Source organism: Hyalella azteca, unplaced genomic scaffold (assembly GCF_000764305.2).
Source record: "Hyalella azteca isolate HAZT.00-mixed unplaced genomic scaffold, Hazt_2.0.2 contig15744, whole genome shotgun sequence".
Classification (NCBI taxonomy): Eukaryota; Metazoa; Arthropoda; class Malacostraca; order Amphipoda; family Hyalellidae; genus Hyalella; species Hyalella azteca.
The window spans coordinates 13,849-85,937 of record NW_025945584.1 but is presented as its reverse complement, the minus strand read 5'-3'; the positions used below and the strand labels follow the sequence as shown (position 1 = coordinate 85,937).

The 72,089-nt window shown below is 34.6% G+C and overlaps 5 protein-coding genes and 1 long non-coding RNA gene across 6 annotated transcripts in view; 2 read left to right on the top strand and 4 right to left on the bottom strand.

The window, feature by feature from the left end:
- Nucleotides 1-11,430: 11,430 nt before the first annotated feature.
- On the bottom strand, nucleotides 11,431-14,327 carry LOC108665227 (cuticle protein 79). The gene is made up of 2 exons (XM_018151960.2): nucleotides 14,253-14,327; nucleotides 11,431-12,211 (listed from the first exon to the last, which is right to left on the bottom strand). Exons 1-2 carry the CDS (start codon nucleotides 14,259-14,261, stop codon nucleotides 11,612-11,614), a joined length of 609 nt encoding a protein of 202 aa, XP_018007449.1. The 5' UTR covers nucleotides 14,262-14,327; the 3' UTR covers nucleotides 11,431-11,611.
- Nucleotides 14,328-22,877: 8,550 nt separating this feature from the next.
- LOC108665222 (ctenidin-3) lies at nucleotides 22,878-24,297 on the bottom strand. The gene is made up of 2 exons (XM_018151956.2): nucleotides 24,218-24,297; nucleotides 22,878-23,536 (listed from the first exon to the last, which is right to left on the bottom strand). Exons 1-2 carry the CDS (start codon nucleotides 24,224-24,226, stop codon nucleotides 23,000-23,002), a joined length of 546 nt encoding a protein of 181 aa, XP_018007445.1. The 5' UTR covers nucleotides 24,227-24,297; the 3' UTR covers nucleotides 22,878-22,999.
- A 3,637-nt stretch (nucleotides 24,298-27,934) lies between these two features.
- On the top strand, nucleotides 27,935-28,468 carry LOC108665221 (salivary glue protein Sgs-3-like). Its single transcript, XM_018151955.1, has one exon. It carries the CDS (start codon nucleotides 27,935-27,937, stop codon nucleotides 28,466-28,468), a length of 534 nt encoding a protein of 177 aa, XP_018007444.1.
- Nucleotides 28,469-44,387: 15,919 nt separating this feature from the next.
- On the bottom strand, nucleotides 44,388-46,797 carry LOC108665223 (cuticle protein 65-like). The gene is made up of 2 exons (XM_018151957.2): nucleotides 46,741-46,797; nucleotides 44,388-45,611 (listed from the first exon to the last, which is right to left on the bottom strand). The coding sequence occupies exons 1-2, from the start codon at nucleotides 46,750-46,752 to the stop codon at nucleotides 45,231-45,233; spliced, it is 393 nt and encodes a 130-aa protein (XP_018007446.1). The 5' UTR covers nucleotides 46,753-46,797; the 3' UTR covers nucleotides 44,388-45,230.
- A 9,166-nt stretch (nucleotides 46,798-55,963) lies between these two features.
- On the top strand, nucleotides 55,964-59,842 carry LOC108665226 (ctenidin-3). The gene is made up of 2 exons (XM_018151959.2): nucleotides 55,964-56,041; nucleotides 59,081-59,842. Exons 1-2 carry the CDS (start codon nucleotides 56,033-56,035, stop codon nucleotides 59,774-59,776), a joined length of 705 nt encoding a protein of 234 aa, XP_018007448.1. The 5' UTR covers nucleotides 55,964-56,032; the 3' UTR covers nucleotides 59,777-59,842.
- An 11,126-nt stretch (nucleotides 59,843-70,968) lies between these two features.
- Nucleotides 70,969-72,089, bottom strand: part of LOC125179211 — a 1,179-nt gene continuing 58 nt past the window's right edge. Inside the window, exons 1-2 of the long non-coding RNA XR_007157182.1 lie at nucleotides 72,062-72,089; nucleotides 70,969-71,144 (exon numbers count right to left, since the gene is read on the bottom strand). The exon at nucleotides 72,062-72,089 is cut by the window's right edge and continues 58 nt beyond it. This is a non-coding gene — a long non-coding RNA (uncharacterized LOC125179211). The remainder of the gene's footprint in view (nucleotides 71,145-72,061) is intronic.

Genomic DNA, 72,089 nt, shown 5'->3' with positions numbered 1-72,089 from the left:
CAGAACGAATATTAAATGATTTTAATTGATAATTAAGAGTTTGAAAAAGAATTGATAGTGAAATGTCGATTTATATTTTATTGAATAACATTTTTTTCATTTATGCTTCAGTCCTCTTAAAGAAATAAATAATAATAATAATTCCCCTAACGTCAGACAAGAGCCTATGATATCGGAAATATGGAAAACACCAGACATTTCTTAACACATTGATAATGATTTTTTAGTAAGGAAAGGCACTCTATAATCGAACATTTTGTAGATTAACCACAACGGTTTCAGAGAAATTTTATTTCTGACTTTTCTGTGTCCGTTTGCAATTGGATAATAAATTTTCAGAATTAATTCCACCCTGGATTTGGGAATAAAGGTTGAAGAATAGAATAGAAGTGTCGGCGCTGAAGAAATAGGCCCATGGCCTGTTGAACACTAAATTCAGGCCACTCATGAACACTAAAAGTTTTTAATTCATTTATAATTTGTCTACAAAGTACATTGTGATTTTGATTGCGCATTTGGTATAAGCTGGAAAAATATCTAAAGTCGAAGTTCCCAATAATTCTTGAAGCTTGTCCGCTATAACTTGGTTATATTGCAAAATGTGTTAAATGTGTTTAAATTAAAAAAATGTGCTAAATTTGTTAATGTGTTTATTGCATAGCATTATGGGGTAAATAGTCATTCACGATGAAAACAAAATTCTATGGTCTCACCTTAACCGACATTGAATATTTAAAAATTGACATTTAAAGAAAGCCTAGAGTAGATTTGAATAAAGTGCCTGAGGTATAAACGCACTCTAACTTGTGATATTGACCCAGTGAGAGTTAGGTCAACTGTGTGAACGGTTGTGCATGTGCACCCCTGATTTAAAACGCAAATACAAAGTGTCAAGGACCTTGGGTTTTACCGTTCCTGCTGTAAGCTGTGCCCGACGAGCGACTCCCTATTGTACAAAAAGCAGATGAAACTTATTGACTAATCAATCCATTTATACGATTAATCATTCATGTCATGCGATATCAATTCAAATACATACACGAATACCGATTAAACAATTTATCAGCGTGATCTTTTTCCGAAACCCAATAAACTTTGTAGGTATCGTCGAAGATTCCAAGAATGGGTACTTTAATTCGCATTGTCTCTGGAATTCGTCAGTCAAGTTAATCGTTGACCTCATGTACAAAAACTTATTAGGGTCAGTGGCGTAGACCAGATAAGTTGACCTTGCCGAGACAGCAACCTTAGGCCTCCAGAGGTCTAGGCTAAGGTAAAAGACCTGATCGCCACTTAAAATCCCCACAAATTTATTAAAAATGTGTTAATATGAGTGTTTTCTAATATATAGAAGAAATCATTGTGACGGCCTAATTAGTCATTTTTAATTGGTGCAAATATTGAGAAAATTTGTATAATTAAATGCTTTGCAAATTATAACTTACTCTTTCGTTCGAGAGCAACATTTATTTGTTGTTTTTTTTTTGTTTTTTTTTTTTGCTTCCTTTTTTAAAAGAGACGGTTTGGTCAAATAACTATTATAATGTTGAAATAATTTCTCTGCCTTACGTAGAATAATGGTCAACATTATATTCATTGTGCCTTTTTTGCGTTTCGTTTCAAATTATATACGTGGGTTGATAGAGTACCAAAAATTATTTAATAATCGTTTATTAATTAAAGAGAACAATTAATTGACTCTGAATTCTTCGTTCACCCCACACATGCGCTCGCCTGATGCAGCGCCGCCCAAAGTCGGCTGCTCTGCCGCTGAATATCATTAGACTCGGGCAATTATTGGCTATACATGTTACCAGCAGAACCCAGCGTTAACATGTTAACTTATTGGCTCTGACTCCAAATATTGCTTATGAATTATTGGTCAATTTGAATTGAAATTGAGAATGAATTGTAAAAATTCCGGGAAAATTCACGTTCGAATTCGTGAAATTCGAAGGCAGCAACACGATAACAATTATAGAATGTAAAGGACTGCCTCCTACATGTAGGATTACATTCAAGCGAGATAAAAGAAATGAGATCTGTTTTATGTAATAAAGAGTAATTCACCTGAAGATCTTCGGAAACATCTCAAAATTAGGAAATTCAGTTAATACATACAAAAACACTTTCAACGCTGCTTAAACTCTTACCAATGTGGCTTGATTACGAAAATGTGTATCATCGCATCATTTTTTCATTCATTTCTTCTTCATTCATTTTTTAATTCATTTCCTGCTCATTTGTCATCGGTTTTAGATGAGTCGCGCCTACAAAGAGACGCCCATGGTCTAAAAAACGTGTTTTTCCTTCTATTGTGCGCAAAAATTGCCGAATCAGGAATATGAGCCGCTTTCATATCGGAAAATAATTTTCTTTATTTTTGTAGACAGAAATGGTTAATTTAGGAATTTTTGATATAATATGGTAATAATGTAAATTAGTTACATTCTAAAATCGCTCTAACTGACTGAGAAAAAACTTTTAATAATTAATTTTCCAATATTTTGAATGATGAATGATTTTTAGGATTGAAGCAAACCAAATGATGAACTGCGTGATGAGCGGACTAATAAATATAGATAACGAAGATATAGATAATAAAGATACAGATAACAAATATATTGTGAACGCAAAATTTGCTTATGATTGGTGGCTTGGTTTCGTGAAGCCTTACCATATCTCGGTTTCATTCATTGTCTGTCGAGTCAACTTCTCAGTTGGGAGTAGGAACAAATTTTGATAAGCTCAACTTTCGTGTTCGAAGATATATCTGTATCTTTAAATATCTTTGTACATATATGGAATGTTTATACATATGAATATCACTGAATAACTCAATACTTGCATTGTGTAGATACATATTCTATATTTTTTGGGTTTCCTTACAGATAGCGTATTATTATTGTCTGGGAATACAGAAAATAAACTCTGGATGACACGCGTATTCAATTATTCCTCAACTACATGAGAGTTGCGCTGTAAAGCTTTAAATAATCCGCAACAAAATATAAGGAAAATAGCCGTAATCTATTTCCCATTAAAAGAACCCCATGCATGGGGGAGTCGATGACAATACAATGCTTCATTAATTTTTATCATCTTATTACCTTGACCGAGGTGCAATATTATTTGAGTTGCGAGATTCAATTCAAGGCTGGAGCAGCACCGGCATTTTTGAGTGAAATATTACAGAAAAATAGGTAAAGAAATGATTAAAAAATAATAAATACTCAAGTATAATCAATGGTGCGCTTGATACGCATGGAAATCGAGCAAAAAATCACAAATCGCTCACTAGGGCATTCAAGCCTATTCAAATTTCGTTATAAATTTAGATTTAGAAAGAAGCTTTACTTGTGATTTAATCTCAACTATTGCTATTCACCAGTTTTCCCTTTTAACGATAGTTAAATGTACATTTGTGAAAACATAATAATTAATTCTTTTCAAAAAAGAAAAAAGTTTTACTACCTTAAAAAAATTATGTAACATTCATTTTGAATTTAATTAAAAAAAATTAAACACCGCGTAGGGCTAAAAGCCCTGCAACCGTAACTTGAACAAAACTGAGTCAAATTTGTAATCAGATGATAAATATTTTTCAAATTCGTAATCCTGTGATAAATATATTTTTATGATTACTTCCACTGAGTTGCTCCATTAAGCATCAGTCGTGGTTTACGTATCATGTAGAAATGAATGCTTTTACTTATTGTTGCTTGTGTGGTAGCTGCAGTGTCATTAGTGAACTGCTATATATTTCATGTAGCTTGGGCCATCAACTTAAACTTGAAGAAGACTCTGCAGAGATTTTTATTTATGCTGCTGCAAAGACCTGTTTGGTCATACTAACTGTATACAATCACAAACTATATACTGTGACAGATATGTTATTAGTCGTAATTTGGTGCCCAGACTTCAGTGCACTATTAACTGAAGGACAATACGCGTCAAGTTTTTTTTATATTCTATGTTGATGATGATCAGTAACGAGCGATGGCTTTAATTTGATGTTGAAAATGAATCATGCATATTCTCAATGAACCTATTGAGATTTAAATTAACATGAAGAACTGAAACGCAATTACTTGAATTGAAGATGATAAGGTAAAATTTAAATTCTATAAATATTTGATTGTTTGCTATTATGATTATTTCTTTCAATTAATTTATTTTCAATAATTCTTTCGAGAACACAATTGTAACAATCTCATCAATTGTATTAACTGTGCTTATTAATGCAAATATCAAAAGAGATGAATACTATGATGAATAATTTAAATTAATATATCAATTCCAGAATTAAATATATAAATATTCAAATATATTTACATATATATCTATATATTTATATTCATGTGTATAAATTAAATTAATTATAATATTTTTCAGGAAATACCTCTAAATTTTGTACATATTTTCCAGAGATCCTTTTACCTTAGTTATTTCAATTGATGCGTGATTGTAGCCACCACGTTCATTTCACCATCAGTTGTCTACGGTTGTTGAGGCTTCTCGTACACATCTGATTCCATCCCTTAATGCTGTAATAGGAGGTGTCGTCAGGAGCCAATGTCATTCACTAGACAGAACGATCATAGACTTACGACACTACGCAACCTTTGAATTCGCTTTTGTTTCGTTTAGATCGTCATTGTAATTATTTAATTTATTTATATATTACCTATTTGAAATTTACCCCAGTTCCTCAGATGATTCGGTGAGCTAATTTAGTTTGATCTATTTCTTTTGTATGTTATTATTCTTGAACCATATTGTTTAATACCACGTTATTCGTTTATCTCGCATTACAAAATTGTCGTTCTTTTATGTGCAGAAACTTACCATCAATAAACGTGATAAAAGTGTCAAATCATCTCATTTTCACGAAACTTTGGGGAAACCTTTATAACGATCATTATCAACGTTAGCATAAAATTATTACACAGAAATCCGAGTAACATTATCAATGGCCCGTTAATATTGCCCGAACGTAATGGCCCGAACGTTAATAAAATATTTCAGAGCTGTTGTCGTCACAATTTCGAGCTTAAATACTCACTCAGAGAAATGGGGGACTCCGTTCAAATAAATATGCACTCGGTGCCTTTGTTTTGGGTCATTTGACTTAGTTTGGCCCGGCAATTGGCAATATCAGTCTGCTCTCTGCTGCTGCTGTGGGTAAGAAAGTGTGCCAGATTTGGACAATATTACTCATGATTTTCTCTGAGTGTATTTGTAAGGGTGACTAAATAATAATACACATAAAAATTATAAATAATAATAATAAACTATCTCTGCTTGAATATGTCAGGAAAGTCTTCAGTGACCGAGACAGGAATCTCTGGCATGTCTCGTGAGATTGTCAGGTGCCTTCATCACATGTTTAAAAGGGTCACTGGTGAGTGGCTATGTGAAACATGCTTCGTATATGGAGCTTATATACGAGACGATAGTATTTACTATGTGATTATAAATCCATGTAAATTAACAGAATAGGTTCACTGTTAACAACCATTGAGATATTGAGTGGAATGTACATGATTGAAATCCATTCGAAAACATATTATTTTAGACTAGCTTCGAATATTTATATTTGAAAATACAGAACATGTGCACATAATTTTTGAACACAATGTTTAATCAAATAAGCCTAAGGCAACAATAGTTATTACTAAAGAGCCTCGCATGAATAAAATAACTATGGGCAGGCACCTGTTACTCGAGATAAAATTCACACGAATTTTTGACAGGTATAATACATAAAAATTTATTTTAAACCTAACAACTCCATCCCCAATTTTGGCAAATGTTAAACATCAAATGATGATATATGGTTTAGAAATTGGGTGGGATTAATTAATAAATTCATGCACGCCATTATACGTCCGTTTACGGCAACTTTTTTGCCCATCGATCAGTTCAATATGCTTGTGTTTACATCGACCCCAAATAAATTAAACAATTATTTATAAAATACGATAGATTAAATAGTATATCATTAAGACTACATATATTATATATAACGATTGCCATAAAATATTGAGCAATTGTTTAGCTACAAGAGTTTACCCTCTGCGTTCTCCATTTTCTATTTCTAAATTGTAAAAAAGTAGCCTGAATATGCTGGGCCAGATGTTTGGGGATAATATTTAAGTAAGATTTTACTGTCGTCTGTCGCGCATAATGAGTATAAGTAATTTACTCACTTGCACATGTAAAATATTGAAGATAACATTTTCAACGATCATAGTCTACTGTTCATGAACGAATTACAGTGACCAAGGAGGAAATTTGTTTTTTAAGGAGTGACTTTTAGAGGTTTTAAAGCAGCGAATTATAATTATTTATAAAAAAATTGCTAAGGCTGAACGATATCATCTCATGTGATTTGTCTTTTTTGTGTAGTCACAGGAATGCCTCTAATTCAAGCTACTGCCAAATGATTGTAAATGGAAAGCATTGTTTCATTTTTGGGCAGTTGCCTAAGCGTCCAGTACAGCGCTGGGCAAACTTATCTGAAATTTAGATAAATGAACTTTAAACTTATATAACTATTAAATCTTGATTTTTCTCTATATGTTAGGATCCGGCTGCCTGATGCTTTCTATCAGATTAGAGCCTAACTTTCACTAATCCTGATGATGACTTTCGAACTAATGGTAGGAAAATTGAAAAAAATGATCGTCCAATGTTTGCAAAATCTAAAATTTTCCCCTTTCTTCAATTTTAAGGAGAACCTAATTTTCCTTTTCATAATTTAACTCAACTCAACAATAAATTATTAATTTTATTTTAATACAAAAAATTTGTAATCCGCCCATTTTTGAAATGTCTCATGATTCCACTCTCGAAAATGAAATTTCACATCCATTAAAAATCCGGGCACGACGGACATTGTGGATACGTGCTCGAATATTCCTTCTATGTTTACGGTGGCTGGCTTGAATAACATAAACAAGAGAATGAATTTTCAAAAATATGTGCCTTAAAATTTCCTGCTATTTTGTAACGATAAAAAACAATTTCGTTGCCAGTGCGTAGGAAAAATGCATCCTAGCACATTCCTTAATAAAATAATTATTCAAATTAATCGACATATGTATTAACCGAGCCGCGACAGATAAACCAACGATAGTGCACGCTGACTTTATAAACAAAATAACCTTTCATCAATAGTTACATCGGATACTTACGGTCCCTAATTAATGATTATCCCATTGAAAATATAGAGCAGTAAAAATGCTCATGGACGTAATTGCTTCTAAATTTGCAATGACTTTTTCAACAGTGCCTAGTTAAATAGCTAAAGATTCTCGGCGAGAGTATATAGGCTTGTCTCTGCCAACCTACGGTCATGAGGATCAAAGCGAGCTGGAATTGTTTTTGATAAATGAAACTACATCGTAGTTTCATCATTTATTATACCGGCAAGTTCTGCTGAACTTACCGGTCGGAGCCATTCAGTGTAGGGATGACCAAACATTTATGTTGTAAAAATTAAAACCATTTAAATACCATAGATGCAACTCATCATTGCAACAATAGATTTTTCTCAACTGTTCGTCGGTGTTAAACATTCAGTGCAGCGATGACTAAGAATCTACGATATAAAAATTTGAACCAACTCTGCCGTATACAAATACTCTAACAGAAATTGTGAACAATCATTTACATAAGATTAAGCATAGGAATAATAAATATTATACAAACGGAACACCATTTTGCAACATCAGTTTAGCAGAACTGGTCGGTTTTCAGGGTTCAGTGTGGTAATGACCGAGTATTTCTCGCTCACATGTCGCACTCGCCTATGCATGAGACATCACGTGCAGGTGCATGACAGGTTCATTGGAACGCTACCAAAAAATGTGACTATAAGGATCGTAGGCTGACAAATCAGGCCTATCATTGGCGCCAGGGCTGAGGTCATATGAGGAACGTTTTGCGCCATGTAGCTGGCCGCATGTAGCACTTTAGCGAACCCCTTGTATCCCGTTGTGGACCGATGTGGCCCCGATGTGGGCCGATGTGGACCAATGAGCCCCGATGTGGACCGATGTGGCCCGATGTGACTCGATGTGGACCGATGTGGCCCCGATGTGGGCCGATGTGGACCGATGTGGACCGATGTGGATCGATGTGGACCGATGTGGACCGATGTGGCCCGATGTGGACCGATGTGGCCCGATGTGACTCGACATGTCACGATTTGGCCAACTGTGGCCCGTGATGTAGACTAAGGGAGGGGGTGGATTGAGACGGAAAAAATAGCAGCAAAAGTGTAGCGCGACGGTTAAATTGCAGATCACATGACAGGCATGCACTCTTACTAGTCTCAACATAGCTATATGTTTCATACGAACGAAATGATGACAGTAAGTTAATCGATAGTTATAAAGTTGAGTTAATTTAATTGAGGAATAAAATTTTCCTCTAAATAATGGCACTTAACACGTTTTGTAGAACAACTTTACGACATTCACCGATGAAAACTCATAATTATGTTGCAACATGCACTTCAGAAAATAAATGAATAAAAAACCAAGAGAAGAATTATTTAAAATGTCTCACCGTGATATCTTTAGAATTAGATAGGAAAAACACTAAACTTTCTACTGAATTTTACTAATCGATAACTATTGTCGAATCTATGATATTAGTTGAAGCTAAGCGATATTCAGAATGAACTGATACACGTGTATTTTCAGTGAATTGAACGTAATTTTTTGAAAGCTTTTGCACTTAATCTAAAGAAATTTACATATGAACTCCAATAATATATTCGTTTGATGGACCATTTTCAGCATATTGCAACAGAAATCAAGAACTCTTATATTCAAATTTTCATATTTAAGTATTTTTCAATGCGATATTCCAATATATACAGTTTAGGTATAAAGCATCGATATAGGTGTACATCAGAACTGGAATGATAAAGATATTCCACTCTAATTTTTTGTTAAACTTTACTTAACTCATTAGAGAAACTTAAACGAGTCCAATGTGCGTTTTTTGTTAGGATTTCTTCAATAAGTTTTGGAAATGAGGCCAAATAAAATTTTAGTTTTCCTTCTAGTTAAAATCGCCTTTTGATGTTCCGTGTAACTTTGTGCCGTGCTCCAGAAATCTCACTTTGATGAAGAAACAGCAGCTGCATCATAACGAGACTACGAAGACTTTATCACAAAAAAGGCTGAGGATAAATTCACTCCGGTTAGTGAAGCAAAATCCAGCTTGATTTTTTTTAGTGGTCAAGCGCGGGGATATTCCCTTTAATCAAACATTATTTGGTTGGACTTACCATCCAGTTTTTTTTTCATCATTATATACGAGTTCAAACGATATCAGGGGTAGTCTTTAAATACTGTTGATATGTTTAAAATTAGCTGGAAGTTTAATTTTAAGTTCACTACTGCTGCCAGGCAGCGCGATTATGCAATATGATCTTTCGCCATTGGCAAAATGTACTTTTTTTATTTCTTGTTCTTTCATTCGTAATGCCTTATTCATTCGTAATTGCATATAAAATGACACTGGGAGCGAGTTTAGATATGCAGGGGCAAATGACTTATTAACTGTGCGATGAAATTTCAACAAGAGAGCAACAAGTTATTCCTTTATCGCAGAAAATTCCGGGGCCTGTGATACCTTTATCGCATTAATAAAAGCGCCACCTTAATTGGGATTTGAAGACTCGTGTCAAATATTATGTTTACTACCTCGCCGCATTTGACGGCTATTCCTTCCAAACGAAATTGCATAATTTTTACAGCTTTTTAGGAACCCTAACACACAGCTCGCTGATCAAGAGCTTAATTAACGTGACTAACGTGACTGACCGCTCGATCAATACGCTGGGACACACTGTAGGCGTGTTCGGATGTCCGATAAACCTTCTTGCGTTATTGTTCAACAGCCAATGATTAAACACCTGCTCTACAGTGTGTTGCAAAAACTCACAATACTTCATAAAAATCGTCATTACTGGTAGATGTCTTCGCTTCTGGAACATGGGCAATAAATGTGATGGCTGTTACCCATAACTCCGCTTCGCAAGTATCTAAGTAGCATATACGATGACTGGTACACTGACCTCTACGGTTTGCAGGTACAAGATGCCGTCAATGTGATCCGCTCCATATGATGACCCATGCATCCGAGCAGCAAATATGCGTAGGGAAAAAGGTCGTCGACAGTAAATTATCAGGTCTAAATTTGTGGCAGCGAAGGTTTTGGGATGATAAAAAATGCTTCATGCTACCCAGAGCTCCAACGATCAGGTTTTAGGCGAGAAAGCTTTCTCTTGGAGGTTCATATGCCCAACGATGATGTGACTACATTCTCACAAGCAGAAAAAAAGCCCCAAAAGTTGCATAATCAGTAAAAAAACTTGCCCGACAAGTGAACGCATGGAGTTGGTCAAGCGAAACTCGAAAAACGAAGGCATTTCTGAGGGAGCGTTTATTATTGTAACAATTTGCACTGCGCTGTTCCGGAACCGAGCGTCGTCGAGAACTGCTACGTCAGTTCCATAATGAGGTGAAGGCATGAATTACGTAACAGCTTCGGGGCGTCACTTCGATGGTGATTGTTGACTACCGAGCTTTCACTGTCAGAAAATGGGACATAATATATTATATCAACGTTAATTTCATTAATCATTATTTTCATTGTATCAACGTTAATTTCATTAATCATTAATTTCATTGTATCAACGTTAAATTCGTTGTAGCATTTCGACTGCTGATATAACAAAGCTGCCTACTCATTTTTTGATGCTATGAGACAGCACCAATGGAAGCAATTTTTTATAGTTGGGTTTAAGACTTGTAGCGATAAATGCGCCCACCAGCCTGATCTTTGTCAAAATGACACAGCAATGCAAATTCAAAAATTCACTGTAACTCTTAATAAGGCTACATGGGCGAAAACGAGTGTGAATAACTAAACTCTAGGTAAAGTGAGAAAAAATAAATCCCTCCTTGGGCTTAAACTTCAACATAATTGGTCGACTGATAAGTTACACAATAAACGATTTTTTAATATCGAAGTTTATGACAATGAAAATGTACATGCCAAGTTTAAGAGTATGTATTTTGTTCGTTGATGATTAAAAATATGTGATGCAGTTCGATAAAAGTAATAAAATTTGTTGAATGATTTATGTATTTCCGGACGACCGTCTTTTAATTTGGTATAGGAATTATTCCCTTGGCTGGATTAAAAAGTATTGTTGAAATGTGAAGTAGCTTAATTAACTGTAAAATTAGTATTACAATTATAACTTGTTGAATCTGATCGTACATTTGCTGTCAGTTCTCGGAATTGAAAACATAAATTAATAGATTTCTACTTCTAAACGCTAACCTAAAATAATAAGTTCTTCAAACATTCATATATACATGAGGGATATTAAAATTTCCGTTTGGGAGGAAAACATTTTTATTTACAAAAATGTTTCTGACTTGTGTTTGGAAGTTAGCGGTTGTATACAGCAACGGCCTAACATTAAAGAGATAAACTTCATTACAAACGTAACATAACAGAAAAAATCGTCGACATAAAAAAACTAATTTCGTACGATACTTTTGACCTGGGTTCGGTCTCAGTGAATGGAGCCGTAAGAACTCGTAAGTCCACCCTTGTGTCCACCGCCGTGACTGAAAGAGATGCTGGAGCCGTGCAGGTCTCCACCCTTCAAACCTCCTCCGAATCCATGGCCAATGTCCCCTCCAAATGAAACCGAGGTTTCCACTTCTTCGACCACGCCTCCAAAACCACCGCCGAAACCGTGACCTTTTCCGAAACCGCCTCCGAATCCGCCACCTCCAAAGCCACCGCTGCTGAAACCACCGAAGCCCTTAGACGAAACTGGGACTGGGACTTTAACAGGGACATGTTTGATGACCTCGACGGGCACCTCAACGTGCTTGATGACTTCCACGGGCACTTGCACGTGCTGGACCACGGGGTACGGGTGGGGCACGGGGTAGGGTTGGTGCACGGGCACGTGGACTGGGTATGGCTGGGGCACGGCTTGCGGTACAACAATGGGAACGATGTCGGCGTATCCGTATCCACCACCGTATCCACCACCGTATCCGCCTCCTTTTCCCTTTCCGCCTCCATAGCCACCACCCCAGCCGCCGCCGCCGCCACCCGCTTGGGCGACCGCCACAACTCCCGCCAACACTAGCGCTACGGCCTGAAAATTGAATTATTTTAATTACTTATCATGAGCCCGACAAATAATGATAAAATTATACAAAGAAAAGCTAGCTTACATCAACCGCTGTGTGATCAGAAAAGCAAGAGTTAAACAATTTAATTGGAGTAAATTTTAAGTCGATTTTTAGGAGGCAATAAGAGAATATTGAAATTAGAACATACTAGCAATTGACACATTTACCAATTTTAGATTCATTGAAAGTAATGAAATTTAACAAATTTAGATCTTCATTTGTCAGACCTGATCACCTGCGTGACTTCAGTACTTAAATCAAAACGACGATTTCCTGTTTTCAATCTAACACAATTTTAGCAATTTGTGCAAGTAAATGTAAAACCTTGTACACCTTGAATAATCAATCATTACTGAAAGACCGTAAAAACTTAGAAGACCTTAAATACGGAAATAAAAAGTATTTGTGGCCTCTAAAATTCTGAGTATATATCTCTGAGGTGATTACATCAACGGAGTCCTTGTGAAAGATATGATGGTTTTCCATACTTTTATTTAAAGCGTTGTTGTGAAAAAACGATAGTGGTCAAAGAAAAACGATAGTGGTTGCGAGAGCTGTGAACGTTCAATGATTATTAAAAATTATGTTAAACGATTCTGCTGATTATTTTACCCCAATCAATACTAGCGAAAATGCCACTTATCGAATGAATATACTTGCCCGACCCTGAAATTTATTGGTGCTGCCTTGAAACGGGGAGCACGTAAATCAGCCGCTCTATATGTCTCCTTCGATTTTGAGTTTGAAGGGTAGCCTCTAGCCGGCTTGAGAGCTCGGTATGACTCGGCTCTGCCAACTCTTGTCATACTCTCAGACGACTGTAATGTCGGAAACTAGAATTCTGACCAGAAACTGATTTCGATGGAGCGGCCAAGCAGACCAGCATTACTTTAAGCCCAGTAAAGTGACTCATAGGTAGAAGCCTAGGTAGAAGCCTAGGTAGAACCTAGGTAGACCCTTAATTTTTTAGAGGAACTGCGATAAAAAGCAATTTCATCTCCCAGTGAAACTTTTATCTCTATGAAAAATTTATGATAGAAGTAGTCTTGGAAATATTTCGGGGTGATCTCATTTGGCGTTTATATTTATCTTCACCTTTAGAATTATTGTTCATTTTTATTTCAGAATGAAAATAACAAAGGTCTAAATTTAAATTAGCCGAAAATGAATCCTAGTCATTGATAAATTTTGGCGTTAATATGAATAAACGTTCGAGGGTCAGAATGATTTCAAACCGTTACTTTTTTGAGATCATATCTTACATTACGAACAAATTGTCGAATTTTCGGTGGATATTGTACATTTTAATAGCCACTGTAATTTAACAATTGTTTACATTTTGGAAAATCGAAATTATTTACATGGTTCCACCAACTCATCATATAGAATTATTTAGAAGATTATTTATGATGTCTATTTTAATATTTTCCCTGTTGTAAACAGTTAAATTTACCATGAACACTATTGATTCAGTATCAGCTAATGGTGCAAAAATTCATAAAAATTACATCTTACTAGTCAGAAACAAATTATCGGCATCCATTCAATTTCAATGGATTTTGATTACAGAGCAATTCAATTTTAAAATGCCATTGAATAAAATCAAATTGGCCACTCATCGATCATCAACATAGTGGCTTTCGGAGGTGTTTATTCTCAATGTCATGCGTGCCACGAGTTCTTTAAATCTAGGGTATTTTCCTCAAGCCCCACAACAAGTTCGCACTACTACCCCGGCATGATCACTTAAAACTAGGGTATTTTCCTCAAGCCCCACAACAAGTTCGCACTACTACCCCGGCATGATCACTTAAAACTAGGGTATTTTCCTCAAGCCCCACAACAAGTTTGCACTACTACCCCGGCATGATCACTTAAAACTAGGGTATTTTCCTCAAGCCCCACAACAAGTTTGCACTACTACCCCGGTGATCACTTAAAACTAGGGTATTTTCCTCAAGCCCCACAACAAGTTTGCACTACTACCCCGGCATGATCACTCACAGTTTTCATGACTCGAGAAGTTGACGTTCCGAGGGGTGCTCTAGAGAAGACAATGTACTCTCACTTTCGGCGCAACCAATCTTATATAGAATTGTGCGCGTGAAAAAAGGCATGACGTGGTACAATTTCTACCGGTCCCTCAAACGCGCGCAACCGGTTGGCTTGTAACCTAAAAACCATCGAGATTCTGCCTTCCAATTCACTTCTTGAAAGTAAAACCATGTTGCCTACAGGCTAGTTAGGTCACCGCTAATGGCAAGAGTAATATTATTCAAATCCAATTAGTATTTGAACTAGTAATACTTTTAGATTCAACTTGGAACTGCCAGATTATTCTAAATGCGTAAGAAATCTAATTTGCAATTAATCTAAACCGAAATCAAATAATAAAAGATAAGAAATAGGGGTAAAAACAGTCGTCAAAATGCTCGATTGTGCATTTTTGGAATGATAATGCGCATTGACCTGAAACAATAAAAAAGTTGTCATTTCAGTATTCTGAATGAAAACGATTTTTTCCTTCAAAGAATGAGCAGTAATAATGAGCAGGTGCATGCGCTATTACAAAAACGTTGGCTTGAACTATTATGATTGAATTATGAATTATTTTATTTTTCCTAAATCAGAAGAAAACCTCATTTGAAGCCAGTAAATTTTGCTACTAAATTATTAGATGGACAGGATAAATTATTATCGAAAGCTCGCTTAACACCATTGGAAAATCTTTTTGAATAAGGCGGTGTCAGTCTCCAATATATCTTTTCTTACGCACAAATGAGCTTTCATCTGAAATATAAAGCAAAATCAATAAATTTCTCACCAGAATCGAACTTTATTTGAACTGCGATACAAAATGCAAACATTTTCATTCGGTGTTGAAATGCAGTGACCGAGACGGAAGGGGAATCGGGCGGACGGCGGAACGCTAGCCTGACCTCACCCAGTCCTGCCCTTCCGGCCCAGCGCACTTCGACCTTTCCGCGAAACAGGTTTCCTTCCTGCGGTCTCTATGTTGACGCGATGCAACAACCATTGGTTGTTGGTCTATTGAATGGTTCTATGTTGACGCGATGCAATAACCATTGAATGTTGGTCTATTTTAATGGTTCTATGTAGACGTTTTGCAAATAACCATTGAATGTTGGTCTATTTGAATGGTTCTATGTTGATGCGATGCAATAACCATTGAATGCTGGTCTATTTGAATGGTTCTATGTTGACGTTATGCAATAACCATTGAATGTTGGTCGATTTGAATGGTTCTATGTTGACGTTATGCAATAACCATTGAATATTGGTCTATTTGAATGGTTCTATGTTGACGTTATGCAAATAACCATTGGTTGTTGGTCTATTGAATGGTTCTATGTTGACGCGATGCAATAACCATTGAATGTTGGTCTATTTTAATGGTTCTATGTTGACGTTATGCAAATAACCATTGTTTGTTGGCCTATTTGAATGGTTCTATGTTGACGTTATGCAAATAACCATTGAATGTGGGTCTATTTTAATGGTTCTATGTTGACGCGATGCAATAACCATTGAATGTTGGTCTATTGAATGGTTCTATGTTGACGTTATGCAAATAGCCATTGAATGTTGGTTCGTTTGAATGGTTCTATGTTGCCACGATGCAATAACAATATATTGTTGGTCTATTTGAATGGTTCTATGTTGACGTTATGCAAGTAACCATTAGTCGTTGCTCTATTTGAATGGTTCTATGTTGACGAGATGCAAATAACCATTGATCGTTGGTTTGTTGGAATGGTTTTATGTTGACATGCGAATAACCATTGCTCGTTGGTTTGTTTTAGATGGAATAATTCTATGTTGACGCTATGTAAATAGCTATAGAATGTTGCGTCGTTTGAATCGTTTTATGTTGACGTAATGCAAATAACCATTGATCGTTGGTTTGTTTGAATGGTGGAAAATATTCATTTAGAATGTCATTCAAATATTTTCTTCTCTTATCGCTTCAGGGTTTTATCTGAAGAAGCACTTTAGTAGGAAATTCAGTTTAGTACGAATTATTGATTATTATTTATTTATTTCGTCGATGATATTTTGTCAATCTTGTAAAAAAATCACAACGTGGACTATGAGAGAAGTTGAAATATGTTTACTATTACGCTGAGCATGAAGATATGAATGATCAATTCAATTTCATAAACATGAAAGTTTTAATAAAAAGTTCAAACGACAAATTTGTGAATTCGAATCACAATCTTGTGATCGGATATGCGCGAGAATTCGCACAAAGAATATAAATAATTATGGCGCAACTCTAATTTTAAATGTATCATAATAGAAAAAAAACTGGACATTGTATGAACTGAGAACAACGGAGATCTATTGAGCAAACCTCCAACCGTCAGTGCATGACTGGTGCATGGCTGAAAAAATTATATTTTCCTAAAATTTGTTTTCTTAATTCTGGTTTTCAAAGAAGAGTAGAGATGCATTATCGGCAAAGTCAGAACAAATTTGGAAGCTGGTGCGAACAAAAACAATGAAAAATATAAAAAAAATCTTTATTTCTATTGTGACCATTGATTCGTAGATATTTATTACTTTTTTGAGTTAGTGAAAAACTCTCAAATTCAATTTTTTCACTTCAGTTTGCTGAACTCATGGAGCTTCCGTACAAATAAACCATTCATGACCGCAAAGAAATAAACCTACAATACTCCTGGAAACCTTTCAAATTTAGACAAATAACTAACGTTCAACATTTAAAACGCATGAAAAGAATGCCGGCAATGATCAGGCTGGACATTTTCTTCTGCAATAATAATTGAAAAAATGATTCCATTCCTACATCATTTCAGTAACTGAAAAAATTTATAAAAGTTAATGAACATTTAAGTTTAAAGTATAATGAAAATGTGAGTATGAAATATAATTAGAATTTGAGATTAAAATATGATATAAATGTGATATTAAAATAAGTTTTGAATGTAAAATTCAAATATTATACGAATTATTGAACAGTATTAGGCAAATGCTAGATTAGAATATGATATCGGAATTGATGTGTACGGATGGATTTGATCCACATAGAATGGACATGAAAGAACAGAAACGAGCCACTGAAATCTCAGCTAAGTGTCTGATGTGATGATACGTACAGCGCTTAAAGTATAGGTTTAACGTCAGACATAAATATGTACATTAAAGCGCTGCCCAGCTCTCATGATTTGGATACAAAAGAAGTAGCAGTAAGAAAGATTAAGTTAAAATGGACATGAAATCCATCATGATGTAGACAAAATTCCGTATTATTCTTGGATTAATTCAGATCGACATAGTAAATTTCTCTAGGTCGCATGTATTGCTCTCTAGATCGAGCTATTGAACGCATGTAAAGATAGAAATAATATGCTATATCACTGAATGAATTAGAAAGTAAATAACGTACATTAACCGTTTCAAAAAACGACTGCAAGGTTTTAATTTCACTAAAAGAGAAGAACTGTCGTGACATATCATTGCTTCGATTTATGTTCTTAAGTTAATCAATAGTGCCTATAGATAAAAAATATAACTCAGCACTCACTGCAGTGAGTGACAGAGAGCACATTTTCTTGTCGACGAAATACGTGAAGTCACGGACGGACAGACGAACAGACAGACGGATGGACAGACGGACGGACGGACGGACGGACAGACGGACAGACGGACGGACAGACGGACATGACGAGCACAATAGGGCATTTTTCCATAAATGAGAAAATGCGCTAAAAATAAATTAGAAAAATTCCCACCGAGGTATTTAATTACGATGGCAAATGATAGATTAAAAAATTCCAGCCTACGGTCTATAAAAAACGAAGGAAATTTTGCACATTGGTCAATTGTAAGTGCAGGCAAAGAAGGACACCACCATTCACCGTGTACCGTTCCAGTATTAGTAGCAGAAGATCGAATTCAGCGGTTATTCCAGGGCAATTTTTTGTTTCAGCACAGTAATTTAAGGCAGACACAGGTAGGTAGCGTAATGGGCCACACTGAGAACACCAACCATCACTTCAAGAATCTGGTTCATGGTAACTCCTGTTAGTTGCTGCGGTCATATGGAATTGGAAAATTTTCGTGTCTGTTTGAAAAAAGTAACCATACTGAAACAAGTTTTTATGTGGGTTGGTTATATAATACAGGCCTTTCAGTAGCAAACTTGAAAGTAAGTTGATGATTTCCATAGAGGAACCTTCGTGTCTAAGACTTACTTGCCGGTCAGCCACCCAGACGAGGCTGCGTGTATGCAAATGAATGCATATTGCGGGGTCTCTCTAGAGCAATGCATGCAATCCACGTTTGTGCATGAATTTTTTTCTTTAGTGAAAATGACGTTTGACTCTCAATTTGCATTAATTTTTTTTCTCTAGTGAAAAGAACGTTTTATTCTCAATTTTTCTGTTTCTAACTCGCTAAATTTTTGTTAAATTGCTTTGCTTTTGCATTTTACGCGATTTACATTAAACTTCACTTGATGCTGGGCTATTCATACATGTATTCAGTATTCGAAATAAAAAATCCAGTATGTAGTTGACGAAAATAAAACCTGAAAATGTTAGTTGATGTTTCATTAATATGCTCTCAAAAATTTAACAGTCGTCAAATTTATTTTATGAGAGTAATAATTTAATGAAATTAATTTTACCAGAGTAAAAAAAAGTATGTGATGATTATCTTTTACTATTATATTTTGTGGCATTTATGTTATTTTACAATCAGGTGCATGTCTGAGGTGTAGCTCCAAATGCAACTATTGGATTGAATAAGAATTTTTTCGGTTTTATGCAATCCGCACAGGCTTTAACTAATATCAATTCTCTCATAAGGTGTATTTTCCAGACGAGACGTCAATCTATAAAACAAGTCGTAATTTTATATGTTCTAATATCCACGAGCATTAACGTAATTTTTGTTATTTGAATCCAGGTTTACATGACTATTTTACATGAATTTTGTCACCTGATTAGTCTGACTGAATACTGTACAATGAATATGCACGAAATTTTCAGGCATGCTGTTTTATAAATAACAATCAATTTAAATAATCAATTAATACTTTCGACAGCGCCGATATTTCGGTGTTGGTCCAGAGCAGAAACTTTCTCTCGGTCTGGCCCAGTCACTCGCCTGCCTTGCCCGGCCTTAAACCTGCCGCAAAAACTAACGCATTTGAGGCGACATGCACGCAGGTGCGGCACTGCCTTTCTAAGGAACATTGAGCTGCTATTATGAATAACCTCAATTCGATAATCAAAACACATTATGTAATTGCCTATTAATATTACCATTAATAGGCAATTATTACTATTAAAATAATAATATATAATTAATATTTTAATGGTAATTTTGAGACACATGAAACTAATATATCAATTCGGAACAACATAATCCAATAATTGGGTTAATGAGTATCAATAACTGACAATGATCTAGAATTGGAGCTCAATTATTCACATCATGAAAATACATAGTCAAAGCCACTAAATTCTTGAAGATCATATCATCTTCTAATGTTTAAACACAATACAAAATATTCGCATCTACATTCGTATCGTCTTTACAAACACTTCTCTGTATAACGGGGTATAATGAACTCAATCCTAGTGTAAAATATAGGTCGGTAATTACAGAAAAAAAATAACTTACTACCTTGATTTTAATATCATATTTTTTATAACAGGAGATTCTGAGAGACATTTTCATTTTACGGTCTTTCTAAATCCCTGTCAATCAAACCATGAGAACGGTTTACCCTCAAAACACATTTATTATTTTACCGCTTCGCTCACTCATAGACATTATCAGAGTTACAATACAGGAAATAAACATGAATCTTTATCTTCCAGTATCACTGCGTAATTATTTATATGTTGGCTCAATTAAGAGTTATTGATCTACGTAAAACAATGCACATTACATTAGGGTATAGATCATATTGTCAATTAATATTAATAAATCAGCCACGGATGACTCAGAAAAATAACTTGAGTGGTAAAAAAACATGTTCATAGATGTACGGTGAAAGGTTTACGTTGTGTCTGAATTATTTAGCGCAGCAAAGGCTAACTCGTTTTTTAATTGCAGTGGCAAGGTGAATAAAATAGGCTCATATCGGCGGCCCAAGTTACACACAACGAATGAGACAAAACAATTGCCATAGTGGCGATGAACATCTTGTAGTGACGAGTGTATTATAAATTATAATAAAGACAATCTTGTGGTGATAAAAATTTGTAGTGACGCAATATTCTGGTTGAAAATGTTTTAGTGACGACCAACTTATGCTGATGACAATCATCTACGTACTTCCGACAATCTAGTGGCAAATTTAAAGAAAACCTTTTGATGTCGTTAATCTTGTGGAGAATAGATCCCTGTGTTGGTGATAATTTTTTGGTGGCGTTAATCGTTTGGTGACTTTGGGGCAGAATTACTGTATAAGACAGTGAAATAGAAGTTAATCATGTATTGAAAATTATAGTTTATTGAGCATTTAAAAGAATAAGCGTGAATCTCATATGTATTCAGAGTAGATGGAAGTTCCTAATTGAATATAATAAGAAAATATTGTTTTGACAGTTTTTTTTACTTAATTTATCTGACTCTAAGCCGGTTAGCTCTACTTCATTATAGCAATGATCAGTAATTACATATTGCCTACAAATACTTTCAGATTCGACACATATTTAATATACATCGGTACGAGGCTCTTATAAATGGTGGCTTAAACGTCTCAAATAGATAACTGAATAATCTATTTTATATGAATAAAATAAATATTGCATTCGCATTGAAGAGTTTCTTTTGTTCACTTCTTTTATCAGGCTGGTCGACAGAAGAGATAGAGAGATATTAACGCATGACTATACTGCGAAATATGACATGCATTCACATCCAATATTCACTTTTTCATGAGATTTAGATTTGGAATTTTGGATGTTTTTTTAGAAAAGAACTTTTTCATAAAAATATACATGACATCTGTGAAGTAAAGGTTATTAAAATAGGCGAATGAAGAAATAAGGTTAAATGAACAGCCAATGACTTCAAATTATAGTTCATAGAAATGAACATAGCAATGAAAAACCGTAAGTGAATGTTGAAAAACGATGGTAAATTCGCTCTAAATTGTTACCTGCAATCGGTATAGTTTTCTTTGAAGCTTGAATGAAATGTAAAAACTCTACGGAAATAAGTTAGGTAAATTAACCGATGAATAAGTGGAATGATTTCAGAGTTACAAGTATATGTACTTAATAGTTCTATTAAATAGCGTTCATGCTTCGATATAACTTATATGTTAAAATGACTAATAATTATGTTGATATTGGTCATCCACGCATGATTTCGCCAGCAGAAACCATTTTGTATTAATTGAAACTGAATAATCTTATGTATGAGTTCGTCTAGCCTGAAAATGATTAACCTGGTTACAGATAAAAGCCAACACATTATGCATATTTTCAGAAGGGCATTAAAATCCTCAAAAAATTTTTACCCAGAATTGTCGGCTGAAAAATGGTTTCACAATTTTACTTAAGATTTTTTTAAGAATTCCATTGAATCTGTGCGAATGAAGTCGCTGATTGCACCTTTTTTGCAAGAGACCAGGCATATTTTCCTACCCCAATTACTGCATAAATATAATCAGTATATGTTTATTGTGTTGTATCCCTCTCTTTCTGTACTGCCCCTTAGTGTGCTTATATGTGGACAATTCTTCTATCGTAATATTGAGCCGTTATGAACAAATATATTAACATTTTTGATGACGAAAGTCTTTTTTACTTGCATCTAAACGGACATTTCTTTTCACTACAGTTTCCTATTATGTGCAGCTATACTAACATTAATTTTCAGGACTATGATCGATCAGAGCATATTGCCTACATCACATCGCATGCTGTTGATCGGCCACATGGAAAATGCCTATGGCCTTTAAATAAGTTATGTAATAATAATAATTGGTAGTATATATAAATACGTTGCACAGATCTAGATTGTGAATGGTAATGAACCAAAATGAGAACCGAGCTCCAAGTTCAAACCTCGAGTACCCCAGCGCGAAGCTCTGAGAGTTCGTAACTCTGTGTATAGGCTCTAACTTTCTTTTGAATCTGTTAGCTCTGTTATCTCGCACCCTCGGAACTGTTATCTCACACCCTCGAACTGTTGTCTCGCACCCTCGGAGCTGTTATCTCGCACCCTCGGAACTGTTATTTCGCAACCACGGAAGTGTCATCTCGCTCTTCCCATAACGTTTATTTGCACCATCAAAGGTGTTTTCATGCCCCTTAAGAACTGTTAATACGCACCATCAGAGCTGACTGTTAGATCGCACCATCAGAACTGACTCATCTCGCACCTTAAGAACTATTTTTTAACGCCCTCAGAACTGTTATCTCGCATCTTGAGAACTGTTTTTTAACACCCTCAGAACTGTTATCTCGCACCTTCGGAACTGTTATCTCGCACCCTTAGAACTGTTTTCTCGCAACCTCCAGAATTTAACTGTTTTTTTTTTTCAAAACATCAGAACTGTTCTTCTTCTGAAGATAACGAGCACTCGTCTTAGAATACTGCTGGGATAAAAAAATTACCTACTAAAATATATTTATTCGTAATCAATCAATTTTCGTGAGACATGGAATCGTTCGACCTGTTAACAAAAAAAATCACTCAATAACAATCAATGTCCGTATCCACCGTGGACTCAACAACAATCAATGTCCGTGGATGTGGCCTCCTCCATATCCACCTCCAAATCCTCCGCTGTGGAAGTCCCCGCCCTTGTGAAAATCTCCATATCCACCTCCAAATCCCCCGCTGTGGAAGTCTCCGCCCTTGTGGAAATCTCCATATCCACCTCCATGTCCTTTACTGGAGAAACCACCTTTGTATCCTTTGTGTTCCACGTGTACCGGCACCGGGACTTTGACGGTTTTCACTACGGGAACTTCGACGTACTTGACAACTTCCACTGGAACCTCGACTTTCTGGACCACGGGGTACGGCTGGGGTACGTGAACTTTTTGAATTACGGGGACATGCACAGGATAGTGAACTGGATGAGGCTGTGGCAAGATTATAAGCGATTTTTGGCCGTGGTGTCGGCGGCCGCCTTTCTTTCCTCCGCCACCGCCGTAGCCTCCTTTCTTTCCTCCACCTCCGCCGTAGCCTCCGCCATATCCGCCGCCATATCCACCGCCGGGGTTCGCTAACGCTAGCGCTGAAGTTAGCAACAGTACGTAACAGCAGATCTGTAAACACCAATTAGTGAGAACAACATGCAATGTTGATTTTAACAAACGTCAGTAATAGATGTATTTTTTCAATATTTTTCTTCAAATTTAGAGAAAAAGCTGGCCACATCTGTAGAGTTAGTAAGTCTCTATAAAATTGATATAGAGAATTCTTGTTTTAATCGCGAATGCGGCATTCATTTATCACATTTTTGAAAGAATAATCTAAACACTGCACAATGATCACGTATATACTCTGGAAGTTTTTAGGTCATAAGTTCGTTAGCTGACCAAAATTAGGTCATGGCAATTTATGTTTCAAGTGAAATGGAACGACTATCCGGAATAAATTTATATAAATACAACTTACATTTTCTCGAAACAAATCTAGTTGAGAAAATTTTAGTGCACGATTATGACGCTATTTTACTCTGGGAAATGAAAGATGACTGTGTTGCAAAATCTAAAGTTTTCATTTAACCATAAGCGACTTGTTTAGTACTCTCATTACTATTGTTATCTACGGACCAAAATATAACATTTGAATAAAATATTTTTGGGCAGGTATAGCATTAAGACGTAGCATTGTGAAGTAGTATTATGAAGTGAATTATATAGAATGAAAATATATTGAAACACTAAATACAATTTTATTCTAAATTAAAATGGAAAAGATGATAACTCTCAAGTCCAACTCACAGTTCTCATGGTGACGGCTCGGTTACGGAAGCTGGATAAGTGACTGAAGCTCTCCCTTTCACGCACCCTTTATATACCAACGACAGGTTTACGCATGCAAAAAAAGCTCTCTTACTCAGCGCACCCATAAACATCTCTCCCGAGCCTGTTTAATCCCAGTAAAAAAAAGAGACTTATTATAAGCGAACAACGGAAAGGCACTGGAAGATCTGGGCTGCGTATGCATATTTCCCTATCAGAGAATTGCTCTCAACCTTGGAAGATTGAGTCACACGTTGCGGTCACTGCACGCGTTTCATATTGAAATAGTTAATCTTAGAAGGCTTATCGTCGGCAATCAGTTAACGCTCTGTGGCCATAAAATGGAAAGCAGTAAAGTATTCAACGCAAAGCGGACGTTGCATTGTTGAAAAGAAGTTGATTATGAATGATTACAGTTTTTATGAGTGACGATGCATTTAATTATAATTAAGTGTCTCATAATGTTAATTTGAAGCAAAAATTTTAGATTGGTTGAGACCAAGATACTTTAAATACATCACAGTCTGGTGAAAATACTGACTTCAGCAAGACTTTGAGAGCATTAACGGAGCTAAAATAAAAAAAAAACACATTTATTTTAAGAATGTTTATTTTTATGGGTCAGATGGCGTTTTATCTAACATTAAGACATCAAGGCTAGTCATCACGTAGAGGCAAAATTAATTCTATCAACGTTTCCTATCGTTGACCATTTCTATCTTATCGATCCTATCGTTTTTATCCTATATTGTCACCCACGACAATAAACTACACCTCTCTAACTATCTCCCGCGAACCAACTTGTTTCCGCATTTGAGTTTTATATTACCATCAATTTCTATTGTTTTTGGCATGTACAGTATATCTCAACAATTTGCATAGCTAATATAAAATTTGAAGCCTCGAACAGGTTTTGTTTTGGCCGACAGATGGCCGACGAGCAGCTACCTTACCTCGATTATCCACCGGGAAGTAACGGGCATGCGACCTCGGCTGCCTTCTCGCCTGCAGCCATCTTCTTTCACCGAGTGTATTGCGTTTTTGTGATAGGAAAATTGTGGAGCATTGCATTAATTGGGTGAGCAATTTCATTGCAATCGCAGGGATGTCATCGATGTACAGAGTAATGGAAGTATTGTTGTTGGGCAACACTAAGATACAGTGGTAGCAGATCATGAAACTGTTGTTGATTGATAAGACTATAAAAAGTTACGGAAATATAAAATTGCGTGTATAATATTACTAGAACAAGGTTTTCAAGGTAGACCATAGTAGAGTGTTGCATGGTGCTGTAGTTACACTGTGCTAGGGTTAATGAGGTATCAGATCGTGAAAGTTTTGGCGTTTGGTAATACATGGTTAGGATTCTAGAGGTATGGGATCGTGAAAGGATTGGTGTTTTGTAACACTAGGTCAGGATTGTTGAGGTAGCGGATCGTGAAAGTTTTGGCGTTTGGTTAATATACATGGTTTGGATTCTTGAGGTATCTGATCGTGAAAGGATTGGTGTTTTGTAACACTAGGTTAGGATTATTAAGGTAACGGATCGTGAAATGAAAATGATTGGTGTTTGGGTACACTAGTTTATAGGATTGTTGAGGTATCAGATCGTGAAATGATTGGTGTTTGGTAACACTAGGTTAGTATTACTGAGGTATCAGACCGTGAAATGATTAGTGTTTGGTAACACTAGGTTAGGATTCCTGATGGATCAGATCGTGAAAGTATTGGTGTTTGGTAACACTAGGTTATGATTGTTGGGGTAGCGGATCGTGAAAGCGTTGGTGTTGGGTAACATGAGAGAAAAGTAATGTCGGTATCAGATCTTAAAAGAATCCGGCAGTGTCTTGATGCAAATATTTATGCTGTGGTTTTTAGTGTCATAGAATCACTTCAAAAGTTACGTTCAAGCTCCGCATTTTTGGATAATAATTATAAATAAACATTATAAAACAAATTGTCGGACACATGCATAATTTTACAAATCCATGAAATATAGTTTTAATATTGAATTCCGATTAAATCTGAGAAGTACTTAATTAGATTCTAAAATAAAATTTCTTTATAAATTATTTGGCAAGTTCAGTATTAGGGGATTCCTTTCCAATTGAGACTATACAGAAGTTTATTAGCAGCAATCCTCCGATGAGAGAAGATGCGTGTACAAACCGTTAGTGTGTAAACCAGATGACATTCGCCGAAGATTGAAGATTGTTCGAGAATATATGAAACAATTTTTAAACTACAATCATGCATCAAGAGCTATTGAAGAGGTGCTTGTACATCTATGTTCAGAAAAGCAATTTCTGAACAGTGTTATGGGGTACAACAACAAAATATTTCATGCAAAATATTTCAACCAAAAACAACTGTCAACAAAATATTTCATATTTTGTTGACGTCAACTGTCAACAAAATATTTCATATTTTGTTGACAGATATTGCTGTTCGAATGACAAATATATCTGATTATCAATTATATAACCAAAGAATTAAAGTTTGACCTAATGTTGATGTTGAGATTAGATAAATAAATTCGTCCAACTCCAGGCTATTTTCTCGTTTATCACTGAAAGTCTCCCTTTCATATCAATTGGATTAGTATTAAAACTGCAAGCAATATTTATATATCAAACTTTTATATATTATCGGCAGTTTCAGTTACTTATTGCTATATATATATATTTTTTTTCGTATAATTCATTTAATTATCCAACAGACTTTCTGAGTCAAGTTCCTGATAGTGTACCATGTAGTTGATCGCAATGAAGATTACTGAGGCAATTCAATCTGTTAACTTATCTTTATAACCCTTTCACTATTTCATAATTTCTTACTCGTTATCCACTTATTCTCACCCACAATTCACTGGAAGGCGTTCCATAATTTTTTATTAGGCCTTGAAAAGGGAACGGTGGCAGATCTTCATCACGTTTGCCGACCGAGATAAAGTTTGCTACTCGATGAGAAGACGGTAACGAGGTTGAGATTTGTGCTTTACTTTCTGCAACTCACGATGCGGGTCAAATGAGGCACTTGAAGCAATTGTGCAATTGTGCAAACCATGTGCGATTCTATACACAGACGTATGGAAAACTCAATTCCATCAGTGCAACAAATTGTGCAATTGTGAGAGTGCTGTACCGTGAACCTTGCTTAATGGGCACCTGTAATTTTTTTGGGGTCAGCCGCTACTAAATTACAGTCGATATTTATCAGCATATATTTGTTCATCAGCACAACCGAAAAAAATGCATTTGAAAGCTTAATGAAATAAATAAATTTTGGGATAATAATTAAAATTACGTTTTTCGGTAAACGGAATATTAGTTCATATATATCCTTTTTTGATAGTTTGATTGAATTGCAATGTTTTGTTTTGATTATGAGCAATTCATTGTTATACACAAGCATTATCCAGCAAATATAGTTGGAAATTACAAGAGATTAAATAATAATATATTACTGATAACACAAATTTTAATAACATAGAATTGCGATTTCCAAATCATTCATAGTGCAATTTCATGTAATATGCAAAATGCACAGCAACAGCAACCGCAACAAATTATTTAATACGGCCAGGATTGAAAACTAGTGTTAAATCCGTTAAAATTTGTATTTCCCGAGAAAAAAAAAACATTTAAATGTCAAGAATAAAGTTGCTGAGTCACATGAACAACTTTCCCTCGCCCCATGACAGTTCACTCAGACACAGTTCATCCCAACGCAATTCACCCAAACATAGTTTACCCCAGCACACTCAGCCTCATCACAGTTCATCCCATTTCAAGTCACCCCAACATAGTTTACCCCAACACGCTGAGCCCTATCACAGTTCGCCCCATTACACATTATTCCAACACGCTTCAACCCAACACGGTTAACATCGACACAGACAACGCTAACACAGTTCACCCCCACACAAGTCACCCCAACATAGTTTACCCCAACACGCTGAGCCCTATCACAGTTCGCCCCATCACACTTCATTCCAACACGCTTCAACCCAACACTGTTAACATCAACACAAACAACGCTAACACAGTTCACCCCATCACAGTTCGCCCCATTACACATTATTCCAACACGCTTCAACCCAACACGGTTAACATCGACACAGACAACGCTAACACAGTTCACCCCAGCACAGTTCACATCAACATAGTTCACTCTAACACGCTTCATCGCAACACTCTACAACTCATCGCAGCTCACCCCAAGTGTTGATTTTAGCTTAAGGAACTAGCGACTCAGTTCCAGGTGACCAAACCAGGCCTGGATTGCCACAAGCGTGCAGCAATAGAAACAGCATTGTAGGATTGCCACATGGCTGCAGCAATCCAACAACATTGCAGGATTGACACAAGGGTACGGCAATCTTATAGCATATTGCAGGATTGCCACAAGGCTTCAACAATCCTAAAGCATTGCAGGATTGCCACAAGGCTGAAGCAATCCCACAGGACGAATTATATTTGCTGGGAATTCATGCCATATTTATTTGCTTAGATTGTTGGGTGGTTTTTCATATTTATTTCGCATGCATATCAACTAAAGAACAATAAAATAGTGCAAAATAACAATGAAATAGTGGGTAAGCATATTTATATCGCAGTTAAATCTTTGATTAAGGCTCTACCATGACAAAGCATATATAGAATATATTTTTTTTTTTATTTTGACTTCGACTTCATTTCAAATATGCCACGTATTTGCGTTACGTTTATTAAGCTCATTAATTGGGTTTTCTAAACCTTGGATTTGTAATTCGAGTGATCTGGAATAAGCAAATAACTTTTTTTAGAATAAGGAAAAAGGATTTAAAAATTCTAATTTTTTGTATATAAATAAATGCATTATATGATGGAATATATAGAAAAATTGATTTGGGTCTTCTTATACGAGATTGTTTGCGGCAATAGCCGTCACATTTCTATAATGATTATATCGAACTGCGTGTAACAAGTCTTGGAGCGTAGCAGATTAAAAAGTAATAGTTGAGAATTGTTCTGAACGATACGCAACAAATTAAGTCAAAAAGTTCGCGACAAAATGTGTCGAAAATCCCACCCACTGGTTGTCAAGGGGGAAGCGCTATTTAAAAGATGAATACCGAACGCATTTTTTATAACACCTGGCGAATGATATTTGAGCATTGATTTGATGTCATATGATATATTTTCGACTATTCATATTAAATGTATTCAGAATATGGATCTCTTTGAAACAGAATAAAAGTGGTAGGGAAATAGAAAAATATGGGTAACGTAAAAGACCGCAGGTGTTAATGTCGCACAACAGAGAAATTTAAAACATGGTTTTGAAGTAAAAAAAATTCCCTAAAGATCGGACATTCGTTTAAAGCCTTCTGTTGATGCTAATTATTCCAGGAATCTAAGGCGGCATCAATGCGATACAACAGTTTTTAAATTCCCGATTATTAAATTTTTGAATAAAATTCTTATATGGAATCGAACACCAAAAAGCGAATGCAATTTTGTTGTGTGTTTCAATGTTTTTTTCCTCTGAAGGAGAAAATTTGTGTGATTACGTGAGGCGAGCTGATTACGAGCGGCGAGATTGTGCTATATATGTATGCAGCATTATTTAAATTCATTCTTCAGAAATGAAAAGTGATGCGTAGTGAAAATTGAGATGTTCATAAATGTTTTTGGCAAAAATTTATGCAAAGATGCAAAAATATTTGCATTAATATTCATAGATCAATAAATTGATATTTTTGAAAGATGAATGAGATAAATCATGGGAAAAATGAGAAATAATCCTAAAATTTATCTCGTTAATGAAATCAATAATCAGAAAGCTAAATGACGATCTATCACTCCTATCTAAATAAAAGTATCTTATCGACAAGTCCATGTGTTGCACATAATTTTCCAATAAACATTACTAAATAAAATCGCATTGAACTTAGGATGTTCAAACTGTTCCATAGAGAAAATTTAATCATCAGACTGTAACTACTCTCTATACTGGTAATGGCCAGCACAACAGAGGTTTTTGAATATTAAGCGTAAGAATTAACTCATTACTAATGGATCTTAATACATATATTTTGACGGAACACATATAAATAAGGTACTGAAATTTAGTGATGATCCATATAATTCGGCAATATGAATTAATCCCTCAAAATTGTAGTTAACTTCAACCAATTTCTGTATTACAATGGAAAAGTATGTTCAGCCGCTTTTCAATTTCAATTGGACTTCACCTCTTGACAAGAAGCGAGCCTCTTTGCCACCATTGAGGCTCCCATGCATAGCAGCTAACGACGTGCAGTCACTGCATTACCCACGTTGATTGGATGACTGCGTTTTTTGTCTAAGGATTCAAAAGAATGAAGGGATTCAAAGGTCAGTGATGGTAAAATTTAGAACGTAGACCGTAAAGGCATGCAGAGTTACGCACGATTTACTGATAGGGACAGATAATTAAATTTTCGGGAACAAGAAACGAATTATCTGAATTATTTAGAGCTACTACCAGCACCGTCTCTATTTTAACTTTCACATGAAACATTATTGATGTGTGCTCTAAGATAAATTTATATTTCAAATTATTATTTAAATATCCCATGGCATTTAATTAGCGAAAACCGTAATTGCTAGTTTCGTTCGTTAGTTATGTCTAGGATAACGATGACAAATTAATAAAAGACAAGTTAGCACTAATTAATCAATTAATCAATAAGCAGGCTTAGTTGCACGAGTTCGTAGCTGAGGCAATTACTCGAAGAGAATAACGAATTTTTTTTCAATTTCGGCAGCTCAGTTTTCATGTTCAATCATTAAATAAAAATTTCCTTCCAACACTTGTCGTGGTCAACTAATAAATGTAGGGAACGATTACCAGGGTTGAAGAATCTCATAACGCTGTAAATTTGCTTCTTCATCGGAGGAAACCTCTGAACATGCAACTTTGTTTCTACTTAAAAAAATAGTATCTATGTACCTATAGTATCGCGACTCATTGTTGAAATATTTCAGAATATCAAAGACACCTTAAAAATTGTGGGATTACTGTTATCGTCAGGAAAAAAATGCATATCAAACAATATAAAAAATACAGCTAAAATCTAATTTTAACCTTTTAATAAAGTAATTTGATCTAACTTCTCTTTGATAGTCAGACTGCAAATTTCAATCATAAGATCGATGGCGGCCGATCGTACTTTGACGATTTAATTTTTATAATAATTTTCACTTAAAACAATACTTTCACACAGAGATTCATCCCCTGACTTTCCTTTAATTCTCAAATTGCCGTCGATGTTGCAACCACAATATTTATTCTTTACATTTTAAATTTCTTGGGCATGACAGCTGCGTTACGGCTTAGCTCTTGCAGCGTCAACTGTNGTTCACGCGATGTCTGTATTTTAAAAATTATCTTCTATATCCAGTCACACAATGTGTGTCGGTTGCGATCTACTTCATAACCAATAAAACTATACAACTGAAGATTTATAAATTAATGATAATTGCTTATCGAACGGGCAGAAATACCCAGAATAACTTCATCAAGGAGCTATTATCTCCTTGTCCTCGCCAGCATAAGCTTAGTGAAAATTTTCCATTTATTATGAATAAGAATTTTTTCATTACTAATAATAATTCTAAACATTTGCCAAATGACATTTCGATCCAAATATTTTAATTTGGAAACGTAATCTGAATTTTCGACTTAGTTTGAAAATATAACATAGTTTTCTGCTTATACGACATGTCTTAAACGTGATAAATTTACAAATTTTTGCTCGCATAGGTAATTTGAATAATTAACCTAACTGAATTATATTCAAACTGCGGTAATTGTTGGCATGCAATAGCCCTGTGTTTCATCATATCTATACCATTTGAGACCAAATGACACTATATAATATAAAGTTAAGATTACATGAAGACTTTATATACTCTCCTCGTCTATTTATACCAATTCAATTTTATTTCGTACTGTAAATTTTAACATATAGGTTCATCTAATTTACGAATAGGCTCACGTTTCTCAAAAGGTTTCTTATAATAAGTGGCATTGGGATCTTAACAAATACTAAAATAAACGGCTTCGCGTGATATCTATTTTGGCGAACTGAATCCTGTAATTGATATTAGTATGATCTCGGCCGTGCCCTGTATTGTTCGGAAAAGTTTCCTTTAGGATAAATTATATTCTCAATTGATGCTTGTTTATGTCATCAAATGACATAAACAAGCAGTTATGTAAAATGTTTATGTCATCACCTAGTTACGTTCAGCAACTTTTCATCAATAAATTGTTGTCTAATACTCTTCATATAGTGTCAATTTTTTTATGAGAGGATTATATCAGAAATTGAAATCAAAATTTAGAATTGGTATGGATAAATATAATATTAAAGGATGGAAAATATTTTCTTCATATCATGAAACGAGGTAGAGTTTGACATTCTAAGTAGAATTTCATATTGAAGATATTTTCCATTTATTAATAAATAATTGATATTAACTACTCGTATATGTATCAACGGGATTGAGGATTGATGGAATCTAAAATTTTAGTGATAAACGTTGCTGGGCAACAACGGTCTAAGCAGCTGGTTCATTATCGAATACTTGTAATCTAAGTCCAATTTCGCTTCATAATAAAAAAATTAAACTATTCTCTTGCCCACCTAAGTTCAATCAAATCTCGTACTGGTTTCGCGCATGCTCAGAAGAGTACTACAATTTTTAGTCATTTCGAGTGCCAAATGCGCTTAAAATTAAAATCTATGGCATAAATTTTCCTTGCCTGCCTATTTGAACTTTCATACACAATACTATTAATAAGTGCGTCTTCATCCACCAAATGAATGGGTGGATCAAATGTTATTTTATCAAAAATACAATGCAGCTTTGTACCCTCATCCACATCACTAATCTTATCTGTGCTCTCATCCACAATACTATTCGTCTTCGTAATATCATCCACGAAATTTTTCTTATTCGTGCCTCTATCCCGTTACTATTCATGTTTGTTCCTCCATCGACAGCACTATTTTTATTCTTGCCCTCATTCACAAAACTATTTCTCCTCGCGCCCTCATCCACTATACTATTTCTATTCTTGCCCTCATCCACAAAACTATTTCTACTCGCGCCCTCATCCACTATACTATTTCTATTCTTTACCGACACGCGCGTGATCAGGTTTAAAGGTCCCGCTGTTCATAAATCAAAGTAACGGTGTGTTCATTTTAATCGTTTCCGTGTAACATTGAGAGATTTAATTGATACTCTTATCATACGGAATCTTCGTGGATTTCTTTATTGCTATTATTTATAATATTAATATTATACATATTATTTACAACCAAAACCTGAATAGCTGAAGACCAAGCTAGCTCATCTTGGATAAAGCATGCGTTTTTCAATTCATACGTGATTTTCTGTAAGCAAGTAGCTATATATACTTAATTATATAGGGAGAGCTGCTATGTTATTATGTTACTATTATGTTACTAATAGTCATTTAAAATTCTTTATTGCAACGAAATAGTTAAAGAAATTTAACGAAGGTTCATAAGAAAATTTTTGAAACCTCTTAGATAGTTGAAAATTACTGTATTGAAAAAAATGGGAACTTGGGAATTAATGTCAAATTATTATATACGATACATGAGTAGGTGATTGACGCGTTGAATAAATCTCAAAATATTATTCAATTTTTTTAGCGATAAAATTTTTATATATTTCAACACAGACTGCCAAGCTTATTCCAAGCTGCAAGCTCTCGGTGAGCTTGTCAAGACGGCTGCAAGAAAACGTCAGTGGCGAATAAAGATAAATTTACGTAATTAATGCGTAATTTTAATTTAATTTTCATTTAATGCGTAACTAAAGCAGCGACGCAGAAAGATCAACTTACTTGATGTCTTTTAATACCAGACCCATTGTAGTTTTACGGGACATCACATTTAATGTGTAACTCGAGCATGCTTAGACTTTAAGACATACAGCGCTACGGCTTTAGACAGCTGACTTCGAAGATAACTTAACTATGCCCCCTGAGTGCTTATCCACAGAGAAGAAAATGCAGCGTATTTGTTCATATTATGTGCCGGCCTCTACCATGTATCTTCTTGGGATGAGGTACGATGGAGACAATATTCAGTTAATGCTGTCCACTGTCTAACGGATTATTCCATGAATAATCCGTCGAAAATCCTAAAATTTTAATAAAATCCTAAGCAGTCGAAAATCTTAAAATTTGACTGAACATATAAAATTCGGTTTCAAAAATTTACAGTTTTTCATTATTAACGACATTTTTTGATCAGTGGTTGCCCCTCTTGTTCTTCATCATTTCCACAATACCAAGGCATTTGCTTCAATTTGCTCCCAGATCGCGTAGAAATCAGAAAATGAAGCACAGTCTTCAATTGTTTGCGGTACTTTAATGCTTTGCTGAAAGACTTCATTGCGTAATGATCAAATTTTTTTAGTTAAGTACCAAATTTTAAAATTTCATGCATACTCTATAATAATTTTATTTTAATTTCTACGCAATATTCATATCTTGTATACAGTGACGTTTGGATTCACAATTTTTCAAAACCTTTGTAAACTGTTGTTTCTAACCGCAGTAATTTTGATCATGATCCTAGTATGCTGGATATAAACGAAATGCTGTTTTTCATGAATATGAACGAGGTTCTGTTTCATTTCCGTCTTGTTTAACAATTTGCTGTTATTATAGTACGTGTTTTTTCTGTTCTCGTAAGGGTTTGTCCATAATGCTAATGATCCATCTTGAATCGAATCATTAACCAACTGTTTTCCCCAATGAATTTTTTCCAACTCGTGCACATAGATACTCGCAAGGAAGATTTTTGTTATCTGTTTTCAGTTGTTTAAGCGTTTTAATAATAATTAAATTTTTGTTCACTTAGAGTTCAAGAATGAAGAATAATGAAGGTCCCTGAAAAAATATCTTCTGCAATTCACTTGAAATCACATTTCACAAAAATTTCTACGGTCCATATAGAGGTTAACTCATAACACTCTGTGACGTCATTTCAAGTTTTCGCTGCCCTTTCTGATTGATAGTTGGGTTGAGGTCAACTCTATTGCATAAGCCAGTAATTTTCGAATGATGCACGTTAATGAAAAAACCTGTTACTACGAAACAGAGCTTTTTGCTAACATTTCAGGATGAGGTTGCATCGCTGGATGAAACCTCCAGAATTGAAGGGATGCCTAACCTTGACTCAGATTTTAGAAACTCTCAGCGGTTTTACTGTATTTGGAATGAAGCTAAGTTTGACTGACATTTGCATGAGCTTTGACCGTTATTGCTAGACAGTCCTAATTGATCCCGAAGCTCGTAAAATGCGAGGTTTAGTTCAGTACGCGTAAGTCACTGATGTTTGCATCATTAATTTGAATTTAACAATGATTGGCTTAATTGTTAAATTTTCTGCAAACAAATCAAATACTGTTGTATGTGTTAGAACACGCGCATTAATTTATTGCGAAGCATTGGTTTTTATAAAATGGATTTCATGGCGTATGCATTGGCTTTATTTTTGATGACTTTGGTTCAAATGTCCTGGAGGTTTAATTTCTCAGTATGAGGACAAATTTAACGGGAAAATTTCGGTGGGGTAAACAGTGATTGCATAGAAAAAAATAAAGGAACTTTCTGTTAAGCTAAATAAAAAACTCTATTGTCAAGATTATATTAAAAATTTGCTGAAAATGTGTGTAAGAAATCGATAAAATTCGTAGAGAATCATCGAAAAGGCATATGTTGTGATATGAGAGCTTCCTAAAACAATGATCTCGGTAACCGTTTTTCACGAAAAAAGTGTAAAAAAATTCTTAGTGCTGTAGTCCTCCATTTTCCAGGGATGCTTAACAAAAAATAAAAATTAGGAAACTAAAAATGTTATGTTTTCACTTGAATAACATATGAAATTACGTTTTGCGAATCAGTCTTGAGCCAAATAAACTCATGCATAAATCTCGTATAATTAAATATTTAACATTCAACTTGGGTCACTAATGTTTAACGATTATTGCAAAGCATTTCCAATTATCTACTATCATTAAACTACAATGACTTAATATTATTGAACATATATTCATGTCTACACGAATTGACAGATTCGAATTTTGATGAGTTATTAGATGAACTACACACCAATTATTGTAACAACTTATAAATAAAAAAGTTTGCTAAGCAATTGATAAAATGCGTAAAATTAAAACCAGTCCGCTTTAATTTCTGAGAACAAAGAAAAATAGAACGTTAAAATTTATAAACGTAAGCCTATTACAATTTAGACACTAGTATAAAAACCGTCCATGAATTAATTTAATGTACTGAGAAAAAACACCACTAAAAAGTCATAACTCAATTAATTATTTTTAGAGAACTAGTTAACTTACAGCGGCCGAAAAAATTCACTTTGTGGTAGAGAAAATTACTTTTCTCTATCATTTTATTATCACTCGAATAACAGCTATTTTACCACAAGTACTGCAGACAAAGTTTAAAAATTTTTTAGTGTTATTAGTTTTGTATTATTAAATAAAATTGTTCAAGCTAGACACAGGTACTTTAATCCATAGCCAAAGATACAAAATCGAGTAAACCAGATCTGGATTACAATTCATGCGATGAGTTTTATACTCTCCTTCATTTTCTTTAGTAGCTTCTTATTTGTAGTAAAATTCTTCATAACATAGATGATAGTGACGCATATTGTTAAATAGATGAGCGTACGATAAACGATTATGAAAGCCAATACGAACTTTTTTATTTTCGAATTATAATTCAATTATTCAATTATTATTCAGTAGTATTACGATATTCGACTAATTAATGCATATTTATGAATATTAATTAATAATAATTATTATGTTCAATAATTATTATATTATTATTAATTTTAGTGCAGCAACTTCATCAGAACGGCAATTGAGAATCTGCCTCGATCACAGATGCAGCGCTCCGTCTGTACCCGCTCATAAAATATTTCGAAATCCGGAATAGTGTTTTATGTTTTCTATTACATCATGTACAAACTTCAACTACGGCGTTTTTCGATCTTGCAGGTCTACTAAATCTTGTTATATCTAATAAAGGGACATTTTTTTCGTATCGAATCATATCATATACCTCGCCATTGGAAACCCAAATTATTTCTTTGCACGCCATTTTAACGATAAATCGGTTAATAGCTATGTGTTATAAGCACTATGCATCTAGGACAGCCCTAGCTAGTTTCTCGAGTCGTTATCTTGTTAAAGCAGAAAATTTGTTTCGGTTTCTATTAAGGGAATAAACTGGCATAGCTCAGCGAAGGCAGCCAGTCATTTTTTGAGTCTCATTGGATGACAGGATCAAATGCTAACATTGTATGGCACACCTGACCTCTCTAAATTAATATTTGAAATAGAAATGTTTGTTTTTTGACCAAGTTTCGTGTTTTGATAATGATGGGTTCCTGTCTCAACGTCTATATAGGTGAGAATGGCTTGAGCAACCGTTTAACAAATTTAATAGAAATTGTGTAATATATCATGAAAGTTAAAAAAAGTAAAACGTGACATCGGAAAATAAGATCACTGTAGGTTGAGTGACTTCCATGTAGCTGCCAATTGAACAAATGTACTAAGTATTTCAATGCTAAGATAAGGATATATTTCTTTCTTATTAGAATGAAGCTTAGAGAGTATTCAGAAGTCATGAGTTCTTCTAAAATTAGTAACAGAAAGTGAGTCATGCGGTATTCAGTTTGGCCTTTATACAGCGAGCTTAAATTGGGTTTTCAGGTCCAGGTTTGAGTGAGACCTGCACTGAACACGTTTGGTTCCAGCGGAGCTACTTCTATTTAAGTCAGATATATGGATTAATTAAAAAAAAATAAATAGGAACGAAAGGAAGTTCTCATTATCGTACCGCCTCACTGAATAGATACATTCATTAATTAGAATTTATACACAAACCGTTACAACCTAAAGGCGATATATGAAGAATAATCTTCATATGAATAATAATATTAATGAACAATGATCTTCTATGAATAATAATCTTTTTTTTCAGGAGCAACTAATTTATCGAAGCCTATAGGTCATCGCTGAACTATGATGTCGGCACCATATCAGCTCCCACGATGTGATATGATCCTTTCCTTTGATCACGATGCATTTACAGCTATTAGTTATAACTACGGATTATTGCATATATTAGTAAAAATTGTGCTGATGTGAAATTTTCATGGGAGTACATTCAATTGTTTTAAAAATACACAGGTGATATGTAAGATTGATCAAAACATTACTCTTTTATAGGACATATTTTTGAGAACTCAGATAATCTAATTTAAATCTTTTGCAGAACGTTGAGAATGAACTCAATACATTGGTCAATTGATTGTCTGTGTTGCGAATCATTAGTATAGGGGTATGTAACATCGCCAAGTATTTGGATATTACTGCCATATCTTTTGTGTTGGTTTCCGCCGTGTTGTATATATCTACTCTTGATAATAAACTTGGAAAAAAATATCTATAATGACTCCTCAATGCTAATTGTGTTTTTAAGCAAAAAAATTGATGTCCAGTCTCAATTCCCGCCTCGAATTGTCTCGTAGGTTGATGCTGCTGAGTAACTTTAATCCTCTGTAGAAAAATTCCATGCTGCATTTGTAATTTATCTCCGAATGCTTTCTTATATAACATTAATGATTTTTATGATTTTTTTTTACCAATTCACAATTACACCGGAAACACAAAATGAAGCAACAAAAGAAAATTTTATCGTCTTATTTACGAGTTTTGCAGATTTTTTCCATAATTGAATTTAATGACAGCGCAGAAATTTTACATAAAAAATAAATCTCCATAAACGTTTTTATATCGAGAGAAAACAATTGTTATTTGAGCATCAATTTTACTATTCATCTGAATCACTCCTTTCAATTCTTCATGATGACCAGATTATTTTACACCAGAGTAGTAAGTTCATCAATATTAAGAAGATATGATTAGAGCCCTAAACTTTAGGGCATTACAAATAAGGTTATTCTAAGTTCAGGCAAGGGACTCGTTGGTGGTGAAGCCGAGCTTATTGGACGCAATATGATAATTATTTTTTTGCATTGGATTCGAGTGGATATTGAATTCTAAATTCATGCCATTATTAATGTATTGGAAGATTTTCGAATGGTTCTGATATTATTCCGAATTAAAAGAAAGTATTTGCTCTGCGATGCTCGAATTATTACACCATAAGAAGAATTAGGAAAATTTCGTGATGCTCTGCCTAGAATTATTCCAACTTACAAATCGAGATGAGCCAAAATATTTTCACACGTTGCTAAGCAGTTCTAGAAGCCCAAAAATGTACACGTGTTGCTTTGAAAGCATGTAGACTCAAACTTCTGCACGTTTTGCTAAGCAAACAGAGAAGATCAAAAGTTTGAAGGCGTTACTTTGCATCGAAATTAGCCCAAATTTTGTGCACGCGTTGCTAAGCAATTATAGAAGCCTAAGCATTTGCACGTATTGCTTAGCAAGCATGTAAACTCAAACGTTTGCTCAACAAGAAGCTGGCAGGTTTGCAGTCTTGCAGACACACAACTTCTCCTGACCTTGCGATGAGAGTTTCAAGTCTTAGGAGCAACCACGTCCAGTTTTTACCACAATTCACTTTCTAACGCAGTAAGGCCAAAATCTGAAAAAATACACGGCTGACCGAAATAATCCATAGGCAAACTCTGCTTGAAATTAAGAGCGATTCATCGGTGGCTAATGGATGGCCATCCCTAGATAGAGTATATTTTTATTCATGCAGGCAGCTTTCCAACACCTAAAAGTTTGTGTAAAGCATCTAAAAATTCAGGTAGGAATCACATTCTAAAAATGTAGGTCGCACGCGTGTGCTTAGGAGGATTATAATTGACTTACAGTTCTGTCTGAAACAGCATTGCCTCAATGATGATTTTACTAAGTCAGAAATTTTTTATATGAAAGTATTAATAATTATTTATTTTGAAATGAACGTGCATTTACTTGCGGCTATTTGATCAGCTTGGATTAAACGCTTCATTACTTTTACTTACTTCAGCTCTGTGGTTTCAAAATTTTTTATATAATTTAGCTATAACAGAAGCAATGCCTGGAATTTGGTACACATTAATTTTCAATCATACGAGTGCGAGGTAAAAATTTTCGAAACAAGAATATAGGGATAATGTACTTTTTTGGTAAATTGATAAGGTTGAAAGCAAAAATCAACTATCAGTTTAAACGGTGAAAAAAACAGTCATTGAGAGGGGAAAATGTTCAATAAATAGAAAAAATAGTTTTATCTATAGCTAGACCATTTGAGTGATTTATGTTATAGAGTTACACTAAATTATTTGCAAACATTAGAAACTAATTTACATTATATTTAATTACATTATTGCGAGAACGATTAGAAACAATCATATATGATTAATATGATACCTATCTATGCCTTAATCATTTACCAACCGCAAGCATGCGAAATATGTTATTATGTGCGGTATAATTTGTTCTTACTAAGTTACTTATAATATTTATACCTACGTGTGAGCTTCCATATGTCATTATATCACACTTAAAAATTAATTTCCATGATATTAAAATGATTTAGAACAATAGAACAAAAATCCTGTAATATCGAACTTTTATGACCTACTTTACAGTTTAATATACTCGTAATTTCGAAAAATTGATTAGCGTTCGATCTTTGACATACAAGCACATAACAAAATACGAATGTCTCCCACAAAATCCATCATTGCATTTCTCCGTTTTCTTTGACATGTGAATTTTTCTTCCTTTCCCCACAACTCAAGAGGAGGCTTCGCATGTAAGCCTTTAATAATTATTGTATGTTTAATTCTTTTGCAGCAAAGATGGACGATGTTGTAGTAGAACAAGAATTTTGGGGGAGTAATGGCGTTTCGTTGATTTGTAATATTGCCATTCCTTAATAACACACATGGAAGTTAGGTTTATTTTATTTAAATCACAGACTTGAGATGATCTTCGTGTGCACAAGTGTTATCCTAATAATTTGTATGTTCAAGATATCAATCCCTTATTCCAATTTGCGCATATACCTCATCAATAATATTGAATTCGATGATCTCTATCATTTCTCTGCTGCCCACAACTTATCAAATGAGCCCAATAATATCTAACCTTATCGTTGTTGCGCTAACCTCTTCAAACCTCTTTAAGCGCGATAATATCTACCTCTATTTTTGCAGCTTATCCTTAATCTACGTGAGTAATCCCGATGATTAGAATTTCAGATGTGGGTATAATGTTTTTTCTTCGCACTGGCAGTATAAAATTTACACCATTCACTTGAAATTTATACCATTCTAATTTTCGGGTTCTTTTTCTCTGGTTATTTATCATAATAATACTTGTTAACTAGGATCAATAAATCAACAAACTTTACAATCACTAGTAAGTTAATGGGAACCAAATATTTCCGGGTTCCACAAGTTCTTAATAGATCAGAAAAGTCGACGATTAATTATCGAAGTAAAGCCTTGATTCCTAGTTCGTATCATGCGTAAAATTTTTTTCGTGGAATAGTAGGGTAACACGGGGCAGCGAGCCCACTGCGGGTCATGGGCCCATAGCGGGTTTCTCGCTAAGTATGGCAGATATTGGTCCGTGTTCTCTACCGCCGGTTATAATATAATATAATATAACTGTGTACGCTTTGAATAGGCCTTGTTCTCCTTCAATCGAATTTTAACCGCAGGACCACCTTGCCATTTTGACCAGATTTTTCACGACTCGTGATATCGCGTTTCGAACCCTCGACTCGCTGCTCCGATCCGAACCACTCGGCTTGACAAAAGATTTGACACAAGCAAGTTGGTAAATTTTTCCATAATATTTTGTGCAAATACCCAGTTGAATGTCAGGTAAAGTTTCCGAATGTTAAATGCTGATTAAATTTGGTCCTGAAATATTTTGAAAATTTTTTCCATCCAAGAAACGTAAGGGTTATGATAAATTTTAATTTCAAAATAAGCGCTGCTAATAAGCTAATAAACCCAGCCCAAAGCAATTTACCCAATTAGTCATTAATATAACATCCTTTCATGATATTATTAGGTTCTAAGATGAATTTAATTACTTTTTGAATTAATAAATTAATAAAGAAATTTTTTAAAATGGTATCTCCTGATCACAAAAGTCGATTAAAGGAAGATTAATTAAGACTATTAACTATTAACAAAGACGAAAAAGCAGCCGCTACGTGTACTTAAGCGAGTTTTAATAACACAGCCAATAGGCAGATTAAAGGGATTGAGACGTTGGTCAGATTGATTTATAATGATAAGAAAACATCATTTGTTAAAGGCTGACAACAAGAACGATAGATTTGTGCAAAGTATTTGTGCAAAACATCTTCGCTCTTTAAGCTTATTCACACGCTAGGAAACTAGTTCTCAAGTTTGCAATGAACACAAACGATATCATAATTTATAATATTATTGAAAATGCGCCATAATATACTCACATTATGCATATTAAAGTTTTTTTTTCTAAATAACGTCTAATGGTCATAATAATGTGCATTATAGCAAATACCACCACTTCAAGGATCATTTTGCGAAGCTAAATAATGTTTTTCATCAGTAAAATGGGTTACTGTTAACTAATTAAGGTTAATACGATGCCAGAATAATGCAACAGGTTTCCATTTGGTTTAGCGTTGGATTCCTAAATTTAATATAAATGGGAATATGATTTCTCTTCCGCACATATGCAAAAATTAGATATATATTTTTATTTAATTCACTGTCTTCATTTGAGAACCCTTAACTTTGACGTTGTTCCTTTGAAGTGATGTAGCCTTTGGCATAATAGAACTTACAACTAATTACTGTAAGCATACATAGAAATTGTCTCATTATTAATGGAAAGCAGATTACAAGCGCCTCATAATATGCCCACGTCAAGGGAAGAGCCCACACTTCCAGTTTCCTGTAATTAACATATCATGATTTTTTGGTCTTCTTTAATGAGCAGGCCAGCTTGCCGACAAGAGAAAAACCGCATGCTTCATAACGGCTGGAAAAAATAGCCTCTTTAAAAATATGTTCAAGTGGAAAAAAAAGACTTCGTTTACTGCTCTGAGCTAATTTCCCAGAGCGTCACTTTGTTATTCAAGCTAATTAATTCTAAGTAATTAATTTATCAAAGTAATTCCATCTAATTAAGGTTTTTGTGAGTGGCTTTAGCGTTGAGAGGGTCGTTAACACGCGCAGGTGCAGAAAAAATAGCTGCTTTTTTAATGCCATGACCTTTATAGGACTCTTTTATTGTTGCTTTGAAGTTTAGAGTGCTGATACATGATTAATAATTTTGTTTGCTTTGCTTATTACAACTTGACTCGAAATTTGATATTAATATAATTTCTGACGAATTTCCCGCTAGCAGTCGATTTTAGTAAAAATAACCCTTACCATAGAGGTTCACAGTTGAACTGAACCCATGGTATGTTACGGGTCAGAAGCAATCGATGATCGCGAGAACCGACGGTTCAGTACAGTCGATTGTTCACTGTCACAGAGAACCGACTGTTCAGTTGTTATTAAAGACAATGGGAAGTCCTCAATTCACTTGCTATGCGACGAACGGTAACTAAACGACTGATTTTCGAAACAGTAGTTTCCGAAAATCTTAAAATTGGACCAAATGGAATAGGCTTCTGAGTGAGTGAGTGTCGCACCCAAGTTGGCTCCATAATCAAGAAATTATTTGCATATATAATTCCGTTTATTCAAACTAAGGACTGCTATAAGCGGTCAATCCTAAGCCAAGTGGAATGAATATAAAATCCAAGTGCATGTGCGACTTGACTTAATTGAACAAAATCAAAACAGAGCTATAACTGATAATATGCTAATAAGAGTAACAGCATGGGTATGATTATAAGTTTACATTTCCGATTAATAATTGTTATTATTAGCCATATTTTATGTTTTATAATATTAACATCTGGTATTATTATAAAAAAATGATTATTTTACTGGAGTTCGGAAATAAAGTCTATCAAAATCAGTGGGCGTATGGATCAGTTAAACAAGGAGTAAATGATAACATTTTATTGTATAAAAGTAGGTACAGTTCGTTGACTCGATCGCACAAATCGAGTTTCGTTTTCTCGACCGAACATGTGCGAGTTTCGTACGACTCGTTCGAGCAGATAAAAAAATTCGGTTCACACGCACTGGAGTCGAACAAACTTGAAGTTAGTGAACTAGGCGTTGACAAGAACAAGAACTTAATCTGTACTCTAAGCGGCAGGTTACGGTAAACCAATTTGAGAAACTTGCCTATTTTCACGGCTAAATTTTGATTGTCTATGTTTTTTTTTATTGAGAAACATAGTTTGATTTTTTCCGCGTAACACGAAGTAAAACCATTTCTGATAGAAATTCACGAAAACTAAGAAACTTGGTACTTAAATCCCCCAATTAAATCAGAAATACCCGCCTGCCGCTATAGGTATCGACCAGACTTAACGTGTGGACGCGGCGTAACAGAAGAATAAGGTGAAAAACATCGGTGCTGAGAGTCGGTTGCAATACCCTCGCTAATAATAACAAAATATCATTAACAACAAAGGTAAAGCTCCCATTAAGTAAATATGCAATGAATTCATCGATAAAAAAGGGGAAACGGTAATTAACAACTAAAGTGACTTTCAATATTAGTGATTCGTAAACGTGTGGATGATTAAAAAATTTTCAGGGTGCTGTTCTGGGATCATGTTCTGGGATAGATGCAGAAATCTCTTCAAAAACAAAAAAAAAAAACTTCATACGTGTTTTTAGAATTAAAAATAAATTGTTCATGATTGAAGGAAATAAATCAGCGTATTGCTAATGAAATTGTGACTTTCCTTAATACTTATAAACTTTTGCTGCTGTTCACCAGTCGTGCAAATCACCGCCGAAACCTCCACCGAAACCGTGACCGAAATCGTGCCCCTTAACATGCACGGGCACCTTGACGGGCACGGGCACAGCGACCTTCTTGATGACGGGCACGTGGACGTGTTTCACGACAGGAACGGGCACGTGCACGTGATGTACAACTGGGTATGGCTGGGGTACGGGTACGGGGTGAGGTACGGGGTGGGGCACCGGGAAAGGGGCGGGCACATGGTGGGGGATGAGTACCCCAATACCGATACCATGGCCACCACGGTAATATCCGCCACCTTTGCCCTTACCGCCGCCGTATCCGCCGTAACCGCCGCCGCCTCCTGCCGCCGCCAGCGACACGGAAACCGCCAAGATGATGGAGAGCTATGCAAAAAAAGGAAAAAAATACGCTTTTAAAAGGTATTCATGCATTTTGATCCATTCGAATGGAACAAAATATTTAAAATGAAATTTAAAAAACAATAACGAAGATACGCTTTTCTCCTATGCACGTTGCTGATATTTTACATAGGATACGAACATTACGTAAATAAGCAACAATCTTTTAATTCGATTAATTTAAATGTGAATATAAATGTGTGCTAGAGTTAACAAGAATACTGAAGTGAGTGGAACTTACTTGAAAAAAGTTTCAATATAGATTTTATAAGTTGACCAATTCCCCTAAAGTTTGCTCGCTCAATTTAGAATCATATTCTCAATTTAATCCAAAACTTCATGCTTTACCGGACCGATTTCAAGGAAAAATATCTTCAATAGATTCAATGGTAGCCATCATTTGTGATAATATTTATCATAGTGGTATATATTCAAGCAATTTTCATCGCTATTTTCGAAAATCATTGAGAAGGTGAGAGAATATTTTATCTACTTACAAATAACTTAAATTTCAATCTTGTACCGAATAATTGTTGGTTTTGAAATTGAAAGATAGAATTAAATCTACGCTCAGATTTTCGACCCGGGGTGACAGTGATTTTTTTAAATTTTACAGGAATGTGAGCAATTTACGGTAATAAATCTTTAAAAAAATTCTAACATCTTATCAAGATATGGGTTTGGATATGAAAGTTTTTTGTAACATTTCTGGCTTCGTGTATATAATTAATATAATATAATTAATTTTCGTCCATTTTTCACCATAATATTCTATCTGAATAATATTGTCATTTGAATGGACCCTGGATATGGTTCTCATTCACTGTACAAATAGATACAAGATGCATTTATGAATCAAGTTCCTTGTGCAAACGCTATTCTGAACCAAGAAATAAGTTGATTTTAAGAGGTCGATCACAATTCGCAATATTGGAATAACATTCTTGTGATTAGTTTTATATTGTCCATTATTTCGATGAGCCAATTTTTTTCATTTATCACTATAAAAACTGCTTATTTTAAAATTTGAACAGAAAAACGATTTTCCTCTATGTTAAAACAATAACTCCGGCAATAGTAAAATTTCCCATTATTTTCACACGAGTTTACTCACAGTAGTTTTCATTGTAGCTGAAGGAGATGCAGAGCTGAAGCTGAAACCACCGTGATCGTTCTGAAGTTCAAGTGTAGGATTCCCTCTTTTATACATGTGAAAACCGAACAAAAACACATTGACCTTGCAAGCCGGCTTCTCGGGTTGGTACAGCAACCTGGCATAACCTCAGTTAACCTCGCTCCAAGAACCTGGGTGAAGTCGAGATTCAGGGCCAACTTGTGAAGTAAATGATAAGAATGCAAGGGCATGTTGTGGCCTCAGCCTCTCTACAACATTTATGAATGTTACCTTTCATTGGGTAGCATGTGTTGTCCTTATTGACTAAAACAAGCAAACATTGCGTACAAGAGGAGTACTTCTATCCAATTAATCTTTTGATTTACAGGTTAATATCATTCATCAGACATAGCATTCTAATGTCAATACAAAAAAATATATTTTCGATCATATAAATTTAAAAAATTCGCGTTGCATGGACAAATGATCGAATTTTCACGACCATCATTCAACTCAGCATGTCTGCATTTTCCAGGATGTGATTAAGTGAAATGTTATATAATGCTTAGCGAAGTGCAAATTTGAGTTATCTATACATGGTTTTTCCTAATTCCTAGAATATAAATTTATTTTATTTATTTTCAGTTATTAATTAACGTTGAAATTTATTCAGTCTATATTTCATTATCATTTCCTCGGCATCTTCGCTAAAGATAAATTAGCATCACGAGATAAATTTATACTTACAACCGGTTAATAAGGAACTGTTGATTGCCTCTCGATTATCATACGCGTTGAAATATATTATTAAGAGTAATAAATGTTAGAAGCAAAAATTAAACAGAAAAGAAATCAGACAACAATATGAGTTAACCTAGGGAATCGTTCATTTTGTTTTGACGTATTTTTAATCAACATGCCTTCGTTCTAACTCCATATTATAATTTATGCATGAAAAGATGAAAGATGGGTTTATAATATTTACAATTTAATTTTTATTTAATGTTACATGTATCCTTCATGCCCAAGAATGAAATTAGTAACTTTTTATGCATCACATATTAACTGACATGATTCATTGTATATTGACTATTTCATTCTTTTTTATGTGGTTTTATCAAAGAGGAATACTTCGAATGAAAATTCAATTAACCTCGTGTCTTAGCAAGGAAATATTTTGAGTATCTTAGCAAAGTAAAATCACATTGAATATCTTAGCGAAGTAATTTCACAATGAATGTCTTAGCGAAGTAAAATCACATTGAATGTCTTAGCGAAGTAATTTCACAATGAATGTCTTAGCGAAGTAATTTCACAATGAATGTCTTAGCGAAGTAAAATCGTATAAGTCTCAAAGGTTCCTACAGAAAAATGTCGCTTCTTTCATTAATTAATGGAGATTCGAAGCGGAAATGTACTTGTCATGCCATTTTTCTGATGTTTGAACAGCAATTTCATTGCGAGTTCAATGTGGATATTAACAGACAAGTCGAGATCAAATTAAAAAGTCATATGATCATTTATTTTAATGAATTGCTAGAAAAATTACCACACATTGTGATTGCACCAAACAATTATTATACATACCATTCCAATACTCAAATAACGAATAATTACATTTGGATTGCATGAAATTTCTGACCAGCAATTTAAAACCTTAGAACCTTCAAACGGAGACATCACTTTTTCAGCTAACTTGCAGAAAAAGTTTACAAGTTCGCGTTACGCAACACGTTCGATTTTTCAATAATCTTGGTTGCGTCACTGCACTGCGTAACCGACACGCGCGTGATCAGGTTTAAAGGTCCCGCTGTTCATAAATCAAAGTAACGGTGTGTTCATTTTAATCGTTTCCGTGTAACATTGAGAGATTTAATTGATACTCTTATCATACGGAATCTTCGTGGATTTCTTTATTGCTATTATTTATAATATTAATATTATACATATTATTTACAACCAAAACCTGAATAGCTGAAGACCAAGCTAGCTCATCTTGGATAAAGCATGCGTTTTTCAATTCATACGTGATTTTCTGTAAGCAAGTAGCTATATATACTTAATTATATAGGGAGAGCTGCTATGTTATTATGTTACTATTATGTTACTAATAGTCATTTAAAATTCTTTATTGCAACGAAATAGTTAAAGAAATTTAACGAAGGTTCATAAGAAAATTTTTGAAACCTCTTAGATAGTTGAAAATTACTGTATTGAAAAAAATGGGAACTTGGGAATTAATGTCAAATTATTATATACGATACATGAGTAGGTGATTGACGCGTTGAATAAATCTCAAAATATTATTCAATTTTTTTAGCGATAAAATTTTTATATATTTCAACACAGACTGCCAAGCTTATTCCAAGCTGCAAGCTCTCGGTGAGCTTGTCAAGACGGCTGCAAGAAAACGTCAGTGGCGAATAAAGATAAATTTACGTAATTAATGCGTAATTTTAATTTAATTTTCATTTAATGCGTAACTAAAGCAGCGACGCAGAAAGATCAACTTACTTGATGTCTTTTAATACCAGACCCATTCTAGTTTTACGGGACATCACATTTAATGTGTAACTCGAGCATGCTTAGACTTTAAGACATACAGCGCTACGGCTTTAGACAGCTGACTTCGAAGATAACTTAACTATGCCCCCTGAGTGCTTATCAACAGAGAGGAAAATGGAGCGTATATTAGTTCATATTCTGTGCCGGCCTCTACCATGTATCTTCTTGGGATGAGGTACGATGGAGACAATATTCAGTTAATGCTGTCCACTGTCTAACGGATTATTCCATGAATAATCCGTCGAAAATCCTAAAATTTTAATAAAATCCTAAGCAGTCGAAAATCTTAAAATTTGACTGAACATATAAAATTCGGTTTCAAAAATTTACAGTTTTTCATTATTAACGACATTTTTTGATCAGTGGTTGCCCCTCTTGTTCTTCATCATTTCCACAATACCAAGGCATTTGCTTCAATTTGCTCCCAGATCGCGTAGAAATCAGAAAATGAAGCACAGTCTTAACATAGTTTACCCCAGCACACTCAGCCTCATCACAGTTCATCCCATTTCAAATCACCCGAACATAGTTTACCCCAACACACTCAGTCCCATCACACTTCATTCCAACTCAAATCACCGAACATAGTTTACCATAAACACTCTCAGTCCTATCCCAGTTCTCCCCAACTCAATTCACCCAAACATAGTTTACCTCAGCACACTCAGCCCCATCACAGTTCATCCCATTTCAAATCACCCGAACATAATATACCCCAACACACTCAGCCCTATCACACTTCATTCCAACACATCAACCCAAATAGATCACCCCCACACGCTTCTTTCCAACACTGTTCACTAACAACACAGACAGTTCACCCCTACACTGTTCACCCCAAATACAGTCCTTCCGGTATAGCTCAGCTCAACACTGTTCTTCCCAACACAGTTCACCGCAGTACAGTTCACCTCAACATAGTTCACCCCAACATACTTCCCCGTAACACTCCACAACTCATCGCAGCACACCTCAATTGTTGATTTTAGCTTAAGGAATTAGCGACTCAGTTCCAGGCGAACTCACCAGGCCAAGATTGCCACAAGGCTGCAGCAATCCAACAGCATTGCTGGATTGTCACAGGGCTGTAGCAATCCAATAGCATTAAAGGATTGCCCCAAGGCTTCAGCAGTCCAACAGCTTTGCCGGATTGCCACAAGACTGCAGCAATCCAACAGCATTGCAGAATTGCCTCAAGGCTTCAGCAATCCCACGGAACAAATTCTATGTGCTGGGAATACAGGCAATATTTATGTGCTTAGATTGCGGATAGTTTTTCATATTTTTTCGCTTGCATATCAACCAAAGAACAATATAAGAGTGAAAAATATCAAATAACTCGTGAATAGTCATTTTGAAATTTGCAGTTAAATCTTGGATTAAGGTTCAACCATGACAAAGCATATATATAAATATAAATTTTCTATTCTGCCACGTATTAACGCTACAGTTATTACGCTCATTATTTAGATTTTCTAAACTTTTTATTTATAACTCGAGTGCCCTGGAATTAGCAAATAAATTTAATTTATGAATAAGGAAAATAACTTGAAAATATTAATTTTCTATGAATAAATAAATAGATTCTATAATGGATTAGTTAAATTCATAGATTTGGATTTTCTAATACGTGTTTTATTGCTAATACAGCCGTTACATTTCAATGATGATTATATCAAACTTCGTGAAATAAGTCTTGTAGCAACGGCAGATTAGAACAAATAAATAATTGAGAATTGCTCTAGCCAAAATTGAAAGCTTTGTTTGAGGCAACAAAGAAAGAAATTCCCTAAAGTCCGGATATTCCTTAAAAGCGTTCTGTTGTGGCTAATTATTCCAGGAAACGATGGCGGCATCAATGCAATATGAAAGTTTTTAAATAAAAGATTATTAAATTTTGGAATAAAATTATTATTTGGAGTGGGCAATTTTGTTGTGTGTTTCAACGTTTTTTACTTCTGAAGGATAAAATTTGTGTGATTACCCGAAGCGAGCTAAAAAAATGACATCATAAGCGGCGAAATTGTGCAACATTAAGAGATTTATTTAGATTCGTTCTTCAGAAATGGAAAAGGATGCGTTGTAAAAATTGAAATATCTAGCGAAAAGTTTATTCAATATTATAGCTTTTAGCGGAAATTTTACAAAAAAATGGGATTGTTTACTGTGATGATTAACAATTGCAATATGAATACTGATGGGAAAATATTTGATGAAGACGATCAGTCACTCCTAAATGATGATCAGTCACTCCAATTAAAAAAAGCATCTTATCGAGAAGGTCATGTATCCAATAAACATTTCTAAATAAGGTCGCATTGAAATAAGGAAGGTTGTTCAAACTTCTCCATAGATAAAATGTGATCATCAGACTATAACTACTGTTTATACTGGTAATGGCTAGCACAACAGAGGTTTTCGAATATTAAACGTAGCAATTAACTCATTACTAAAATATCTTAATAAATAGATATTGACGCAACACACATAAATACTGAAATTTAGTCATGATCAAATTAAATTGTCAAAATGAATTAAACCCCTCAAAATTGTAGTAAAGTTCAATCAATTTTGCATTACAATGAAAAAGGATGTTCAGCCGCTTTCCACTTTCAATTGGGCTGCACCTCTTGACAAGAAGCGAGCCTCTTTGCCACCATTGAGGCTCCCATGCATAGCAGCTAACGACGTGCAGTCACTGCATTACCCACGTTGATTGTAGATAATTAAATTTTCGGGAACAAGAAACGAATTGTCTGAATTTTGTAGAGCTACCACCAGCACCGTCTCTATTATAACTTTCACATGAAACAATTGATGGGTGCTCTAAGATAAACTCAAATTCCTAATTATTACTTAAATATCCCAAGGCTTTTAATCATAGGATATTTCTAATCGCAATTTTCGTTCGATCGTAAAATAAAAAAAAATACAGTATAACTCGTAATGGTCTTTTACTTTCATAAGTTAAGTCTCAGATAGAGATGACACTAAAATAAATAGTATCTCGAAAATAGTAGCTCGAGACTCATAGTTGAAATATTTCAGAATATCTTAAACACCTTAAAAATTACGAAATTACTGTTATCGTCTGGGTAAAATAGCTTATTAGTTACAATATGTAAAAATACAGATAATCTAATTTTGACTTCTTGCTGAAGTAATTTTAACTAAACCTCTTTTTGAAAGTCAGACTTCAAATTTCAGCCATAAGATCGGTAGCCGCCTATCGCACTTTGATGATTATACTTGTATAATCCTCTTCAATTAATACAATACTTTCACACAGAGATTCATCCCCTGACTTTCGTTTAATTCTCAAATTGCAGTGGATGTTGCAACCACAATATTTATTCTTTACATTTTAAATTTCTTGGGCATGACAGCTGCGTTACGGCTTAGCTCTTGCAGCGTCAACTGTTCGAGCTGTGATGCAGAATTGCCCATCGCTGCTGCATATTGTGCAACAGTGGAGCATTAAAAAAGAGATGTACAACATATCATGTCATTTCAATTTCGCAGCAGAGAATATGCCCTCAAGCTGACATATAGAAGTATAATTATCGATATTTTTCAAAATGGTTTACATGTCATTTTAATCTCATCTACAATCGCAACACTGAATGTGCCCTTAGGTGGACCTCAAAGAGTGAACATATATTTATTGTTTTAAGCAGGTTTCATTAAAGACCAGAGAATTTGTTTTATCGACAATTTTCTTAATAGTTTTACATTTATTGAAACATATCGAACAATATTTTTCGTTTGCACTGGTAAATCGAAAATCAGGGTACCAGTGGATATATATATATATATATACATATTTACTAATGGCATTTCTTGAGTCTTGATATATATTCTTTATTATTCCGATAATAATAATTTCCACTATAATTTTATTTGGAACAAAAATCATCAAAATCCAGATGCAGCTGAAATAACGATAATCAATGAGGTACGTCTTGTGGCTTATTTCTTTAGGCAAAGAAAAAATCTTTCCTTTCTTAAAAAAAATTTTTGTTTCTTTTTTTCTAAAAAATCTTTTCATTTCTTGTTATAATATTCGTAGAGATATATAACGAGGATCTTATGTTATGGGCATATTGCCTCTGCAGCCGTGAGAGTGGCGTTCCGAACTGGCAAGCGTTGCTGGGTTAAGTAAGTGTATCTCGTGACGAGACGTGAACACATAGAACCCCTGAAGTCACCCGTGTATTTATGTATTTGTCTCGTAGGTTGATGCTGCTGAGTAACTTTAATCCTTACTTTACAAATAAGTACAAATCTGTAGAAAAATTCCATGCTGCATTTGTAATTTACCTCCGAATGCTTTCTTATATAACAATGATTAGATTTTTCCACATGAAATTTATATGATTTTTTGCCAATTCATTATTGCACATGAAACACAAAATGAAGCAACAAAAGAAAATTTTATCGTCTTATTTACGAGTTTTGCAGATTTTTTTTCATAATTGAATTTAATGACAGCGTAGAAATTTTCCATACAAAATAAGTCTCAATAAACATTTTCATATTGAGAGAGAACAATTCTTAATTAAGCATCAATTTTGCTATTCATCTGAATCACTCGTTTCAATTCTTCATGATGCCCAGATTATTTTACACTAGGGTAGTAAGTTCATTAATATAAAGAAGATATGATAAGAGCCCTAGGCCTTAGGGCATTACGAATAAGGTTAGGTTAGGTGGATAAGAATTTACGTATGAAACATGAAATTATTATTGTTCATGAAAATCTTTGACAAGTTTTGATATTTTTCCGAATGAAAACAAAGTGTATGCTATGCGATGCCTGAATTATTGCACATTTGAATGGACCCTGATATATATATAAGAGCTCTATAGACCTTAGGGAATTACGAATAAGGTTATTCTAAGTTCAGGCAAGGGACTCGTTGATGGTTAAGCCGAGCTTATTATACGCAATATGATAATTATTTTTGCATTATATTTAGTGGATAAAATTTCATGTATGAAACATGAAATTATTATTGTTCTTGAAAATCTTTGACAAGTTTTGATATTTTTCCGAATGAAAACAAAGTGTATGCTCTGCGATGCTCGAATTATTACACCATAAGAAGAATTAGGAAAATTTCGTGATGCTCTGCCTAGAATTATTCCAACTTACAAATCGAGATGAGCCAAAATATTTTCACACGTTGCTAAGCAGTTCTAGAAGCCCAAAAATGTACACGTGTTGCTTTGAAAGCATGTAGACTCAAACTTCTGCACGTTTTGCTAAGCAAACAGAGAAGATCAAAAGTTTGAAGGCGTTACTTTGCATCGAAATTAGCCCAAATTTTGTGCACGCGTTGCTAAGCAATTATAGAAGCCTAAGCANATTCTTTTGCAGCAAAGATGGACGATGTTGTAGTAGAACAAGAATTTTGGGGGAGTAATGGCGTTTCGTTGATTTGTAATATTGCCATTCCTTAATAACACACATGGAAGTTAGGTTTATTTTATTTAAATCACAGACTTGAGATGATCTTCGTGTGCACAAGTGTTATCCTAATAATTTGTATGTTCAAGATATCAATCCCTTATTCCAATTTGCGCATATACCTCATCAATAATATTGAATTCGATGATCTCTATCATTTCTCTGCTGCCCACAACTTATCAAATGAGCCCAATAATATCTAACCTTATCGTTGTTGCGCTAACCTCTTCAAACCTCTTTAAGCGCGATAATATCTACCTCTATTTTTGCAGCTTATCCTTAATCTACGTGAGTAATCCCGATGATTAGAATTTCAGATGTGGGTATAATGTTTTTTCTTCGCACTGGCAGTATAAAATTTACACCATTCACTTGAAATTTATACCATTCTAATTTTCGGGTTCTTTTTCTCTGGTTGTTTATCATAATAATACTTGTTAACTAGGATCAATAAATCAACAAACTTTACAATCTCTAGTAAGTTAATTGGAACCAAATATTTTCGGGTTCCACAAGTTCTAAATAGGTCAGAAAAGCAGACGATTAATTATATCGAAGAAAAGCCTTGATTCCTAGTTCATATCATGCGTAAAAGTTTTTTCGTGGAATAGTACGTATTACATTTTCTAGGTACCTATGTTATATATAAATAATATATAAAAATAATTTACTTAAATAAATATTATTACTCATTCCTTTCGCTAGATATAGTTTCGCTTTTGAAAGGAGACACCTCAAACATAATCGATTTATCAGGAGCTGCCTAAGGCCTTGTATAGTCTGAGCATGAATGGCTTGCTGTTTTTGTGTGTGTGTGATGTGCAGTTTCTGGGATGACGAAGACTTTTGGCTGAAGTCCAGACTGTGAATTTCAATGGAGATGTTCCGCATGGAAGGTCAGTTTTTGGTTCACGAAGTAACAGGTGCGTCCGAAACCAGAGAAAAGTTCTTAGACATTTGGCGTGGCATTCAAGAATCTTGAGCAATGGAGGGGCGGCGCGCGAGGTCGCTGGTTAGCAAAAAGCGGTTTTGCGCCCGGTCAGTTCGTTCCACGGTTCCCCTTTCGGTTTCGCCTAGCGGTTGAAACGATGTCAGATGTTGAGTTTTTTCGATGTTGTGGCCAGTAAAGGGTAAAATTATTGAGCAACAGGCAACCGGCTACTTCTTCTACGATGAAGCTTTCTATATAACCAACCTCTACTGGACTCTTGCACTTTAAAGTGAACGGAGACTCTCGAGCGAACAGCACGTCTCACAATGCAGTCTGTGAGTAGACGGGATATTCGTGCTTACATATTTCACTTCACGAGATGGAAACAAATTTCTAACCCCATAGATACGCATTTAATTTGGCCATGAATTATGAAGCCTTAGTTTTTGGTTGCCGAACCACTGGCCCGGCGCGGGATGAATCGGCAAAATTTTGCCAAAAAAACTTACCTCCTCCTGAGCGAATGAAAAACTGGATTCGGAATTACTTGCAACTTTTCTTACAATCTAGATTTAGATATGGGTAAAAAGATGTTCACGCGATGTCTGTATTTTATAAATTATCTTTTATATCCACTCACACAATGTGTGTTGGTTGCGATCTACTTCATAACCAATAAAACTATACAACTATGCAACGATATACAAGATTTATATATCGATACAAAATTGCTCATCGAGCTGACAAAAATAATCAGAATAATTTCATCAAGGAGTTATTATCTTCATGTCCTCGCTAGCAAAAGCTCAGCGAAAAGTGAAAATACTGTTCTTTCAATTAGACTTCTGATAATATTTCAAATGTTGAAATAAATATTTTAATTTCCAATTTATTGGAAATATGAATTTTTTCATTACTCACAATAATTCTAAACATCTGCCAAATGGCATTCACACCCAAAAATTTGCATATGGAAACTTTTTATAAATTTTCTATATAGTTTGACAATATAATATAGATTTCTGCTTGTATGTCATGTCTTACCACGCGATCAAATTGCGAATATATTCTCGTATATGTAATTTGAATGATGAAACATACTGAACTATTTTCGAAACTGTGGTAATTTTTGGCATGCATTAGCCCTGTGTTTCATCATTCCTATATCATTTGAGACCACATGAAACTATCTAAAATTGAGATTGCATGAAAACTTTATATACTCCTCTCGTCTATTTATACCACTTTAATTTGTTTTCGTACTGGGATTTTAAAATAGGTTCATCCAGGTTACTATTTGGCTTAAGTCTCTCAATGGATTTCTTGTAATAAGTGGCCTTGGGATGTTAATAAATACATAGATGAAAGCCGTTGCATAATATATATTTTGGCGAATATACACTTCTCATCTATTTATACCACTTTAATTTGTTTTCGTACTAGGATTTTAACATAGGTTCATCCAGTTTACTGTTTGGCTTATGTCTCTAAATAGATTTCTTGCAATAAGTGGCCTTAGGATGTTAATAAATACATAGATAAACGGCGTCGCGTAATATCTATTTTGGCGAACTGAATCCTGTAATTGGTTTTTGTATGAACTTGGTAGTGCCTTTAACTTTATTTATATAACTTTAGTCAGAAAAATTTGATTGAGGATAAATTATTTCCTGAAGACAAATCATCCACCCAGTTACGTTCAGCAACTTTTCATCGATACATTATTGTCTAATAATCTTCATATAAGTGTCACTGTTTTTTTTTATGAAAGGATGATATAAAAATTGAAATCAAAATTTAGGAATTGGTATGGATCAATTTGATCTAAACTCTGAAGGGTGGAGAATTTTTTTCATTTATGAAACTAGGTCGAGTTTGAGTTCGACGTTCTAAGAAAAATTTTACATTGAAAAGCTTTTCCATTTATTAGTAAATAATTAATATACACTACTCGTAATATATCAACGTGATTGGGGATAAAGGGATCTAAAATTACAGTGATAAACGTTGCTAGGCAACAACGGTCTAAGTAGCTGGTTCATTATCTAAAACTTGTAATCAAAGTCAAATTTCGTTTCATAATGAAGAAAATTGAACTATTCTCTTGCCCACCTAAGTTAAATCAAATCTCGTACTGGCTGGTTTTGCTCATGCTTAAAAGAGTACCACAATTATTTGTAATTTCGAGTACCAAATGCGCTTAAAACTGTGGCATAAAGTTTCCATGCCCGCCTATTTGAACTTTCAAACACAAAACTATTACTAATTGAGCCTTCACCCACCAAATGAATTGGTGGATTTATTGTTATTTTATCAAAAACATTATGCAGCTTTGTACCCTCACAAACATCACTAATCTTATCTTTGCTCTCATCCCCAATGTGGATGATGTGGATGATAGTCTTCGTACTATCATCCACAAAATTTTTCTTATTCCTGCCTCTATCCAAGTTAATATTAATGTTTGTGCCTTCATCCACAGCACTATTCCTATTCGTGCCCTCATCCACCAAACTATTTCTATTTGTGCCCTCATCCACAATACTATTTCTATTCGTGCCCTCATCCACAATACTATTTCTATTGCCCTCATCCACTATACTATTTCTATTCTTGCCCTCATCCACAAAACTATTTCTACTCGTGCCCTCATCCACTATACTATTTCTATTCGTGCCCTCATCCACTATACTATTTCTCCTCGTGCCCTCACCCACTATACTATTTCTACTCGTGCCCTCATCCACTAAACTATTTATATTCGTGCCCTCATCCACTATACATTCTACCGCGAGCTGCCAAATCCATTCTAGAGTGAAGGGTTGAAGCAGTGAAAGTAGAGGTTCCCATGAATGTTGCTGTCATAAAAAATCTTCATTCCACAGTTTATGTCGATCAGATTTTTTTTGTTTGTGAAAGGAGTTTGGCTGGAGTTGGAGGCTCAGAAAGTTAGGCCTGGTGATAATTATCTCAATTAAGTAATAAACCGGCACTGTCAATAAGCACATTATTTAATAAACGATTGCGAATAATACTCTTTATGTTAACTGTGAATCATTTCAAATGAAGTTAAACTGGAACCTGTTAGTTGTTGAGATGAAATGAATAGTTAATTGCAAATTCAATGCATGAAGTCATCAATAAAATGCTGAAAAACGCTGAATAATTCAATTTTCAATCAGCTGAGCTTCTTTTCCATCCGGCAGCTATAAATATTTTAATTTATCAATATACTCATACAATAATAATGTAATCATTATTTCGGTATTTAATTTCGTTTATTTAAAAATATTTAATTAATATATCAAATGTAATTTTTCCGTTATTATAATGCATAAGTAAATCAAGTTACTATTTGTTTTTATTTCGTTCAGGTGACGTGGATGATTCTTGCAGCGCTGGCGGCGCTCGCTAGCGCTGGTGGAGGAGGATACGGTGGATACGGTGGATACGGTGGATACGGCGGTTACGGTGGATATCCTGTGTTAGGTGGATATGGTGGTTTAGGGGGTGGATACGGCGGTTTGGGTGGATATGGTGGTTTAGGGGGACTCGGCGGATTAGGCGGATACGGCGGAATAGGTGGAGTAACCCTTTTAGGTGGATACGGTGGTGGTTATGGTGGATACGGTGGAGGTTATGGTGGATACGGTGGCGGAAAGGGTGGTTATGGTGGTGGAAAAGGTGGTGGCGGAAAGGGTGGTTATGGTGGCGGAAAAGGATATGGCGGAGGTAAGGGAGGCTATGGTGGCTACAGACACGGTGGATACGGAGAAGTCGTACCCATCATCGTACCACACCACGTGCCCGTGAGTGTGCCCGTACATTTCCCCGTGTACCACGGAGTGCCCGTACCAACCCCGTACAATGTGTACAAAGAAGTGCCCGTCGCTGTGGAAGTAATCAAACACGTCCCCGTCGAAGTGGTAAAGAAAGTAGAAGTGCCCGTTAAAGTGCCCGTGCACGTCTCCCACGACGTTTCCCACGTCACCTCTCACGTCACATCCCACGACGGTGGCCACGTAGAATCTAAAGGTAAAGGCAAAGGCAGTAGCTTCACAGGCTACTGAACGTCCCAATCTAAAGGTAAAGGCAAAGGCAGTAGCTTCACAGGCTACTGAACGGCCCAAATCAAACTCCGCCATTTCTAAGTCTTTGGTTACCCTGCATCGGGATGTGCAGTAGAACAAGTGAATATTTTCGATTGTACCATACTTGTAGCTCTAGTCTTTCATCTTTGTTATGCATATTACAACATGGATTAGGAATTTGAACCTTCATGATTGCCATTTTTTACATTTCTTAAGATTTTTTGTAAATGTTTATGTGGTTTTCATCAATTTGTCTATTATTATAAAAAAAATATAAGTTCCATGCTGTTTAGTCCCGTGTTGGCAAATTTTAGGAAATTCCGACTGTTTTCGAAATTCTGATACCTAAAAATTTAGCTAAATAATGTGTTAAATTTCATTTTTTTACGGTATATGTTTTTTTTCTTTATAGACAATGTGTTTATTGTTCTCTTTTACGAAATCACTACAAAATGTCAACCAAAGTAATATACATACCTAATGCCAGGTGAATTCATTAGACGTATTTTTAATTTTACGATTAAGAATTTGTTACCTAATCCCTAACCTGGGGCTATCGAGTTGCTCATATAAAAAAACCTTGCTCGTACTTTGCAAATTGAAAACAATTCTATTTTCTTAAAAGAAGTATAGAAGTTCACCCAGATTGTGAATGAATTCCGTTGTTACGGGTAATGATACATCATCAGAGTCCCCTCACTAGTCCGAGCAAAAAAAAAGTAAAAAAAACTTTAAAAATCATTATATATTCTAAACTTCTCTGTAATTATTTTCTCTGGAATTGTCGGCAGGATTTATGATGCATACAAAGCACCTCAATATTGATACTATCGTGTACAAATGATATGTTACTTGTTGGTCTTGTTTTAATTTTCGAGCTGTTGTCTATAGAAGCGCAATCAAAGGCTAATTTTTTTGCTACATTTTTTTAAGAGAAGGGAAGTAAAATTAAAACACCTGTTAATCAAAAGATATTTTTGAAATCAGGGTGTTATTCAGTAATTTTTCAACTATTTGACGTCGAATAACTCTGCGATTTTAGGAACCCTCTTTGGCAACTAACGCATATGGATGAACGATTTGTATAAATGTACGCGGATTTTTTATATTCTCGTCTTTTTTCGATGATCCTTTCCGAAGAGAACGAAATGAAAACCATTTTTCGATTGACCTCATTGTTTTATTATCAATCTTCAACGAAATTGATATATACAGTAGTTTGATATAAGGTCGCTATAATCATTCACATTTCGCTGCCTGTTGATGGAAAAACATTTATAAATTGTTCGAAGTTTCCTCAGAAACGAACAAATAAGCCTAAATGTGAATCCTGATCTGTTTTGGAAACTTTTTCTTAACATAAAAATTCGAATTAAAATCTCAATCTATTAACCGTATTAGTTGCTGTTAAATTCAGGTCGTTCCTGAATCGGAATGATTCAACCCACTGGCATGAAAAACTTAATTTAATTGAATAATAAGCGATGGAATAAACACAAGACATTTCTTGTGTTTAATTCAAAAGATTTCGGTTACAAAATTCATAAGAGTTTTGTTACAAAATTCATAAAATTTCGGTTACGAAATTCACAAGATTTCAGTTACGATGGTGGCGATTGTAGAGGAGCTCACTCACACTTCTATTATAAATGGCTGGATTTTAACATGGATACTTTTTTACTACCTCAATTATAGTGTTCGATACTGTACATTGAAGGACTATAGTGTTGCCTCTTTACGTATATTAAATAAATGTTTGAAATGAGAATAAAACATAGCACAAAGACGGTATCAACTTTCCCCTATTTTATTTGCTAAAAGGTTTTGACAGGAACTTAACTGCTGGAGAACATTGCATTAAATTTGAGTTTTGTGCTGTTTAAAAAGTGTTTATCGATTCAATTTTACAACATCGAAACACGTGTCAAATGATTTTTGAGTGATTATATTATTATATCAAATGGTTTTTCATCTTCGAGACAACTTCCACAAATTTAAAATTTGTGGTTCGTCATTACTGAGCGAAAAATTATACAAATAATAATAAATTTTGCTCGCACCTTGAAAAATGTTTAAGAAGTAGAAAATTGATTTATTCGTTGACATTTTTCTCTTACAACTAATACTGTTATCTGTAATATGTAATAGGTAGTAATAATAATAAATAAACAATTTGCTCCATAATAAAACGTGTAATTGAAAAGGTCATAGTAATTTCGATTACATAGTAATTACAGATTCGAAGTATTATTTTACTATAAAAAAAACTCGTTTTAAATTTACGCATCCATCATCGATATTCCTTTCACATCGGCATAAAAAAACAGGTCTCATTCAAATACAAATTTTTTGAAATACCAGTTTGGTAATGAATTTCGTTCAATATTTCTTCTGATGCGGCGTATGAAGTGCCTGTAGAAAAATAACGAGCAGGAGGCGTACGAATACCGGGGACAAAGTGCGCCCAGAAAAATATCGGGGACAAAGGGCGCACAGAAAAATACCGGGAACAGAAGGCGCGCAGAAAAATACCGGGGACAATGTGCGCGCAGAAAAATATCGGGGACAAAGGGCGCGCAGAAAAATACCGGGAACAGAAGGCGCTCAGAAAAATACCGGGGACAAAGGGCGCGCAGAAAAATACCAGATACAAAGTGCGTGCAGAAAAATACCGGGTAAGAGTCACTATAATAACGGGTACGAAGTGCCAATATAAATTATTGGGTATAAAATGCGTGTAAAAAATAATGGGTATTAGGTGTCCCAAAAATAACGGATCAAGGTACGCGTAGAAAAATGCTGTGTACAAAGTATCCTTAAACTACCGGTAAAAAGTGCAGTAAAAAATAAAATATTAGAAGGGTCATTTCAAAATTCAGGATTGTAAGTATTTTTTTCAAAATTAAACGTGAAATTAAGCCTCTAAAAACTGCTGGATACGAAGCAACATAATAGAAATCCCACGCCCGAAGCGCTTCTAGGAAAATATCTGGTAAAACTGTCTTTTTCATGAAACTGATTAAATGTGTCTCTAGCGCATTACTGATGAAAAGTGTCTCTGAAAAATTGTCTTTCAAAACTTCAAACGTTTCGAAGGAAAAACGTTAAAACAGTTTAAGAAATCGTATTTTTTGAAAACTATTTTTAGAATAATGAGGTGATAACTTAATTAGGTATCTCTAAGTGTCTGCGCTTATCATCGGATACACGTGGAAAAGTATGCAATTCCTCATAATAACCAAAATTGATACTCTGAAAACACATTTTTTATCTTGGTGATGACAAATATATTATTTTCACAACGGAGAAGACGCATCGTCGAGAAATCGAGTCACGGTTAATGCGTGCACGTGGAAAACAGCGCAATCAATCAACGTACAAAGACAATCAATCAATCTTCTTCACCTCGTTCAGTGTTCTGTCTGTGAAACTTCTCCAAATTGTATAAAAAAGCAGTTCACAAGCCTCATCTATTTAATTAGTTTAAAAATTTCCAATCTTCATAATTGATGCAAGAAACTAAGAAAAATTCTTAAGCCGTCCTGAAACATCTTTTTACGTAATCGTTACTCTGCACTTATTAAAAATTTTGATCAAGTTCATACATGTGTAAACTGACATGTGAGGGATGCATTCAAAAGATATCGAGATAAATTTGGTAACAGCAGGATATAAGCATAGTAAGAGCGTATCAAAGTACTTATATTATCAGTCTGCTTATATCGCAAGTTCATTTAAGGAATTTAAAATGTTAGGTCTCGTTTAGGTTTTATGTCTGTCTTATAATTTTGCTACAATAATATAATTTTATTTATTTTTAGTTTTTCGAACTGATGATGGAGCTGGACTGCGAAACGTTTTCAATATCGATATGGTGAATTTGCTTGGTGTTTTCTTTGCTTTTAAATTCCTTAAGAGCGCATCAGTGCCAGGCGGATTGTTATTGGAGCAGTAACAGAATATTTAAATTTTAAACTGTTCATTGAACGACACTCCAACTTTAAAACGTTTTTCTACTTAAATAAGGCCCATGGTGTCACAATACGAATGTTTAAATCTGAAAATATGCGGCAGAAAGAAATGTTGAATTAGCATATATGTCAGGTCAACGCTCGGTTTTCCACAGAATTGCACACGATGCCAATTCCTTCGATAACTTAACGCGTGCAAAAACCTGCTGTCGCCGGAGGCTTTACACAGTCTAGCCTTGGAATGGCCACATTTCAGGTAAGAAAAAACTGTCTATTACTTCGACCCACCGAAACGAGATTAAAATCTGCTAGGATCATAAAATTGAAAGGTATACGGGTAGTATTGACCATTGAGGAAGAATGTTGCACAGTTAATTAAAAAATTACTTTGCAGCGAATAGGCTCAGAGATGTTTGATTGCTTTGGTAGAAGTGACAGTTGACGAAATTAGTTCAGTAATGCAAAGTCAATTTTTCTGCGATTCTTATATGAAATGTCAATTACGAGTTTTATTATGTGCTCAAAAATGTCATTGTGATTAGGATTGTAATTGTTAATTAGATTTAAATTATTAAAATCTGAATAATTTCCAGTGTTTCAAACAATCCTTTCCATTGGCAGTAGTGAATTTACGTTATTGTGAATGAATGACCCTAGGCCTCAATCAACTTAGGCCATATTACCTGGCTTAAACCGGTGCATATTATTATTGCCTATGAATATAAATAATTCCTCAGTTATTACAACCTTCAAACTAGTAATGCGAAAGATACAAGGTAATTATTTGATACGATTAGTCACCGGGCTAATCGAATCCAGAAAATCACATTCTTCTGCAATATTTTGCTAATACTTCATAGATTAGTTAAGGTTAGGTATCATACAAGGCTATAGTTATTCTACCGATCAAGTATTTTAAAGGATTCATAACAAAACAATCACTCATCTAATAATAATATCAGTTTGCCAATAAAATTAAAGTTTAAAGTCACTTCAATCCATTTGCCTCTATATGAGTGTCTTTTGTGAGTACAAGAATTACTGTCATCTTCATTATTATTGAAATTTTTTTATTGAAATTATATTTATTACCATTTCCGCATGCGTTATTATTGTAATGATAATTTTTTATTCACGTACATATTATTGATATGTATATTATGACTTATATATTCTACGACTACTATTTGACCGAAAGTTCCACGTACTTCAATGAGTGGCAGGTACAAATTGTTTCTGTGCAAATTGAGAGAAATAGTGTGAAAATTGTTAGAAACATCATTAGCAGACAACATTCACCATAAAAATAAAATTGAAAATTTGAGTGGAATTGGACGACCATGCATTTAGCAATGCAACCCCTAGTACAAATATTCAAATTCCAGTCGGTTGTTTACGAATATCCTTTCCGCGATGATGTAAGATGATGCAAAACATAAATAGCCTAAAAATTCATAACGCTTGTAATTTTTTTTGTCGTGCTTCTCCGTTGCTTTCGGTTAAAGTTGAGTATGGGAAGGAAATCTTATCAAAAATAATCTCTCTTTTGTATTGCATTTATCATATGAAATTTATTTTATCTTGTGCGTTGTTAGTTGATCAGCTATCAGGCTTCCGTTTTAATGATCTTATATTTTCTTTATTTTTATTATGTTTATATATTTTTTCAAAACGGGCGAATCTAACTAGATTACATTCCAATTGCGGCTCGAATATGTAGAACAAGGTCATATATATCTACTCCTGAATTGATCGCGCAGTTGGTAGCGCGTTCATCTGTTATCTCGAGGGCCCACTTTGTGCACATGTGAGAGTAAAGGTAAATTTTTCATTTTAAATAAATTTAAAATTCTAATTTAAATTTTCAATTTAAGTTGAAGTATCGATATTTTTTGTTATGATTTTTTTGTATGCTCGTGCGTGAATAAAGAATAATAAAGTAAGTTGTTATTAATTAGATACTGTATTATCGCCATTATATCTAATAATTATATCCTAGATGGATTTCCCGCAATAATTTTAAAGCTGTCAATATTTTACCATTTTCTAAAATGAAAAAATTAGTAGTCATAATAAGTATATGAGTCCATAGTTTTGAAAGTTCTCTATCCAAAAATTATTGTAAACTTGTGTAAATTGCATGCTAAAGCAGGCAAGTTAGTGCTCAGGTCTTTTGTTGTGGAATTGAAAACTATGTACATTTGTTACATCACCATTTCGGGCATAAAAATTCTTTAGAAACCATAATCACTATTTTAACTACTATATATATCGAAATCAGGATGGCGTATGAACATAAAAGCATTGGAATTTATTTAAATTTCAAGTGCCTTACGAGCGTCGATTTGTTGTCTGGCATCTGGGCAACTGGAGCCATCATCTTGAGTGCCTAGTTCACTTCATGGACTGAGCGATTTCGTTAAAAAACTATACATGGAATTCAGGCCATATATACATATACACACTTCTGATGCATGGTCCAGTCAAACGTGGGAAAATGAATAGCAGTTATGCGTACTTTCATGCAATATTGGAGTCGTTTGGCAATTGCTACGACTTAAAGCAAAGTTGAGTATACTTCTATAGACCGTGTACATGCATAGTTTCACACTCAACGTTTAATACCATGTTGTACATGTAACGTTTATTCCGTGTTGCACACGTAACATTAATCTGTGTTGCGCATGCAACTTCAAAGCCGCGTTGCTCGTTAATTATTATCAACCGTTCACGCCAAGTTGCATACGCAACTTTTAGGCCGTGTTGCACGCGCAACGTCTTGAGAGGGAGGAAAAATGATCACAGACTTCATTTATGTTCCGAATTTAAACTGTAGGAGTCGTTGTGTACTTAGTATATTCTTAGTGAGCGAAATATTTTCCTTAATTTTGATATTCTAGGCAAGAAGTATGACGAAATTCGCAATTGAAAAAAAAAATTGTTTCTATTTATGTTAAAATATTATAATTTAAGAAAAACTCATGTGTTAAAAAAATTAAAGTGATGCTTGACGGTATAGAAAATTTCAATTAAAAACAACATAATGCGGCTTAGGGTACATTATTTTTAAATCCACCGTTAATAAGTCTATGATTTTCAATAAGGAGACAGAAATTTCGCCTCTGGGGTTGGCCCTTGATATTCAGCCAGAGATTCGAGGAGGGGTAAAAGCAGCACGCGATCGAGCCTGGCGAAAGGAGGTCGACAGAATGAACGTAGATTTTTTGCATGCCTCTAATATACCGTTCCTAGAATGGTGAACACAATTCGCTCTCGGTAAACTGTCGGTTTTTTTCATTGGTTGTGCAAACTCTGGGCGTCGGTGATCGTACTTTCAATGCTCTACATTGCGGCTACAGAGATACCGCGCTCGGCTGTAGGATACCGCCTCCTCTTATGGATGCGTAAAGGGCCAGGTGGCTTTTGAGTCAGCCTTAATCGGATTTATTAATCTCAAAATATGCCATTTCTATTATTTATAAATTTAAATACAAATTTACTGAATTTTTATAGCACATAACCATTTTATTGGAAGCTATTTTGTTTACTTCCTATGCATTTGTATTTGCAACTCTTTTCATGACAGGCAGTCTTATTGCATGTGTTAAAATGAATGCTGCAAAACGGCTTGATAAAAATTCAGAAATACAACTAATTCAGTATTCTTACTAACATTTATGAGCAGATTTGATGCGTGATATTGATATCATATTCATTACGGTAAAAATCAGCGGACGATTACTTCTAAACATTTCATGACAACGAAAGGATTAATGGGAATTGTTTCAATAATTAATCGTATTTTACAGTAGCGCTTCGAGTAGCGTTAACGAGCCGTCTTATTAATATTGCTGAACAGTCTTGTGATGATTTCAGTCTAATGGATAACAGTCTAATGGTTGACTTTAAGTTTAGCACCCTAATTAGCCGTTAACTAACCAGGTTGTTTAATTATTACTTGCTGCTGATGAGTCAGGTAGTGATTGGCTAATTTGAAGTTCAAGTTTCCAACCTCACATGATTTTCAAACATACAATTTTCTACTGATTTAGAACAGTTGGCAAATGGTTTCAGCGTTGGAACATTCGTCTCTATAAAAGATTATTATTTACTTTTGATTTACCTGTGGAGAATGTTCTGAAAAATATCACGATAAAAACTTTTGAAAAATCACTCAAACAAGATATAACCGATGATGCGATTTTCTTAGAAGCATTTAATGAAGTTTTTTATAGGAGTGGAATCCGCCCCGTCACAGTAATACTAAATGTCTACAAGTGACTGATTTATTGTAAAATACAAATTATCGTAAAATAAAAAAAAACTATTACAATAGCAACCGTAGCCTGGAAGCTCTAATCTAGAATTTAATCGAAATTAAACGTATCAGAGAAGATGTGAGCCATGACTCATTGATAACTTAGTAAAGATCGATTCATATAATTCATTTTTTGCTTTTTAGAGACATAATCAGGATCCTATAATTGATCAAAATTAGGATACACAAATATACACAAAATTTCTTTTCTGCATATTTTGAGAAATGATCGATCTGGTGCTACTCATACTAAATATATGGGTTGGAATGGGTCTATTTTTCATTATTTAACATTTTCACCACCATATTCGGGATTGGAAATTTGCAGGGATTATCAAACACGAGCATCGCGATGCTATACTCAACATGCGGGGTAACTAAAAAATTTAGCTATAACCTAATATATTCACTAGCTAATGCCAGCTAAAGTATTTATGAAAGGGTCTTAAATATTACAATATTCTGTAATAAATATCCTGGTAATAAGTCAAAGATCGCGGAAGTTCTTCTTAAAATCTTCCCACTTTCTTCGATCGTGTAATGCGTGTGTGGATATGGAGACCGACTCCGCGGATTGTGTGACCATCATTTTAAGTTGACGCATATTAATGTTCAATTTTAGTAGTTATAATAATTTGGAGTTATTCAGAGAAGTAGTAATCTCTAATTGAATATAGCGATCCTACTAGTTTCTAAATTTCTTTAATTAGTTTAAATCAGTAGGATCTGAGAACAAGCAGGATCTCTAGAATACGTGGAACCTGTGTACAGTAATGTCCTATTTTCATTGCTACTAAAACCCCATCGAAGGTTCCTCCATAATGTGATGAAAAAGATTTATTTTTCCCCTCAAATTCTGAGTTTACAAATTGCATAACAATGAGTGGTTGCAAACATGTATAAAATTATGAAAACATGTTTAAAATTATGGCTAGTTTTGTGGGAACAGAGCCACTTTACCCAATTACATCGATAACAATAACTTACGTTAAACATGAGTAATATTTACCTAACGTAATTTTAACTACAACACTTTGTTCCATTTTAAATAATTATGAGGAACAGGCCCTTCGTAAATAGGAATTTGTGTTCACCATTAGTAGGCAGATCGCTCTATGTTTTATTATGAATCAAGTGCAAGTATGATCAGCAGTGGGCAGAAATAATTACTTAAAATACCAATTCTAAAAGTTGTCAAACATAATTAATCAATTTAACAAACTTTCAATTTTTTAAATAGTGACCAGCAGCGTAATACAACAATACACGATTTCTTCTTTGTATATCTTTGATTCTTTAAATATATTTGATTCTTCTTCGATTACTAGAATTCGAAACAAGAACCAACACCAGGGGCCACGACTATAAACTAAAAAAACCGCGGTGCAACTCATCCACGCGACAACATTTCATCTCGCTCGAGTCACCGACATGTGGAACAGCCTCCCCGATTGCATCGATGGCACACCGAGTACGAAAGCGTTCACGAACAGACTAGATAACGATGTGCAAATATATATGTCTTGCATATATTTTGAAATGTCTAGCACCATATCGATCCCGGTGGAAGTCTAGTAGCTAGTTCAAACTATCGTCAGTCTTGAAAAGATCAGGTCAAAGGACATGATTTTAGGTCTTCCGTGAACAAGTTATGAAAAGTACAAGAATCGGTGAACGGCCACATCAGGCCTACTCATCAGCGCCGACATTACTATGTTATGTTATGTTATGTTATGTTATGTTATGTTATGTTATGTTATGTTATGTTATGTTATGTTATGTTATGTTATGTTATGTTATGTTATGTTCAGTGTACAGTAGTACATCACTCGTACGGGAGTATAGCATGAGTCAATGACTCAGCGTAAATTTCTGTACAATAACTAGTGTAGTATTATCTAATGTGTTTTGGTTGTCAGTGAAAAGTGTTATATATTATATAAGTGTTATATTATATAGTAGTGGGTTCGTTGGCTATTTGAGCTTTTAATCTATATGAGCTTTTGATGTAAACTGATAGAACAATTCAAAATAAATTTCAAATTTATCTAATGAATCAAAACAGAAAATAGATGTTAATATTCGATTTCTTCTTGCGTAATATAATGCCTTACGCTTCCCTCAACAGAAATGAATTCCCACGACCTGGTAATATCCTAACACGGTGAGGATATTATTGTGGACTGGGCCAATACCTTCAAAAAAAGTTAAGAGATCGTAAGTTCATCAGCCAATCATTGACGGCCTTTCAAGCCACTCTTTTAAAAACAGTTAAGAGATCGTAAGTTCATCAGCCAATCATTGACGGCCTTTCAAGCAAAATCCACCAATCATCGGCAAGAAAATAGAGCGTAAGTACTAACGTTCACTTAGCGAGTTTTGAAAGTATGGCCTCTGGACTTAAAATAGCTCCCGTATATTTACAGCTACGCAGGTGTCAAAAACCCGCACAAACCCACAAAATTTCGCTAAAATGAAATGGACTTTTAAAGAAATTGGCATTGCCCGAGATGGACTATTACTAAAATATTATTATCACGTCATTACGAATAACGTGATATTGAATTCTTGTGTATTGAATACCTGTATTCAATATTTATTGATCTTTCTCTCGAGCGAAATAGAGGCAATGATGTGGAATTATTGTAGACGTTATCCACTCTTACCACATACTGTCACCGGTGAACTGAGTCAAGAACTTAGCAGCAAAATGGCAATTTCACAGTCTCAAATTAAGTATTTTAGCAAATAATTAACCTATATTGATGTTCGGAAAATTATATGCATACATTTCCATTACTCTGCCAAAGACTACGACTAAAACAGTCGGGTATTTTTTTCCATATACCAAGGAGTACAGAGAGTTGAAATAATACGCATGATAATGAATAAATTATTTTATTTATGTCCCGTCATGAACAGTTTACACTTCGGGTTCGAATATTCTTTTGAAGTTATCATTTATTCCGAAACCGCCACCGAATCCACCACGGAAACCTTTTCCACCAGCATCGCACACCGCCACAAGGGCTGAGGCTACAACAGCGGCGAGTAAGAACTGCACACGGAAACATTAATGTGATATTAGAGGATTAAGTGGTAGGATAACTGAATATTAGTAAGGTACGCATACTAATGTTTGCAGCGTAAACTAACTTAGAATGAACCAAACATGTTTTGGTCATCCATACAGAGGTGCAAATGAATTTTCGCTTATTAGAGAAAACGTGTAATATGTCAGTGAATTCTGAATATTGCATGCGAATTTCGGGTTAGGATTTGAAATTATTTAGGAAAATTGTCGAAGCCAATGGAAAGTATGACCTTAGAGCGAGGAAAGCTTCTTTCCACAAAAAGGCTGAATAATTCGGTTTCATTATAGAACATAAAAATTACTTTGTTGAATTAACTACTTCTCTGAACTCAGTTCTTCATGTAGGTAATCTAGTTTTGGGTACTTCCGATCCAAATTATAGTTCAGCCTTAAATACTTAGTTAATGAGTCGATAGAAAACTTTAAAACCCACTGTAATAACTTATGTAGTTGTCTTGAATAATTTTTAAAAGTTCATGCGTCAAAACTAAGAAATTATGAAAGTTATATATCACAACTTTGCAGCTGAAAACCTGCATAGAAGTATGATGATAGACGCACACTGATATGATTTTCGACTCGATTTCATTAATGGAAAATAAAGTGTGATACCAATTTATGCACGAGCGAGTACAGACAGAATTAAGTTTTTTGATTATTCTAATGTTACGAATGATTCTAAACAAATTTCTTGCAATTACGTATTAAAAATTGTAGCAGCAGTGAAAGAAACACTTAATTAAATAGTCACATATTTTGTAACTATGATGTTAAACCGCTTGCTCTTATGAGTTCCACATTGTCCAGTAGTGATATTTCGAACTAAATTAGCATTGAACAATATTTTATTATATTCAGTGATGAGAGCTGGTGATGCTTACCAGCTTCATGTTGAGAGAGTTGAGGATG

Coding starts and splice junctions, on each gene's coding strand:
- LOC108665221 (XM_018151955.1), top strand. CDS start 27,935: ATGACAGTTCACTCAGACACAGTTCATCCCAACGCAATTCACCCAAAC.